Source organism: Narcine bancroftii, chromosome 2 (genome assembly GCF_036971445.1).
Source record: "Narcine bancroftii isolate sNarBan1 chromosome 2, sNarBan1.hap1, whole genome shotgun sequence".
NCBI classification, from domain to species: domain Eukaryota; kingdom Metazoa; phylum Chordata; class Chondrichthyes; order Torpediniformes; family Narcinidae; genus Narcine; species Narcine bancroftii.
The window spans coordinates 50,402,650-50,474,738 of NC_091470.1; the positions used below are offsets into that span (position 1 = coordinate 50,402,650).

Consider the following 72,089-nt stretch of genomic DNA (forward strand, 5'->3'; position numbering starts at 1 on the left):
TTAAGGAGATGAATGGGGTTTTTCTCATATTACGTCGACGAGGTTCATCCCCTCTTAAAGACTACCACTTTCCCACTATCGGCTGAAGCCCAGTCTGCTTTTAATTATCTCCAAAGTTACATTGTGAAAACTGCCATGCACACAGTAGATGAGAATGTACTTCCCCAATGGAAAGTGATGCTTTGGATGTATCCCTGGCCACTACTCTCAATCAGGAGGGCAGGTCAGTTGCCTTTTTCTATCAGACGCTTCAAGGCCACAAGCTCCGGAACCCATCTGTGGAAAAGGAGGCCCAGGCCATTGTAGAAGCCATGAAGCACTGGAGGCACTACCTGGCTAGTAGAAGATTTACGCTCCTCACAGACCAGCACTCTTTCGCGTTCAGCAACGCTAAGAGGGGAAAAATCAAGAATGACAAAATTGCGAAGTGGAGAATTGAACTCTCCACCTACAGTTTTGACATTGTCTACTGGCCAGGGGTCCTTAACAACCCTCCAGATGCCTTGTCCAGGGGATGCTGTGCCTCTGCACACACCAAACTGTGGACCATACACAATGAGCTCTGCCATCCAGGGATCACCCGCATGTCTCATTTTGTCAAGTCCCGTAATTTGCCCTACTCAATAGAAGACGTCAGGGAAATAATCAGATCATGCCAGGTTTGCGCTGAGTGCAAGCCACACTTCTTTTATCCCACAAAAGCGCACTTTATTGAATCATCCAGACACTTTGAACAGCCCATCGTCGATTTTAAGGGGCCTTTCTCCTCTATGAATAGGAACACCCACTTTCTCTCAGTCATTGATGAGTACTCCCACTTCCCATTCGCCATCCCGTCTCTAGACACGTTTGCCTTGTCCATTATTAAGGCCCTAGACCAGGGGTGTCAAACTCAAATTCACGGAGGGCCAAAATTAAAAACTTGGACTAAGTCGAGGGCCGAACTAAATATTTATTGAAAATTTTCAACAACATCTGCATGTTTTCTCTTCTTTCAACATATGTAATGTTAAACTTTAGGATATAACTTTAGGAGGATAATGTTACAGGTCAGGAGTAGGTAGCTCAAGTTCACCCTTTGCTTGACCTAAGGGAAACTTATTTGGTCCCTGTGGAGATGTAGTCAGCATTCACAGGCTGTGTCCATTTTGGCCTGCATCAGGACTCAGCAGTTCCTGCTCACTCCTCAGGCTCTAGGCCTCTATTCACCCTCGACGCACCATCCCTCTACCTGACCAGTCCTTTACCCAACCTCTACTCACTCCTCACTCCACTCGCTCTGCCTCTACCCACCCCATCCTATACACGCCCCTCTACTGCCTCTCCCCTCAACCTGTTCCTCCCTCTACCCGTCTCTCACCCTCTAATCACCCCTCCCCTACTCACCCTGCCCCTCCCCTTTTACCTCTTCCCTATCCACCCCTCCTTCTACTCATCCCTCCCTCTAACTGCCCCTCGCACCACCATAACTTCCCCTGCCCATTACTCCTCACCTACACCCTCTTCCCACCCCTGCTTACCCACCCACTCAGGCCCAGCGCGCTGCCGATCAGCCTTTGCGGACAGCCACCATCTCTCTCTTCACGTGCAGGGCCGAACCAGCCGTCCCTGGAGTCCACGCGGGTGCAAGCGCTGAAGGCCGTGGCGACCGGGAGAAGTGCGCTCGCGCTGTGGAAGGGCAGTCCGGTGCCAGTCGCGCGGGGCTCGTGCTGCCCGGGGGCTGTGCGCAGCCTGCCATGCCCGTCGCGCCGACAGGAAATCACAGGCGCTCGCCAATCCGCCGCACCGCTCGACAGGTGGGAGAAGTGACTGGTTGTGCGGGGAACCTTCCAATTGGCATGCCGGCTGATGACATCGACAGACTTCTCGTGTTACAATTTCTCGTGTTACAATGGGGAAGGATGTGCAATGAAGGGGGAGGATGGTGGGGGTGACATTACCAAAAAACCAGCATCGGCTCTCGCTGCAGGGCGGGTCACCTCTAATACGTTTTTGAAATGATCTTGCGGGCCAAATATATCACGGGCCAAATTTGGCCCGCGGGCCAGAGTTTGACATGTGTGCCCTAGACTCTATTTTCACACTTTTTGGGTATCCTGGCTATATTCATGAGCGACGAGCTGCGTCAGTATCCGCTGTAGAGGGGCATTGCATCCAGCAGCACTGCTGTTTGCAACCCCCTGGGGAACAGGCAGGTTGAAAAAGAGAACTCCACAATCTGGAAGGCTGTCAAACCTGCCCTGAAGCAAAGAGGCCTTACAGATTTGACTGGTAGGATGTCCTCCCTATCGCGCTCCACTCCATTCAGTCGTTACTCTGCACTATGACCAATGCTACTCCTCATGAGCTCATGTTTACATTCGACAGAAGGTCAGCATCAGGGACTACACTCTCAGCCTAGCACACTAGTCCTTGTCCAGTCCTTCTCAAGAAGCACATGAGAAGCAAGATTGACCCCCTGGTGGAAAGGGTGAAATTGCTCCATGCCAACTCCACATATGCCTACATGGAGTACCCGGATAGCAGGGAGGACGCTAAGGATCTGGCACCCACCAGAGCTGCAGATCTGTTGCCTCAGGTATCCCATGAGCTACCGAGCTCATTTTCCTCACCCCCACCCAAGGCCTCCTGTTCAGGTTCACCCCAGCCTACTACCCTTCCATCACAGGTGGACCAGGAGGCTCAAGGAGCCCAAGGCCTCCTGGTGCTAAGGTGCTCCACCAGGATCTCCAGCCTCCGAACTGCCAGAATCTGTAAATAGTAAATATTTCTCTTCTGTGCCTATTACCAGCTTCTGATCCTTGTTCTCTTCATCCACAGATCCTTAATTCTGAAAAAAGGGGTGAATGTAGTGAACTGGGATTCACTAGAAGTGTCCTGTACTGACGACTGGTCCTGCCTCCCAGCTCCTGCCCCGGGGGCCCGTATATAACCCTGGTTTCCTGTCTAATCCCTGAACCCCTCTGAAGCCTGTTCATGAATCTTACCTGTGTGGTAAGCTAATAAAAGCATTAGTTCTTCCTCTAGTCAAGTGTGAGCTTTTATCTACACGACACACAAACATAGCTTTGGCCACATCTTAACAATTTGCCAAGAACCCAATTACTTTCAACACTATCTTCAATTTTATGTGTTTTGATATATGCATTCTCTTCTCACTGAACATCATCACAAATAACTGCATCGACATTCCAAGTTGCAAAGCATTACAACAAATTACTTTAATTACAGATCAGTTTCATGCTTATCTTCACATGAACATGTTAAGGGACAGTGCCCTCCAAAATGGTTGGGACACAGACATTTTTTTTCCTGTATTTGCCCCTGTGCTTCACAGTTTTAAATTTGTAAGCAAACAATTCACATGGAATTAAAGTGCACACTCCAGATTTTAGTCAAGGTTATTTGTATACATTTTCATTTGACCATGTAGAAATTACAGCACTTTTTATACATAATCCTCTCATTTCAGGGCACCATAATGTTTGGCTTCACAGGTGTTTAATTGCTTTATTAGTGCAGGTATAAGAGAACTAGGCTTGCTTCTAAGCTTTTGATCACCTTTGGCATCTGTAGTTGCTATTTCTCAACGTGAGGACCAGAGTTGTGTCAATGAAAGTCAAAGGAGTCATTATGAGGTTGAAAAACAAGAATAAAACAGTAAGAGACATTGCCAAAACCTTGGTATGATCAAAAGCAACAGTTTAGAACATCATTGAGAAGAAAGAGCATACTGGTCAGCTCAGTAATCACAAAGGGACTGTATTCCAAGAAAGATCTCCACTGCCGATGACAGAAGAATTCTCACCATCATGAAGAAAAATTATAGTCTGTAGAAGACTTAATGTACAGAAATACAGGCTACATTACAAGATACAAACCACTAGTTAGCCATAGAAAGGATGCCCAGTTACAGTTTGCCAAGAAGGATTTATAAGAGCCTGTAGAACTCTGGATAAAGGTTTTGTGGACAGATGAGACCAAGATTAACCTGCATTAGAGTGATGGCAAGAGCAAAGTGTGGAGGCGTAAAGGAACTGCCCAAGATTGAAAGCATACCACCTTTGCAATGGTTTGCATCTTGCAGAATAGCCTCTGTATTTTTGTTCATGAAGTCTTCTGCAGACAGTAGTCATTGACGCGTCCACACCTGCCTCCTAAAGAGTGTTTCTGATCCGTTGGACATACATTTGGGATTTTTCTTCACTGTGATGAGAATTCTTCCGTCATCAGCAGTGGAGATCTATCTTGGAATACAGTCCCTTTGTGATTACTGAACTCACCAGTACACTCTTTCTTCTTGACGCTGTTCCAAACCATTCATTTTGGTAATCCTAAAGTTTGGGCAATGTCTCCTACTGTTCTTGATTTTCAGCCTAATAATGACTTTGACTTTCATTGTCACAACTCTAGTCCTTGTGTTTGAAAAATGGCAACTACAAAGGCGTTCAAAAGCTTAGAAGCAAGCCTAGCACACTTATACCTGCACCAATGAAGCAATTAAATGTACCTGAATACTCACAAACACCTATAAAGCCAAATGTCCCAAACATTATGGAGGCCTGAAATGACTATGTATTAAAAAGTGCTGTAATTTCTACATGGTCAAATCAAAATGTATACAAATAATCTTGAATAAAATCTGGAATGTTCACTTTAATTACGAAAATTGTTCAAATTTAAATCTGTGGAGCACAGGGGAAAATCGAAGAAAAAAGTGTCTTTGTCCCAAACATTATGGAGAGTACTCTATGTGAGAAGCTAATGCAAAGAATCTTGTGATTCTGATTTCTCATGGAGCAAATGTTCTGTTATTGTGGGAAGTACAACACAAGTGTACTTCTTGTCATGAAAGGAGGGAGCACCAGAAATACTCAAGGTTCTCCAATTCATACCAGTGGCATTGATAAATGGTGTCAATATAGCTCTTAAGTTGATCAATACCTGTTCTTGTTTAAATTTTAAATGTTCTCTCTATGCATCTAGAGAGTGAAAATATCCAAACTGAAGCTTATAAATTTTAAGATTTTAACATGAAGGAATTATGAACCAAGAGGTTTTTTTTAAAAAGTATCGACCCATAGTGCTAAACTGTTTCCAATATTATATGTATATCAATCACATACAATCATTGATTTAAAACAATACATTTACAGGTTGCAAGTTTCACTAGTAAGACTAGCATTTATTGCCAATTTCGAATTGTCATTGAGAAGGTAATGATGAGACATCTTCTAAAAGCATTGAAGTCCTTCTGTTGGTAATATTCCTGCAGCAGAGTGTAGAATTCCAGCATACTGCAATAGTTTACCATATCTGTGTATTATTTACATTTTCTTTTGGAAATATGATTTTAACTTTTGTTATAAAATTTAAAACACTGAAGTACAATTGCCTGATGTACTAAATTAATTGATATATTCAAAAATATACTGCACAGAAAAGTTACATTTTTAATAATTGGATGCAAGCCGGATCATTTATATATTCTAATTTGATTTTAGTTGCTGAAGATGTAAAGTCACACTAAACTTTTTTGATAAGTCCCAAATTATTCCAGCATAAAAATCCACAGTAGTTTATTTGGCTTGTTGTTCTGAAGGCGATGGTATGTTATCAAAATAATGAAGTTTGCATATTAAACATATTTTCTATTTCCACACATGTTGAGAAACTGGATTGCATTGCACTGTTTTTTTTTAGTGATGTGCAATCCAAAATTGGTTTAAACCAGAGTAAACTACTTTTCCCATCATACCTGGGCGAGATGGTGCTGATCATAAAATTGTGTTGGGTTGTCAAATATTTATCACCCGCCCAAGATAAATTGGACCTCAGTTCTCAAAAGTTACCATCATTAAATGGTCAGAGATAACCAAGATGTACCACATGCTATCTTCTTCATTTGGGCATTTAAAAGGACAATTTTTCTGACACTGATCCTATTTGACCTTTTCGGGAAGCATGTGCCCACAGCCTTAGGTTTTTGAAGCTTGCCATCAATGAGAGCATGTAGCATCCAAAAGAACCTTCATTCACAGCCTGATCTCAGTTTGGAGGATAATATCATAGCAATTCTCAACCTTGATTCCAGGTTTCTGGCCAGACAAACTTATTATTGATTTCAGTAACATTTTGTGAACTGAGGTCAAGTAGCATTGTAAGATCACCATCGTCCAGATTGCCATCAACTACATTCATGTATCCATGAGGACTCTCCTCAGAAAACCTGGAGGTCTTCAGGCAAGTAGTTGCCATCTCTGCTGAGTCTTCATTCTTTTGACAGTCCACACCAGCAGATATATCTTTGGCATCATTGCCCTGAGACATAATCTTGGAGACAATGCCTTTTTATATCTTTTCAAGCTCCAAATACCACAGGTGAGCATCAATCCTATGACAGCTATGGAGCAACAAGGAGTAGTAGAGTTAAACAAGAAAGTCTGCAGTAACTGGGGTCAAGTTCATTACAAAAATGTGCTAGAGAAACACAGCAGGTCACACAGCATGCGTAGGAAGTAAAGGGGTAACCAACATTTCAGGCCTGGGCCCTTGGTCAGGAAATATAACAGGAAGATAAGGTGAATCTGAAGGACTAAAAGGACAATTATGCTTCTGAGGAAATGTTCATGCACAATCACAGCAGTTGGATCATGTCACTACATGCAGGTGAGCAATGCATGTGCAATGAAGGATTTAGTTTTAAAGAGATGTTCCACATGAATAATGTCCACATTCATTGTATCTCCCTGCAAAATAAATGGCCCTCTCTACACTCCATTTATAACCACCACTACTATATAACAATTAGTAGCCAAGTAAGAGCAAATATTGCATTATTCTTCCTCTCATACCACTTTTCAGGTTCACCTGCATGCTCACAGCATATTGAGGAATTAAACCTTGATCCTATTGCTTAAATGCCTCACCATTTATCTTTCTATTTCCTGAAGAATGGCGTAACACCTAAAGCATTCTGAATTCTGCATAACATCTTCCTCAGAAGATTCCATTATGTTAGTGTTAAAATGATGGTCATGTCCATCCATGGTAGTTATTCAGCATTATAGCCTATTTGGTTGAGTGCAGACACCAGTCCAATCAGGTCACTATAATATCATGACATCCTGCTTATGGAATCGCTTTTGATGAACAATATTTCAGCTGTTCGTGTAGCTTTTAATGAAAGATGTTGGAGAAAAGGGAGCATGAGTCGATGCTTCATTGTACCATTTTACCTTGATCATATTCTTCAGATCTTTGAGCAGTCCATCTTAGAGTGCCATTTGGCGTTACTGAAAAACAGTCGGTGCAGGGGGAGAAGGATTCTAAATTAATGCTTGAAATCATCCTCATTCATCACATAAATTGCATGGCAGCAGTGCTTATATACTCGTATCCTGTGTTGTAGATGTAGATTAAGATTAAGATGTACACCTTAATGCTCTCTATCTTCCTCATTTGATCTATCAGCTCATGTAATGTGCAAACTATCTTGTTGTGCATCCTCTCCAGGCTTGATATGCAAACATTCCAAATGGAATCCTCATTTAAGCCCTGAGGGATTTCACAGAAACATGGATTCCAGCCCCTCCAACCCCACCTCTGCAGACCCTAATTGCCTATACTTCAAGCCAGGCTCCAGCCTGCCTATGACCGGAATCTCTCCAAGCCCATGCATTCCTCTAACCTAAGTGGCAGTCAGATGTAATGACACTGTGTCCTCGTCAACAGCATTTGCATATGCTTCCTCTGCCTTTACTCTTCCCCTTATCCTTTTCTTCTTCTTCCAGCTCCTCCTGCTCCATGTCTTGATGTTGTAGGGAGAAAAAAAGGCCTCTGACGATGTGAGGTCATAGTCATTAGGTAAATACAGATCTATACAGATGCACTGAAATTCTTACTTGCTGCAACCAAAGATAAACTAAATTTCCACAATATAGCAAGACAGAAAAATACATAAAAGGATAGATAATTAAATATTTGCAGTGCAAAAAAAAAGTCACATTTCAATAGTGAAGACAAACCTTTTGGTGGTCCTGAATTAGTTTATGGTTTTGGTTGGAATAGTATGAGGTGGGTTAGAGCATGGTAATTGTTGGGAAAAGTCAGTTCTTGCACTTAGAGGTGCTGAACTTCTGGCTTCTATACCTTCAGCCTGAATGCCGCAGTGCGATGAGATTGTGACCAGGGTAATCGATCCTTTATGATGTTGGCTGCCTTGAGACAGAATTTTACATGGATGTCTTCAGACATGTGTGTGTTTACTGTATTTTTTTTTACAGTGTTCAGCTCTTCACTTATTCCAAGACATTATAACACCTCTGATATTCTTTCCATTTTGGAAGAAACAATTTTATCCACCTGCTAGTGTACTCCTTTGGCATTGAATCCATAAGGTTTCCTTTCCTCAGCATGCTTCTCATTTACAAGCACTTTAATATGTGAATTGTGAGCATTTCTTCTTCCTCCTTTCAACCTCTGTCTCCTCCAAGTTTGTTACATTGCCTGACTGCCATTGGGAAATGTGCCTTACACCTGATCTAATCAGTGTGTAACAAAGTGGCAGCAGTGGTGTTAAATTTAGCCTGATTACTTCAGAGATCATGCAAGTCATGTCACTACTCCTTTATAGGTAAAGAACAGTTTAGTGTTCTTCCTTGGTTGTTTATCACCTATTTCAAAACTTTTGGGAGAACCAAATTTGGCATCAGTTACTTGTTACGGCACATAAAAAAGGCAAAATTGCATTTGAAGGCCATATTGCTCCCTTTCATTTATAGTCTACTATCACAAATTTGATATTCTTTAAACCACTTTACAGCCACAAACTAATCAGCGAAATGCATCAGGCAATGTGGATGAACAATATGTTTGCTTACTATAGATTAACCCATCATTTTGAAAATGTTCAGAATTTATATTCTAATGTTAAGAGCCCAGAGGACTCCAAAACCCAGCAGCAATAGAAGTTCACCAAGGCAAATGGTTACTTAAACAAAAGTTACTTTTAATAATCTTTAAACATAAAAAAATCAAACTTTAACTTATTACTATTAACTTAACCTAACTTAACCCCCTTCTAATTCTAAGCGCATATGCATGTAATGTGTATACAAGTTCAGTATTGTTCTTTGATTCACAGTCCAATCTCACTTCTCCAAGTTTGATGGTTGCAGGCAATTTTTATACTGTGCAGAGAATTTAACATTTATGAACTTCACCAGGCTTTGGTGCTTGAAAGGTAAATGGTTACTACTCAAGAAGGTTATTCTTGGTTTTCAGAGAGAGATTTGTTGCTCAATGGACACCCACAACTGATTCCTTCTGAACAGCCCCATTTTAGTGCCTTGCTGAAGAAATTTGCCCCATCGGAGTTTTCAAGCTGATAACCTCTTTCCTTCAGGTCACCATAGAGTTCCTTTTGGTTTCCCTTGTTTCAAGAGGAACATACAGCCAGTCCTTTCCTCTTGTATGGACCACAAGGGCTTTGACCAGGCTGAACTAAGAACTCACAACCTGTCTTCAACATGGGGATTTTCCACAAGCTTTCCAGCTTGTCCTGTTCCAGTCCCAGCTGTTGTTGCTGAACTGTAGAACTGAATTCTCTCTCTCTCTCTCTCACTCAGAGAAAACTGCATGACCCTCAGAGCAGCCAACAGCACTCAGACAGCTCCAGACCTAATCTTCCGAGTTCGTTCATCTGTTGCTTTCCAAAACAATAATCCATTACTTCACAGCATGTCCAATTAACAGCTACTTGTGAAGTCCTTATAGACACACTTCAAAGTCTTTGCAAAGGCACCTGGAGCCTGGACTGTCTGGCTTGAGCGGAGCTCTGGCATTTTAAATGAAGTCTGTTTTGAAGTGTTTATATGTGACCTACACTAAAAAAAACCTGCCACAATTTATCTCCTTTAAAACTTATCTATATACTTTACACCAGGGAATGGGCTCATTTTGTATAAGATCTATTTGGTTGTTCACACGCCTTGGGGACAATTGTGTGACTGAATTTCCCAGCCGTGGGTCCACAAATAAAGTGTGCAGAATGACTGTTTACCACAGCTTTGAAAATGCCAATGAACATCAAAGCAAGACAAATCTCCAATCCATTCATTTTTTTTCCACTTGATACTCTCATTTTCCTGTAATGTACTAGGAACTCCCTTTAGAAAATATCCCATATAAAAAAAAGCACCTTGTTTTTATGACTAAATTATAAATTAAAATTATGAGAAAAGTGACCAGGGAAGGATTTTGTTGCAGGTCTTCCTCCAACTTCTTTTCTCCTCAATGTTCAATGTTCCCTTGGTATGGCTTTGTACTTCCCATTGTTAGATCCAATATTTCAACCAATATCCATGTGCACATTTTTATCCCAGATCATATCAATCAGAGGGCTCCTGAATAAGTATGCATGAAAGAAGAATGCAAAGTAAGCACAAACCAATTGGGACCAAAATGAAGTTTCGCTGCATGAAGTCTTCCCACGAGCACTATTTGAAGTGATCATCGGCTACTTATAATTTGGCTGTTGATTAATTCCACTGTCATGTCTATGTTTTTGCTGCTTTCAAAATGTATTTAAAGTCCTACAGTAGTTCAAAGTTACTAAAATCTTCAGAACACAGAGGAACAAGTGCTGATGTGTGTTCAGGCTTCAAATTTTCCAACAAACCAAATACTCCTGTAAATGAGTGTGTGAGGATGTTTTTGGGACGTGGCATTATTGGAATCGAAGCACACGGATCGGGGGGGGGGGGGGGGGGGAAGCAGGAAGGAGATGAGGGACAGGTTCTCAGCAGGAGTCTATACCTACCCATAATGCTCAGGAGCAATTCTCATACCTGAGGATTAATGAGGAATGCTGGCTATCTTCAGCAGGAATGCTCTTTTTGAATTCTTCCATCTGCCTCAGTCATATCTGGAATCTCAGGGCAAGGCAAGCACTGCATTACACATTCATATAAAGCTGATGTTAGCAATGGGACTTCTTGCAGATAGGAGCAAGCGGAATGAGCACAGAGCTTTGCCAGGTTTGTAGACTTTCCCACTGTACAAGCTGACATTGAAAGCTTGCATGCCATTTTATGAATGCCACACATAACTCGGGGACATACTGCAAATGGAAGGTTTCCATTCCTTAGATGTTGTGCTAATATACTCAAAGCATGAGGTAAGTAAATGCACAGTGTTTTCACAGTCATCATAATACTTCCATTCAGTATCATTGGTGTTCACATTCACTTGAGTAACTTGGGAACATATTGCACAACTAGTTATGACTTTGACTCCAGTGATTAACCACACACAGACATAGAGTCCTGATGATTGATATTGGTGTCCTTTAGGGTGTAGAATTGTGCTATCAAATATATCCTTGCCTTGAAACAGAAAGCAAGGCCGAGGCAGGAGAGTGGAACAGCAGGTAATGCTATTGGTCCATAGTTCTAGTGACTCATTCGAACTTGGTGGGCACAAGAATAACATGTTGCTTAAATACATGCCTTAATCTTCACTTTCTTCAACAGTCTGACCTCCGTGAGGTTCTCTGCTACCTCCTGACACAAGGGTAAGGATATGTTGAAAGGGAGGAAGGAAAATATGAGCTGCAGGATTTGACCATCTGCAGTTAGTAATCAGAAGACTTTGAAGCACCTCTTGTATTCACAATGCAACTTCCCTCTTGGAAGTGAAAGTTGACTTTAACTAATAGAATTTGGGCACACTGCTGAAGCAATAAAAGAATGAATTGCAGGGTCACAATTGTAGCAAGTGGAAACATAACAAAACAGCGTAGCATTTAGCACAATGCTGTTACAATGCCAGCGATCGGGACCTGGATTTGAATCTGGTGCTATCTGTAAGGAGTTGGTACGTTCTCCATGTCTCTGCGTGGCTTTTCCCTGGGGGCTCCAGTTTCCTCCCACCCTTCAAAACGTACCAGGGGTGTAGGTTAATTTGGTGTAATTGGGCTCATGGGCCAGAATGGCCTGTTACCACGCTGTATGTATCTCTAAGGTCCGGGTCAATATCACATTGAAAAGCAGGACCTCTGACAATGGAGGGTGCACACTTATCTCTGCGCTGGAGTGCCAGTGTAGATTCTGTTGCTTAAGTCTCTGAGTCCAACTTGAGGACACAACTTTCTGATTCAGAGTCCAGAGTACTACCAACTGAGCCGTAACTGACAAGAACATCGATGTCCATACATATACAATTCTAGTAGGGCTCACATAGCAGTCAAAACACTAAATTTTCCCATTATTTTCCACCCTACCACAAGGGTGTTGAGGTCAAATGCAGCACGTCTACTCCCCGATTAAGGTTAGTTACCTTATTAGACCTTGTCATCTGCACAGATTAGTGTGACAGCAGTCAGTGCTATTTCTTACAGTTTTTACATCTAATTCCTATGTATCTACCATAAAAGGGGTAAATACAGTTTTGGATTAATTTAAAATGTTAACCATCTCAACTGATATGAGTCAATATTAAAGAAATACAACTCTATATACTGAAAAACACAAAAATAACACATTTTAAAATTGTATGTTATTTTTCAAGAGATTAAATAATATAATTAATTGTATTTTACAGGTATTTTTTTAAATCAGACTTTACATTAATAATTTTCCTGACACTATGAAAAAAATTAACTTTTTAACTATCTTAATTAAATTGGTGCATGGCTAAATCTCAATGGCTTGATATTCCCCACTGCATATCTGTGATTATTGTCTTCAAACGTTGTCTATCATCTGTGCCCCCAGCCAGTACTAGTCTCTAAGACCCTGGAAAATGTAGTATGCTATCAGGATTTACTGTAAGAAATGCTGGCAGTTGCTCCCTTGATAGTACAGTAGGGAAATGAACAAAGCAGTGTGTAACCCATGCATACAGATCAAGAAAGTACCAACTACAACTTTTGTCCTTTGCTAAGTTGGACAATCACAGTGAGGACGTCTCTAAAAACATTGATATTCCACTGTGCACTGCTGCATGGATGTTCATACAATGTATGTAAAAGTCACGCTGGAAAGCATTATAAAGCTTTGTAAAATAAACTCAAACCTTTTTTGAAAGTATCAACATCTCTTAAAGGGGAGGTGCACTCTCACTGTTGACAGTTTGAAACACTGAGAACATCAAAATTGAGGTCAAAGGTTCGGAGTTGACACCCATGTATTTTAATCTGATCTGGAAAAGCCTGAGTAAATTTACTGACTAGACAAGTGCATGAATCTACCACGTTTGATCACAATCTACTCATTCTCAGCCTGAAAAATAAGTGAAGTGTACACAAATGACCAGATCTATTGTAAGGCACAGCAGCAGGACCATCAACCCACTTCTTCCTTACCATCTCCTCCCCAAACCTAGTCCCCCAGCAAAGAAAGTTCTAGTCATAATTTCTCCTTATTTGTTCCTCAGAAACATCAGCTCAAATGGATGTCATTTTTGCTGAAAATCATCACCTGGAACAAAATTCCTAGATGTGCAATGTATAAAGAATTTAAATAAAATGCAACATCTGCCTAAGGAAATATATTTTTGATACTGTATATAGGTAGGTCTATTGCTGAATCATGGTTCTGTTGACTCAAGGGCAACTACAGTTATTTTTTGCTCTTTTCTTTTTCTTGAATTGCCATGTGAACAACTGAATGGACTGGAATTGAAGGGACTTTTAAGAACTTTTTATCTGTTTGCATAAGACAGGATAAAGCACATGCTTGTGATTTCCATCACATTGATATTGGCCAAAACCTAGTTCATATTTTCTCAGGGAAAATGATGAAACATAGGGACAATAGATCATGTTAAATTATCCTTGCTTTGATGCTTCTGGTACAGTTTGCCTTTTTGCCATATTGATATTTCTTGCTGTTCATTTATTTATATAGAATGGTTTCTTCCTGGTTATAATACAGAATATGACCAAATATACTACAGAGCTTTCTAGGAGATTTTGATCATAAACTCACTGCAAAAATTGGATGGCTGGAGCAATGAAAATAAAGTGGTAATGAAACCGGTACTATTTCCTATACTAACTTGAAGGACTTTGTAATGTAATGAGTTTCCAACTGAAAACAAACAGGAACTTCAGGAATTTCTTCAACTTGGGATTCCTCTCAAATCATTTTCTCAAGACCCTATGCCAGGGCTTCCCAAACTTTTTTATCTCACGGAACCTTTTTTCGGGAACTTGGAAATTGCGGAATCCCAATTATCAATTACAGTTTAAAAGATCTGGTACACACACAAGTATAGTAAGAAAGTAAATTAACTTACCATTCTCCACACTGAAATCATTTGTTGCCTCTCATTTACATTTAATGGAATGAATGAAATTGTTTCTTTCCTTCTTAATGTTTGCGTGTCTGGTGCCTCTTTATTCCCGGCTTAGGTGAATCCAAATGACAAATAATTTTCATTGTTTTTTACAATATAGGCATAATTAAAGAATCTTCATGAAAAAACAGTGGCACCTCAGTACTTTCTTCAGATGAATTATCCTGTTTCCTAGTTTCTTTTTTAATCCAACGAACCATGCTTCTTAATATTGTACACGTGGAATATCTTTAAAATATGGCCATCTTAGCATCAAAAGAAATCGGATTCTCATTGATTGAAAATGATGTGCAGGGCAGAGCAGACATCAGGCCTTATCACGCCATTTTGTTTTCTTAGGATGGAGTGCACTATTTGCTGCCATCCCAGAAACAAATTGAATTAAAGACAGAGGTAACAAGTGATTTAAAGAAAAACAGGTAGATCATTATTACTCCCAGTCAGTTCTTCCACAGAACCCCTATGCCTTTCCATGGAACTCCATGGTTCCACAGAACCCAGTTTGGGAAACCCTGCCCTATGCTTTCTCAGGTATACAAATGGAAGAGGGAATTCTGGCAAGATTATAACTTTGTCAAACAGGAACACTCCTGGTGAGTCCCACAAGCAAACCCACAGGATCCTTTATGAAGTTAAAGGGTTGCATCCTTTTACTCCATTAACCCTCTCAAAAGTGTATAGTCATCTAAATTTTATCTGGCTTCAACCTTTTGTGCTGTCTTCCTGTCTGATCTAAATGGATACTAAACCATGCATCTCAAATTAAAATCACTACAGCTTTCTTCATCCCCAGCCTGACTGGTAATTAAATTCTCAGAAAAGTACTCCAAATTATGACCTTAATATTCCTGAAAGCATTGAATGCTTCGTTTTTAGCATTTGCTTAGTCAGGCATAGCTGTCCACAAAAAGCTTCAGATAGCATTCGATCTACCCAGTAGGTCTGAGGTGACAGCAAAAGCATCATGTGGAATTTATGAAATATGGAATAGTTTAGAGACAAAAAGTAGTGAAATTGAGAGAAAGAACCGAAGAAGTTGGCAAGAGCATCATCTAAATGCTTAAGAAATATATTTAAAAAAAGATTGAGATCCAAACATGATAATAAATTGTATGATTCAATTGCAACTTAATTATACTCAGCTTTCCGATCTGGTCTCAGCTCAAGGGATGATCTATTAAACGCTAAATGTCAGATTCCAATGTTGATATGCTAGATATTTTATTAATTATTTCCAGAGATCAACAATAGTTTCAGTTTTACTTTCTTGACTTGCCTATCAATATTGGAAGAAGTCATTTTGTATCTTGTTAGACCAAATTTACTTTTTGTGTTCCATATTTCTTGTTTTATGTTTCAGGATGGCTTGTAATAAATCTGAGAATTCTGATTGCAATCTATATGGTAGGTTATTTCCGCACTCTTCTGTTCTTAACCACCACACCTTCCAGTGTTGATGGCTGCTCTGAGCTTGTGGTTCTCACAAGATTGAATGTATAAACCACCAACCATCCAACAGTCCTCTCATGGGAAGGAAAGGAACAGAAAGACATTCAACTATTAATGGAAAAAACAGTTCCTTTTGCAAATGATAGCTTCATAAACAAATTATATTTATTTTCCAGCAATCTGCCTTCTCCTGTCTATCTTTAAGTTCTTGTGTATCCGACTAAGCAACAGCCAATTGATATTTTTACTTCCTGGACTATCCACATGGCATGTTCGCAACCATTAGATTCAAGTGCAATAATTTTACTTTTACTGTATTTGTGAGTACAGGTGCACAATTCAACTCTGCTATGTTTATGATTAATTTAAAAAGAGATCCATTAGGGAATAGGAGCAACATTTTATTTTCAAAGAATTGATTTACTAATTTAGAGATGGGCAGCTTTCAAATTTAATTTTGCCTCTCAATCTTCAATTTAATAAAAGTTAAAAGTTTAATGTAAAAGCCACAAATATTAAAAATGTTAAATTGTCTCTCTTACCAAAAAAAAATCCACGGTTGAAATGTGTCTGATCATTGCATTAAAGACAATAACTTACATGGTAGCCATGGGTAACTGGTAGCCAATCACAATAGGATCCCTTTATTCCATCTCTCTGTTTACTACCAATCAGCCAATGCTCTATCTATGCTAGTATCTTTCCCGTAATTCCATGAGCTTTCGTCTTTTAAGCAATCTCCTGTGAATTACTTTGTCAAAGGTCTTAAAAGTCCAAATATATAACAGCTACTGCATTGTCTTTGTCCAGACTACATGTGGTTTCCTCAAAAAAAATTGCAGTAGGTTTGTCATGCAGGATTTTCTCCCAAGGACTATCTTGTCATGAACTTCCAGGTACTCTGTAACATCATCCTTGACAAGCAACTCCAACAACTTCCCAACCACCAATGTTAGGCTAACAGGTCTATAATTGCTTTTCTGCTTTCTCCCTTGCTTTTTTCAAATAATGGAGTCACCTTTGCAATTTTATAGTCCTCTTGAACCATGCCAGAATCTATTGATTCTTTGAAAATCATTGCCAATACCTCACAATCTGTATAGTTACTTCTTTCAGAACCCAAGGGTGTATTCCATCTGGTCCGGGAGACTAATCTACCCTTAAGACCATTCAGCTTCCCAACCACTTTCTCTCTGGTGATCATGACTACACTCCCCTTTCTTCTTTGATACCCTTGTAAGTCTGGTACACTGCTAATGTCTTTCGCAGTGAAGACTGATGCAAAATACTCATTCAAATCCTCTGGTATCTCATTGTCAACTGTTACTCTAGCGCCATTTTCTTTTGGTCCTTTATCTGCTCTCATTTCTTTTTTACTCAATATTAACACTTGAATAAGCTTTTTGTATCCTATTTTAGGATATGGATGGGAAGGCATAAGAGAAAAGAGCTGAGAAGTGATGGGGAGGGGGAACTCTCTGAATGGAAAGGGAAGCGGGTGGGGAGCTGGATGGAATATTAGGTGTTGTTCCTCCAATTTGCAGGTGGCCTCAGCTTGGCAGTGTATGAGGCCTGTTTACAGACATGTCGGTGTGGAAATGGGGTGTGGAATTGAAATGGTTGGCCACTGGGAAGACTCTGTTATTGCAGCAAACAGGTAACTCAATAAACTGATCTCCCGCTCTGTGTCCAGTTGTGCTTCACTTGGAAGGACTGCTTTGGGCCCTAAATGGTGGTGAGAGAGGATGTGTGGACGCAAGTGTAGCATTTCCTGTAGTCACAGTAGGTACCAAGGGATGTGAACAAGGGAGTCACAAAGAGGAATTGTCCCTGCAGAAAGTGGAGAGGAGGGGACAGGGAAAGATGTGTCTGGTAGTGGGATCACATTGTGGATGGCAGAAATTGAGGAGGATAATATGTTGGATGTGGAAGCTATTGTGGTAATATGTGAGGACAAGGGGAATCCTGCCCTTGTTGTGTCTAGGGGCAGAAGAGGCCAGGGCAGATGCAGGTAAGAGCTAAGCTGATGGATGGGGGGGGTGCAGAGGAAGCCATGTTTTTGAGGAAGGAGGTCATCTCAGATGTTCTGGAATGGAAGACCTCATCGTGTGAGCAGATGCGATAGAGACGAAGGAATGGAGAGAAAAGAATAGAATCACTGTTGCCAGAGATGAATTTGTGGTTGGGATGAAAAGTAGCAGCAAAGTGGCTAAAGTTGACAAGTTCATCATGGGTGCATGAGGCAGCAAAAATGTAGTCATCAATGCAGCAGAGGAAGAGGAAGAGTTGCCTTTGTAGGCTTGTAGCATGCATTGCTCCACATAACCAATAAAAAGACAGGCATAGTTAGGATCATTGCAGGTATCCATGGCTCCCCAATGGCCACTGTGTTTATACTGACCCACAAGCATCCATCCACACTCATCTTATTTGATTCTCTCCACATTCCCATCAACTACTCCAGATTCTACCATTCACCAACTTGTCAAAATCTCAGTTCTGTCCTAAATTGCAAGATTTGTTCATGACTCTCTGGAGGGCCATATAACTCACTCAAATCCAATCTGCAACAGCTGGGATTCTTTGGAGAAGGTGGTCAGCAGGATGGTGAATGCAATCTGAACAATAATAGAGGGTGCAGCTGGCATTGAAAAGAAATAACAGCAGAAGATTCCAAACTTGCGGCCTATACAGTCAGGGCTCCTCAACTGCAATAGATCGAAGGTGATTGCTGCTTGGATAGTTGGCATTCACCTGCATGATGCATTCGCTCACTGTGGCCCCTCACCAGTGGCATATTGATGGTGAGTACTTCAAGTCCACAAATAGGGAACTGCTCATCAGGGAATCATAAAATAATCTGTTAACTCTGAATGGCACTCTGACCATAAGGAAACTTCCAGGTCAGACAAAAATAGGTCATGCGTGCTCCATTTTGTGTCACTGGTGAGAGATGAAAAAGCCTTCCTCCCTATAAAGACCCTTGGTGGGGTTAATAATAGAGCAGTGTTCTTCATACTGTGAAATGTTGTTTACATTTCCAGCAACAGCCAGATATACTGAAGCTAAGAGCCTTGATCACGTTGAAACCACAGAACAGTTTTCCAATTGCAATGTTGGCTGCAATAGTAAGTAGATTTAGGTTGCAACCTCTTTATTGAGGAAAAAACCTCGAGCATTGATTCCTGCTGAAGATGAAACTAGAAAACTACCTAATAAGGATCCTCAGTGGATACACCCTCCTGCTAAAAGGAATAGCTTACAGGATTCTCACAATGCTGCTCAATTTCCGTGGCATATCTACTGGTCCACTCATGAAAGCAACATCTGCTGCACCTTGTCTACCACAAACCAGAATCCATGGTCGTATTTCAGAACCAATCAGTATTAAAACAAGTTTAGTTATGTTTCTTCATGCATTTGGAAGAACAAAAAGCTAAGAATTAATGAATTTCATTTACAAAATTGAAAAAGGATGGAGGTATGGCCTTACCTAATTTTAGATTTTATTATTGGGCTAATATTCATTATTTAACTATTTGGATTTTTATTCTGATAAATTGGATTGTCCATTACGGACAGATTTAGAATTGAGATCTATACAGCAGGATTCAGTGGCCTCTTCATTGGGTGCCTCTCTTCCATTTAGCTTTTCCAAGACCAATAGGAATATATCTAATCCCATTCTCAAAGTTGCTTCTGGTTTCCATTTAGGAATGTTTTTTAATTTAATTTTTTTTTAATGTGCTATCTCTCATAATTATTTTTTTCAATATGGAAAAATCAAAGGTGTTGTTTCTATCACAAATTTATTAAAGTTGTTTAATGTGTTGTATTTCCTATAAAAATCAATTTAAAAAGATTGAAAAAAGGAAAGTTAAGCTCCCAAAACATTTACAGTCAATCCATCTGCTCTTTCAAGGTTGTGGGGTAGCCAACTGCAATGTCTGTACTGCTTTTTAAAAAATCACGCACAGGCCACTTCCACTTGGCAAGGAAAGCAAGCTATCCTCAAACCCAAATGACATCTGAACAAGGACACCATCAGAAACAGTGAAACATTCATTCACTTCCACTTCTTCTAATTCAGTGGTTTCCTGCAAAAAAGAGAAACCAAGCACAGGTTGAGTGACCACTTTCTGGAGCACACTTTACTCATCCACAGGTCCTAAGCTTCCATTTGTTTGTCACTTTCATGTTCAAGCCCAGTATGATCTATCTACCTGTATCAAGCTCCATCTTGAAGAGTGGCATCTCATTATCTGTTTGGACATGCTTTACTCATCATGACTCAATATTGAATTAACAGTTCCAGTCACTCGCTTTCTCGGTTTACAACGATAATGTTAGCCAGATGGAGAATTATCTCAGTGTTTCCTCTCCCCACATGCACTGCCTGATCTCCTAAGCATATCCTCATTATGGCTTGAGTTCTCTGCATCACCTTTGATTTACTGTTTGGTATGATTTCTCATTTTTCTGTGGTCTTTGACTTAAAATGCATATTTTACACAGATGCTGCTTGACCTGCTGAGTGCTTCTAATATTTTCTATTTACACTGCACCAGTTACATCTGTTCCCTATAAATGGCAATAGCGAGGTCCTTTATTCCACTTAACATTGTGCTCACTTGTGCAAGGCCCAGACAAGCTGGACCATGTATCATGGACATCATAGCCTGTCTGCAATTTGGAGCTGTTCTTAAAAAGGCAAATAAACCCCCCCCCCCACCCCGAAAGGTTCATTGACAATTATTTTTCTCCCACTGATGCAGACACATTGAGTTCCTTCATGTGTTTGTACTTTGACCTCATTTTTTGAGCATTAGATTGCTACATAAAAACTAACAAATTTTATGATTTAATTCCTAAAGAATACAGTAATGTCTCCAGGACTTTCATGCACTTAAAGCAAAAAGATTTGAAAGCATTTTCAATCAGTACAATCTCATGAAAATCGTACATTGTATAACATTATACAACTGCCACGAAAGTGATGGTACAACACTTTAAATAAATTGCGGAATGGTAAATTTTCAGTAGCTTTGTCTGATATCACTTCAAAGAAATCTATGATATGCTATACCAGAAAATGTGATATCGTTCACATATATTCCTATATGCACAGAAGGTCTAAGTAAATGTTTCAACAGCTTATTTTTTCAAAAAGGAAAATGCTGAGCAGCACAGAATTGGGCAAAATCAATCAAGTTACTACTGTTACGTGCACAATACGATAGTCAAGTGAAAGAGGGGCAGAACATTTTCAAAAGAAATATGTGCATAGTCTTTGTCGTGGTCTAATTGTGCATTACTTTTCCATATCAAAAATGTGTCATTTCAAAAATGTCCATCTTTATTTCTTAAAATTAGACAATAAAATCAATACAAGTGTAGGCTACTTTGTGAGTTTATCATTGCTGAATCTCTAACTGTCTGACACATTTTCTGCAATCCTTTTCTTACTGTCTCTTTAGGTTTGAAATGGAAGCATGATAAAGCAAACTAGGTTCAGGTTACTATTCACTTACTGCTCCTTGTTTCTGCTACATCAACAGCATTTTCTTTCCTTGTTGCTGTTTTTACTTAGTTGGCTCATTTCTGACAATGTTAATAATTCCTTGTATATCGCTTTCTGCAGTATGATTTCTGACATCTAGCCCAGCAGATTCAAAAAGAGCAGGCAGAATTCTGGGGGAGTGTGTTAGATGCAGAAATGCCTTGAAGATAGCAATTTATTATATTTAGGACAAGTATGACATTCCACTTCAAGGAAATGGCCTCCATACATATTGAGAAGGGTTTGTGATTTGGGGGTGATGTGGGGTGGGGGGGGGAGAGGTGGAAACTAGTGGTGGGGGCAAAGGAGGGGGGGAGGTTAGTTTCAAAGGATGTCTCTGTGTTTTTAGAAAAGACATAAAGATAGGAGGCAGCATAATGAAGGCAGGAGGATAATGGATACTGGAAGTACTTTGCCTGAGGCTATGTGGCTGCTCTTCCTACTATGGCATAACTAGTATATTTATAATTCAAATACCTAGTTTTAATAATTAACTACTATCGAATATTAAAAACAAAATGTTCAGAAGATTATGCACTGATATTCAGGCATTCTGCATTCAAAATGTCTGCTGTTTAAATATAAATAGAGAAAGACATAGAGAGGACTCAAGCAATGGATGTTCAGGGGCAAAATAAAATTGACAAAAAACATCTTAATGCAAAACTGTACATAAGTGGTTGCTTTAATTTTTCTCCAGTCAGAAATCACCTTTGCATTACGTTTCTTTGATCTTTAACTAGATAAAAAATCATTCTCTTACATTAACAATGAAATTTCACTCCTTAAACAAATAAATGGATTGATTATATAATCTGGCCTTTTGAATTACAATTTTACTTGTTATTATTTCTTTTTTTAATTAAAATACTGCATTTATGCAATGCTAAAACAGACTTTACCTTTCAAGATTTAGCTCAATTTCATTCTGTGTTTTAAGTGAAGACATGAATATTGATATCAAAACAAAATAATTCATGCAGATTCATGATAAAATTCAAAGGTGTTAGTTCAAGTAATATTCTGAAAACCTACAATCAATTATTTTCTTCTTTACTTCATTAGAAATAAAAAAATTAAGATAACAATATTTTACCAACTCAACAATAAAGGTTATATTTTAAGAATGCCATAGTGATTCCTGTGATCCACAGCATTAACCATTCAAGATTTTCTCATGTGTCAATGACTTGCCTACATATGTAACTTTCAATTCTGAAAATCATTAGGTCACAGATTGTTTTAAAAAAAGTACTGTGTGTGCAGAAGACCAGATTTAAATGATCAAGTATAGCCAGACCCCAATGGGGAAAGAAAAAACTTTGAAGATGTCTATATTTTTGAAATAAAAATATTGAATGTGAACTTCAACTGAATAGTTTTACAGTGCAAAGAACTATTATTTTAGTAGGCTGATCTCTGCGGGTCCAAATAACTCTATTCAGGGTCATCTGAACATTTCGACCATTAGAGGTGAAACTTCTTGAGAGACAGATTATTTATGAGGAAGTTGAACTCCTTATGCCACATCCATACACAAACACTTTCCACGAAGGTCATTACATAATGATCAAAATGGGAGCCTTGACTAACATTCAGTTTCTGAGCCCAGCATAGCTGAAGTCAATTATAGCAGCTCTGCAATCAGTCCAGCTGAGTTAGCACAGACCAGAGAGCAAACTACAGGTCTTCCTGTGTTTATGGCTCACCACCACATCATGTGGCATATTTAACCACTGAACCTTCAGGGAGTCCTGAATCATTTTTAAGCTTTACATTGTGATGTATTATTGAGGCACCAAAGGTCAACAATTGGATAAGTTTTCCATTTTTCCTGCATATATAATTTTTTTTTCTCAGTTATTTCACCGTATCCTTAACAATGCATTTCCTTGTTAAGGATCTAGCATTTTAAAACAGACATAAAAATGAATTTATTGGTTTCTTAAACACCAGTCTTCTAACTGCAGTAAGTCAGGTGCTTCTTACATTTGCTTTGCAATGCACAACCCAAACCTTCCCTCTCCTCCCTTCTCCCCTCCCTCTGTTCCCACCCATCCCCCAGCCCATTTAATACACTGACACATAGACAAGCGAATGCTCCCAGAACTCTGCTCAATTTTCCAAATTTCTACATGTACATCATGCAGTCAAATAAATTGTTCACAAGATTCAGATAGAGTCAAAATGAAATTTTAATTTTCAGATTTTATGCAATATTTTAATATGAAAATAAGAACAGCCAACAGTTGCTGGAATTGCTTAGGATATGATCATCTCCTGTTCAGAACTCTTATGGTTTGCTCTTCTCATGGCCTGTCAACATCATTCTATTGTCTGGGGTTCAAGTATGAATAGGAGAGTGCAGAATCAAGCAGGAGTTAATCTGATCAAAGAGATGTTACATAGAAATGCTAATGTCCATGACAGGAGCGGCAGAGTGACAAAGCAGGAAAGCACCAATCACTATGTCTGTTAGTGGTCCACCAATGAAAACATCAGTTGCATCCTAAGCCCAAGGCCTCAGTTGAAATTGACCAAGCATTGCATGGATCCATAGCTGAAATGATCAAGTACTTCATTCCCAAGGCTGGACTTGGGGGTTTTGGTTGAGTGTGGGAAGGGTGGAAATTCTAATCCAAAAGGGGAATGCAACCAAATTTATCTCTAATATATATGCTCTGGTCCAAGATCAAAGCCCAAAATCTGGACCTCATAGATCGAGGGAGAGATGGCAATCGTATATTGGGCACTGTAATCAATCCATAATGCTGGTCAGATCTATGTGTAGATAGTACTACCTTAATTAATTCTAGATACAGACTGATTCATTATAATTTTCTGCACTCACACCTCAAAATATACATAAAAATAAACCAGAATTTTCTGATAGGTGTTTTAGATGTAGTATAGATGGGTCACGTCTCCAGAATGGAGGACCATCGCCTTCCCAAGATCGTGTTATATGGCGAGCTCTCCACTGGCCACCGTGACAGAGGTGCACCAAAGAAAAGGTACAAGGACTGCCTAAAGAAATCTCTTGGTGCCTGCCACATTGACCACCGCCAGTGGGCTGATATCGCCTCAAACCGTGCATCTTGGCGCCTCACAGTTTGGCGGGCAGCAACCTCCTTTGAAGAAGACCGCAGAGCCCACCTCACTGACAAAAGGCAAAGGAGGAAAAACCCAACACCCAACCCCAACCAACCAATTTTCCCCTGCAGCCGCTGCAACCGTGTCTGCCTGTCCCGCATCGGACTTGTCAGCCACAAACGAGCCTGCAGCTGACGTGGACTTTTACCCCCTCCATAAATCTTCGTCCGCGAAGCCAAGCCAAAGTAAGTAAGATGTTGGTACCTTTTTACATTCCACCTGGTTATGCATGAAATTAAGACCCTTTTGGACAAAATTGAGGGAAATGTTGAGAAATATTGTGGGGGTCAACTTCCCTCTAGACCCAGAATTGTTTCTTCAGGGGAATATGGCAGTTACAAAAGTTAACTTCTCCAGAAGTAAATCTAAATTTATTACAATTGCATTGTCAATACCCAGGAAATGTATAGTGGTAACATGGAAATCCAATTCCCCACCTCACATTGATCGTTGGAACATGGAAGTGCAAAGTTGTATTCCCCTTGAGAAGATTATTTATAGTCTTAGGAATAGATATAGTATGTTGATTGAAATTTGGCAATCTTATTTAGATTACTTAAATGCCAAGATTATAGAATTTATTTAGAAATTTGTCAATTAGTATACTTATTAGAAATTTAATACTTTTAAAATTATGTGACTGAGATGTCGAATCTTGCTCCTGTTAATTTTTCTTCCCTGTTTTCTTTTTATCTCCCTCTATTCCCTGCTATCTGTCCCTTTCTCTTTCAAATCTGGGGAAGGGGCGCTAAGAGAAGAGGGAATCTCCTTTCCTTTTTTTTCAGACCTTATGATTTTATATTCAATGTATTCTTGTTATTACATTAATTGGGTCCTATATTCTGTATCTCTTAAAACTTAAAAAGAAACATTCAAAAAAAAGGGAAGGATGGGATTCGTGGTCGCAGATTAGAGGAGGCTGGGATAAGGGAATAGATAGGGGTGCCAATGTAGTGCAGGGAGAGGAGTTTCCAAGATGCAGATAAATGATTTATTATACTCAAAGCAATACAGTCAGATCCAACATAGATTACATTTTCCTAGGAGAGCCACTGATATCCTCCTCAGGATCCAAGTTTTTCAGAAATACCTCAATAGGAACAATGCCATCCAATGCATTCCTGACAGTGAAACTGCATCAAGGTAACCCAATGTCAGGAAGAACAATGTTAAATTTTCAAAGCAATGCAAAATCAACTGGAAATGGTTATTACTGAGTTTTACTTGGTAAAAAAAATAAGAGTATTATCAATTGCATACTGTTTTTTTCGGCACATATTGTTTTTGTTGCTCATGGAACATGCAGCAAATAGAATTTTTGGATTTTTGTTGTGGTAAAGTTACAAACTGGATGAGCATTTATCTTCTCAAACTTGCCATTTTTGCATTAATTCAGTTGAATTGTTTCTGCTTTGATATAAGCACATTCAATATCTTTGACTTTCAATTCTTTCAGAACATGAACAAAGACATCATAGAAAGCTGACTGTTGTTATCTCAAAAGATGAACAATGAAAGGGGTGGAGTTTTCCTCAAGTGACAATTCTTTTACACAGAAAAACGATTTATTATTTCAGGTAAATTACATGCCAAGTTCATCACTTTCACCTGAACACTTTCTATTTCCTATTTTAGAAATTAAGATAACCTTTGAAAACAATTGCTGGCATTCTTAGCAAATTAATGAAACTATTGAGGTATTATCCTTAGTTCTGTTTTATACTTTTATTTCTAATCATTTTTGCAATATGTTCAGAAGTGAAAAATATGAAACAGGTTACCATGATCTGAAATGCTGAGTTATAAAGAAAATGAGAAATATCAGGGTGGTCCATTACACTTCAGTGATAGTCTAGCCTTACAGATAATGGAAAGGATTATAATACTAACCTGCTAAATAATATTTAATAGAGAATTATAGAAATTTGTGTGCTTTCATTTTTCTTGCATCTGTGAACCTTGCTCAGCTTTTTAGATTGTATGTAACTCTTAAACTAATTTCACAATCTTATGTCAAGAGATATAATTTGACTGGAGATGGTAGTGTAGGAAATAGACTGAGCTCTACAGATATTTTGTTTCCTAGTCTTTTCCTTATGCCTTCATTTTATTGCAAATTTAAATATTTTGGCTATTCGATTACCAGAATTAATTTGCTGGAAGCTGCCAGTAACAGCTAAAACATGAATGATATTAAAATCTTATACAAAAATGATATGTACTTCATTGTATTTTTAATGTCTGAAGAGAAGCTAAATTTAGTTCTCCAATAGAGAGGTTGCAAGACTTATTGCTTCTGAGCAGAGAGTAATTATTTCCTTTTAATTTCAAGCTCTGCGCTTCATCCAGTGGCCTTGCTGAGAACTGACAAAATTCATCCAACCATAAGATTAGTTCTTTTTACTACTATAAATTCACTTCTAGAACCTAGTCTGGTTCAGTGCTTGTATCTGAAATACCAGTCGCAGCTATGCACTATTCACACATTCTGTGAAGAGAAATGGACTTACCTTCCACTGATGCCTTTAGAGCACTCTCTGATCTTCCATAACTTGTAATCAAATATATCTCTGATGACCCTCATCTCTTCTTTCAGGTCAAACAAAGAAAAACACTGAGCGCTGGAAATTTAAAATAAAACCAAGAAAGATACTCAGCTGGTCAGTTATCATCTATGGAGAAAAATGGAGGATAAATGTTACAGATTAATGATGAAATGTCATTAAAGTGGCAATCAATTCTCTCTCCATAGACACTGCCTGGGAAGACTGATAAACAGGGTTTATCTCAAATAAACAGCCTGCTGTAGGAGGTTTTTGTATGGCATGAGAGGACTGCTTTACAGAGGTAAGTTTATTATTAATTGGATAAATATGAATCATGTCATTTCACAAAATTACATCCTTTAAACACATGCTTCTGCAGGCTTGTTGAACCTTCGATATTTTAATATCCTTAAGGGCAGTATACCAAGGCTGAACTTGGTGACTTAAACAATGGTATGCAGAAGTATATGAATTTCAAATCACTGTTCAGCTATGTACCCTGAACTTCAGTCCAAATAATAGAGTTTCTAAATCTTCCACTTCCCACAATACTGAGATTTCTCCTGAAACAAAAAGTCCAAAGACACTCTGTATGAATAATGGTCAGACAATTAACAATTAACATTTGCTGTCTTCCAGTCTTGGCAAGTCACATGTTCTGTAAAAATCAATTGAAATTATTTTCCATAAAACATCTATAAATTTCTCCTACTCTTTGATAAATTAATAGAAAGGTCAATAGACACAACAGCTTTACTGTTTCCCAGAATGGCCTCTGAATCCTCATTTGCCATTATACTTACAAAACATGCTGAGCAGTTAATTTCCTGTGTGATTGTTTGTTGATAGAAAAGAATATTTAAAAAAATGCTTTCCCAAGAAGCCAGTACATAAAAACATCAAGCAGTGTGGGACTGACGCTTAGAGACCACAGGATGGCCATAACGGTTGATGAATATACAATTGAATTCCAAAAGCAACAAATAGAAACCCTTAGAAATGTTTAAATGTGTTTAATTATTATATACCACCATATTATGTCAAAATAACTCATTTTAGCTTCACAATCAAACTTTTAAAATACATGTACAGTACCACCTTATGGAGGTAAAAATGGCAGTATTCTGAGATAATGATATCCTAAATATAACAATGCATTTTTAAAAGAATTATGTGAGATGGAAATGTTGGCTGTGATACTGGTTTCACTCCTATCTCCTCCTGAAAGGTATAGTGCAATATATTCTGTGAGTGCAGAAGGTGCCAGCTTTAATAACAGAACAGGTAAGGGTTCATTTTAATCTATTTAAGAAATTTCTTACTGCATTCATTGTTAAAATCTTTAATAAATGTGAACATATGTCTCCAGTATTTTTTATTATGACAGATGTTCATTTGGAAACAGATAACTACTATGTCAGTGAATTAGCACTTCATTGGAGCGCTTTCATCTCTAACGTCGAAGTACTCGAGATGGCAGAGGTCGACAGCATTGAGTCCATGCTGCTGAAGATCCAGCTACGCTGGGTGGGTCACGTCTCCAGAATGGAGGACCATCGCCTTCCCAAGATCGTGTTATATAGCGAGCTCTCCACTGGCCACCGTGACAGAGGTGCACCAAAGAAAAGGTACAAGGACTGCCTAAAGAAATCTCTTGGTGCCTGCCACATTGACCACCGCCGGTGGGCTGATATCGCCTCAAACCGTGCATCTTGGCGCCTCACAGTTTGGCGGGCAGCAACCTCCTTTGAAGAAGACTGCAGAGCCCACCTCACTGACAAAAGGCAAAGGAGGAAAAACCCAACACCCAACCCCAACCAACCAATTTTCCCCTGCAACCGCTGCAACCGTGTCTGCCTGTCCCGCATCGGACTTGTCAGCCACCAACGAGCCTGCAGCTGACGTGAACATTTACCCCCTCCATAAATCTTTGTCCGCGAAGCCAAGCCAAAGAAAAAAGAAAGAGAACTTCATCATATATGTATCACTTCACACCAAATTCCAGGGCCAATTCAGTGAACAATGGAGAACTATTTAATGAGGAAACTGGCCTCACAAGTGATCTGATCCTTACACAAGTGAAATGCAAATAATTTCTGATCGTCATTCCATCAGGAAACTCAAATGCTGAACATTGTAAGAGCTATGTTGCCACGAAGTAAGCTATCAGCATTTTCAAACAAGACATCTGCTGAATTGGATTTTCTCCAATAACTTTACTGTTCTGTAGTTACCTAGCTCATCCCTGCCATCCTTCTTCAGTAAATTAACAACATTTGCTGTCTTCCAGTCTTGGCAAGTCACATGTACTGTAAAAATCAAGCATTTCTCCAAAACTCAGCATATCTGCAAACTACAATAGCCAAATTCTCCTTCTCAATCAAAACTACTATTCTTCACTTCTAGACAGGTCTGTCTTGAGTACAGTGGTTGCTTCCTCATCACTAGACTAAAAAGTACCTGGTAGATTTGAAAAAAAAGGATTGACAAGGTGATCAAAAGCAGGACAGACTGGCAATGCAGCGATCTGCCCAGACATTATGGCAGGCACTAACTGCTGGCAATAATAAAGATGTGAAACACAAAAGTCTGCAGATGCTGTGATTGTAGGAAAAAACACACAGAAATGCTGGAGGAGGTAAAGGTACTTACCCTCTTCAAGGTATAAACAAAAAGCAGAAAGGAGTCTGAATAAAAAATGAAGAAATAAAGGGAGAAGAATGGGAGGGCGACAAGTTCTCTCATCATTGCTGCAAGAATACTCTGTACTGACCATCAGAAACTGAGGTAAGATGTCTACATTTTAGGCATGTCTAAGTTAAGTTTTAGGGTTAGTGCATGCAAGAGGTACAGGAAGTATTCACCAACATGAATTGTTAAATTAAATTGGAGTTACCCTGGCCGGTTCTGTATGGATGTAAATTTACAGACTCACGCTAGCATCTGAGATTCATTTTACCTTATAGCTGGAAGTACCTTTACTGTGCTCTCGCCAAAAAACACTGGTGGGAGAAATGCTTTTTCAGGTGTTCTATGAAATTGATTTACTTTTCCATCTCACTTCCTTGCATTTTGGTACAGATCTATAGCATGACCCTTCAGCCCCACTTATCCATCTCATTTTACTGCATTCAGCCCATATTCCTTTAACCTATCTCAATGTATTTTAAGTGTTACCACTATCTCCACTTCCAACTCTTCCTCTGGCAGTTTTTTTCCCCATATACTCACGACCCCCTAAGTGAAGAAGGAATCCGTAGCATGCCAAACACATTCTTTACTACCCTATCTATCTGTGTTGCTACTTTCATGGAACTATATACCCATACTCACAAGTCTCTCTGTTCTATAATCCATTCAGGGCCCTACCATTCACAGTGTAAGCCCTGCCCTTGTTTAACCTGCCAAAGCACAGCATTTTACACTTATTCAAGTTAAATTCCATCTGCTATTCCTTGGCCCACTTTCTCAGTTTATACAAATCGCACTGTTCTTTTAGATAACCTTTACTGTCCACTACTCCATCAAAGTTTGTTTAATCCGCAAATGTACTAACTACGTTAATTACATTGTCAATCAAAGGTTATGAATATAGACGACAAACAACCGAGGACCTAGCACCAGTTTCTGCAGCCTCCAATTTGAGTAACAACTCCTCACTTCCAACTTGCATCTCCCTTCATCAAAGATCATCAAATAGCCAATTTTCCAGCTCACCCTGGATCCCATGACCTTCTGGACCAGCCTAACATGCAGAACCTGATCAACTGTCTTACTAAATTCCATGGCGATAACGTCTTCTTCCCTTCCCTCATAAATCTTCTCGTCACCACTCTAAAACACTTCGAACTCCTGAAACATGATTTCACATACACAAAGCCATTCTGGCATAACCTGGTTACAATATGTGCCTGCCATTGAGAATTTTTAATCTGTCCCATTACATTTAAAATACCCATAATTCCTCCCTTTGACCATTCAAAATGATCTTGTAACCATCTGGATTTCTTCTTGATACTGAATATAATGCAATCCAGCTTTGATCATTCAACCATGGCTGGCAAGGTTTGTACGTTCTGAAACTACCTCTGTATTCTTGTGTCATAATGAACAAATTCAGGTTCATGGACTACTGAAATACTGCACCAGGTTAGCCATGTGTTAACCTGGGCTCTTCGTCATAAACCAAAGCATATAACAAAAAGAATAGTGAAATAGCCATAGTATGTAACTAATTTTGTGCCACTTCAAAAAAATCTAACTCATTGGTGTGTTTATCAATTTCTAAAAAATACATATTTGTGAATTTCTGCTATTTTCAAACATTTTTCCAAGCACTGAGAGGAAAAAGAATGATTCTCACATTTTGAGTGTGTGAGAATTTGATTTTATAATAGTTTTAAGAAAGATTTTGGTAGTATGGTTGGCGTAGCAGTTAGCGCAATGCCTTTACAGCACCAGTGATCAGAATCAGGGTCCAAATCCCGTGCTGTCTGTAAGGAGCTTGTATGTTCTCCCCATGTCTGCATGGGTTTTCCCTGGGGGCTCTGCTTTCTTCCCACCATTCGAAATGTATAGGGAGTTGGGCAGCACAGACTTGTGCGCCAAAATGGCCTGTTACTGTGCTGTATATCTAAATTGATATAGATTTTTAAAATATGATTGTGATCTTAATTTGAGTATTTATTGGAGAAAATGTTCACTTTATAAATACTTATTTTAAAATTGAAAAGTTTTTTTTTAATGGTTCAATTCTCAAAGTAGCAAAAGCTTTTGCTACTTTCTGAAGTCAAGCATGAAATCCTAGAATTCATTCATCACAAAGAGTAGGTGGGTTCTGCGGTGTAGATTCACTGCTTCAATGTAATTTGGTATCAGGCATATTCTGCGTAGGTAGCAACCAATAATATTAACATCATCAATCATTTGGCTGAACAGCTCAATAGACTAGATAATTCTCATGAAAAATATATGTAAATAAACCACTAATTTTACATAATTTTTAAAGTATTTGTTAAACAAAAATGTGAACAGATGCAGAATTAATATATCATTACAATAATTTTAAAACCATAAACCTTTAAGTGTTATTCTGAGGGAACAGAAAAAAAAAGTATTTTCAGAATCAGAAATCTCCATTATTTTCCTTTTCATTAAGAACACTTTCAGTGTCTTTTCACAAAGAACAGAGCATAAATTGTTGCTGCTTAGGTAGGTCAAACCAAAGATTTTATGTTAATTGTACCTGTGGAGATTGCAATGGAACATCCTTTGGGTGAACAGAATATCACTGAGAGCAATACATAAATTTCCTCATTTCTGTCTGTCTGCATGGCCTGGAGTTTGCTGTAATTTTTTTTTGCAGACTAATGCTGCCAATTTGCTGTCATTGTTCCGACAAACTCAAAGCCAATATGGTGGATTTTCCAACAGGCAGAATTATTAGCAGAACTGCAAGTCAGGTAAGGCTTAACTGAAGATCAATAATTTTAGATTTATGTCTGAAAAAGTACCTCGCAGCAAGATTATGGTCTGGTAAGTCGTATCTCCAAATCTCCAAATAATTGTCTCCAAATTATTCTTTAAAACTGGATGCATTCCTTGGTGCCTTCCATGGAAATTGCTTACCTTGCCAAATCGTACAGACGATTAAAAACCTGATAGATGAAAAACATATGTTCAGGAATTTAATTCTCAATGATTGAACTCAATATTGTTGACAAGCTTTTCATTTTGTTAATACACTTCATAGTGATATGCTTGCATTGATATTTTGCAAGACAGTTCTTGACTAAAGTCAGAAGATCAAGATTCTTTTGTGTTTACAGGAATAAACATTGCTGGTGTAGATAAGAAAAATTACAAAATATGAAATTCTGACCTGCACTTGACTTTTCAGGTTGAAATACATGGCATACTAAACATCCATTCAAATATAATGCTATAGATGATGAGTGAAAGGATGTAATTGAAAAGTGCATATTTTCAAAGGTAATTAAAAGCTGCAAGTTCCTTCTAAGCAGGTTCCAATAGTATGCTACCTTGACCCATAAACTGAGAAGAAAATGTTAGAAGAGCACATACAATGACACACCAAAACATGATTCCTTACCTATGTGGATGTGATTGTGGATGAGTGAACACGAGTCATAGAGCTCGACTTCACATTGGTTTTGTGGGCACACATAAAATGTGAACAGATGCAGAAGTCTGGCTCATTTATAGTATACTTATTTCAGTGTCAGAAAATTTCAGGTTCACACCATGTTTTAAAATCTAGAGTTTCAGTTTGCTGTATCTTTATGAAGGAAACTAGAATCTGTTGAAAGAGTGCTCAATGGGAGACCCAAATTTCTGTTGTCAGTGGCTCCAGATTGCACCATTTACATATGCTTTGAGGGAGTCAACAGTCCAGCAATTTATTGCAGCAATTACTATGCTTTATGGTGCCCTGAAGAAGCGGTTGTTGGTTTGTGCTGTCTGAATTACCCAGTTTTCTCAAGACAACAGCAATTATGTTCCCACCACTGGCATCCAATAGCCACCTTTGCAGTTCCTCATCAGCCAACATGTCCAGCCTGCTGTCCTTCATGGCAAGGTACTATAGATTGATCCAGCGCTGCATGCTATCAGAATCTATTGTCATGAACATGTTATGAAATTTGTTGTTTTGCATGCTTGCACCTGCAATGCTATTACATTTAAAAATAAATAAGGAAGAAAAAGTGAGGTAGTGTCAGTCAGTCATTGACCACTCAGAAATCTGATGGCAGAGGGGAAAAAGCTATGTTGGTGCTTCTGGGTATTCGTCTTTAGGTCCCATACCTACTTCCTGATGATAGTAGAGTGAAGAGTGCATGGCCTGGGTGGTGAAGGTCCTTGATGATTGAGGGTGCTTTCTTAAGACACCACCTCTTGTTGATGTTCTCGATAGAGTAAAGACACATACTCATGATGGTGCTAGCCTTCACAACTCTCTGTAGTCTTTTTTCTGTACCGTGCCTTGGCACCTCCATATCAGACAGCAATGCAAGGAATCAGAATGCTCTCCATGGTACACCTATAGAAATTTGCAAGAGTCTTTGATGATGTAACAAATCTCCTCAAACTCCTCACAAAGTATAGAGGTGCTGGTAAACCTTCTTCATGATTGCATCGACATGGAGGCCTCAGGACAGATAATTAGAAATGTTGACACCCAGGAATTTGAAGTTTTTAACATTTTTCCCCTGTTGACCCTTGATGAGGACTAGTTCATGTTCTCATGATTTCCCCCTCCTGAAGTCCACAATCAGTTCTTTATTTTTGCTAACATTGAGTGCAAAGTTGTTGTTGTTGAGTGATGACTCAACTAGTTGATCTACCTCACTTCTGTGCACCACCTCAATACTGCCTGTGATTCTGCCGATGACCATGGTGTCAATCATCAAATTTGCAGATGACATTTGATCTGTGCCTAGCCACAAAGTCATGGGTGTCAAGCAGGTAGAGCAGTGGGCTAAGCATGCATCCTTGAAGTGCATCTGTGTCGATTGTTAATAAGGAGGAAATATTGTTTCCGATTCATACTGACTGTGGTCTTCTGATGAGGAAGTCAAGGATTCAGTTGCAGAGGGTGGGTGCAGAGGCCCAGGTTTTGGAGCTTGTTGACCAGTACTGAGATGATGATGGTGTGGAAAACTGAGCTGTAGTTGATAAAGAGTAGCCAGATGTACATGTTGCTTTTGTCTAGGGGATCTAGAACTGAGTGGATAACCAGTGATATTGTATCTGCTGTGGAGCGATGGTGATGGTAGGCTAATTCCAGTGGATCCAAGTCTTTACTTTTATGAGTTAATTCTGGCCATGACAAACTTCTCAAAGCATTTAAATCGCAGTAGATGTGAATGGTACGAGACGAAAGTCAGTGAGGCAGCTCACACTACTCTTCTTGGGCACCGGGATGATTGATGCCATTTTGAAGCAGGTGGGAACCTCCGACTGCAGCAAGGAGAGACTGAAAATGTCTGAGAACACTCCATCAGGAATGCCATCAGTGCTGATGGGTTGCAAGGGTTCACCCTCTTGAAGAATGTTCTGACATTGGCCTCAGAGACAGATATCACAGGGTCATCAGCTTCTGCAGAGATTCTTATTGGTACAGTTGAGTTCTCCTTTTCAAAGTGAGCATTAAAGGTGTTCAGCTCATCGGGTAGTGAAGCATCACAGCCATTTATGGTGTTCTGCCTCACTTTGTAGAATATAACGGCCTGCAATCTCTGCCACAGCTGGCAAGCATCCTACTCTGTGATGCATCATCAATTACTACAAAATTCTGAAGTTGTGAAACTGATAGGCTTTTATTGACTATAGACTAGTGCAACAACCAACCTCATCGACTGATCACGGCAGGAAGAGTGGGGAGCATGCAAAGGGGTAATGGGTAGGATTGGTCTTGGGAGGTGTGTCTAGACAGCAGTAGCCAATCACAGTATAACAGTGGTTTACTACACTCTGCCTCAAGAGTGTTGTGTTCAGTCTGGTCACCTCATTATAGGAAGGATGTGGAAGACATGGAGAGAGTGCAAAGGAGAGGAGTCACGTGATGGAGTAGTGGCCGGACGGTGAACTCCAGCCCTCTCCAGAAAAGTCGGGAAAAACAAAGGAAAACACAAAGGCACAGAAATAAAAGTTACAGAAAAGTGAGTATAAAGGTGGAAAGAAGATGGCGACAAAAAAAGAAAAATCGAAAGCAATGGTAAGAAGAGAGGAAGAGAAGACAAAGGAGGAAAAAGGTGAAGGCCTTACCTGTCCGAAGAGGCCCGCTGCGGAGAGAGAAACCCACTCCCTCAGGTCGGTAAATAATGGACTACAAAAATGGCTCGCTGAGCCGAGTAAAAGTGCGCAACCGCGCATGCGCGAGGAATCGCGCATGCGCGATGCGAATGAAAAAAAACACACCGACGGGAGGGGGGACCAGCTGGGGAGTCGATCTCCACAGCCGGCAACGACAGCTGCAGAACACCTGCAGCAAGAAGAGACCACAGAAGACAATAGAAACAAGAAAGAAGAGAAGGAAAGGGCAACAAAGAAACAACAGATGGCCAACCCAGAGGAAGAAGAAGAGGAAGAGGAAGAGTACAGTGAAATAGAAGAAAAAAAGAAAGGCAAGATAAAGAAGGTACTTTCTCTTATTAAAGGATACATGGAGTCATTTAAAGAATGGCAAACACAGGAATTTAATGATTTAAGAAAAAGAATAAACAACACAGAAGAGAAAATGAATAAAATAGAGATGACCTTAACAGAAATGGGAAAGAAAATGGACAAGATGGAAGAGCGGGCAGTAGCAGCAGAAATGGAGGTAGAAGACTTAAAAAAGAAATTGGAGGAATCTAATAAAAAAACTAAAGAGACACAAGAACTACTAGCTCAAAAAATAGATACAATGGAAAATTATAACAGAAGAAATAACATAAAGATAGTGGGCCTTAAGGAAGATGAAGAAGGCAAGAATATGAGGGAGTTTATAAAAGAGTGGATCCCTAAGACCCTAGGATGTCCAGAACTACAGCAAGAAATGGAAATAGAAAGGGCACATAGAGCATTGGCCTCTAAACCACAACCACAACAAAAACCAAGATCTATTGTAGTAAAATTCCTAAGATATACTACAAGAGAAAAGGTACTGGAGAAGACAATGGAAAAAGTAAGAGAGGGCAACAAACCACTGGAGTATAAAGGGCAAAAAATCTTCATTTATCCAGATATAAGTTTTGAACTCCTAAAGAAGAGAAAAGAGTTCAATACAGCAAAGGCGATTTTATGGAAGAAAGGGTATAAATTTATACTAAAGCATCCAGCGGTATTGAAAATATTTATTCCAGGACAACAAAACAGACTATTCTCGGATCCAGAAGAAGCACGAAAACTTGCAGAACAATTACAAAAATAGACTGAGGGAGGAAGACGGGTAATGAGAGTAAAAATGATCACGATTGATATGTATGTGGGTAAAGACAAAAATAGACTGAGGGATGAAGACGGGTAATGAGAGTAAAAATGATCACGATTGATATGTATGCAGGTAAAGAGGTATAAGAGTGAATAGAGACAATGTGCATACGTGAATGTATCTGTACTTAGAGGAAAATATAGATAGTATAGACAAGAATTAATAAGGGAAGGTAATGGAATAGAGAGAATAAGGAGGGAATTAAAAGAGTGACCTTTGTGACATATGAAAAGTGAAATCTTTTCTGGGGGGGGCGGGGTGGGGGGAAATAGCGGTCACTGCAAAATCAGTTGACGCTTGCGAGTGGATTCGCAAATCCAAATGGAGAGGGGAGATGTGGTTGTCCGACAAGGGATAAAGGACAACTCAGGAGGGGAAGGGGAGATTGGGGATAAATAAGATAGAAATAGGAGAATAAGGAAAATGTTGGATGTTGTAGGAATGTTGTCTTATAAAGAGTTGAAAATAAGAAAACAGAAATGGAAAAGGAGGAAAGGTAATGATGGAAAAACGGAAAGAGAAGATAAACAAAATATAAAAGGGCTACGCTGAACTATATGACTTTAAATATTAATGGAATACATAACCAAATTAAAAGGAAGAAACTACTAAATTTAAATGAATAAATGTATTCCATTAGAAAAAATAACATATAGGTTAAGAAATAATATTGAAATATTCGAACAAGTATAGGAGCCTTACATTAAATACAATAGCGAAAATCTACCGGGGACAAACATTACCAAGTTGATGGAAGGAGAAGGAAAGAAAAGAATGGACTCAGTAGAATTTCTGGTGTATTTTTGTTGAATGACAACATTGTCTGACTGGCTTACATGGCTAATGTGATTTATGGTGTGAAAAATAAAAAATTTAAAAAAAAAGAGAGTGCCAAGGAGATTTACCAGGATGTTGCCACATAAGACTTGTTTTCCAATCCAAGCAATGTTAGCAGAGCTGGGACTTTTCATTTTAGAAGAATGAGAGGAGACTTGATGGAGGTCTACAAGATAGGGTGGACAGTCAGCACCTATTTTCTAGGGCAGGATCAGCAAACACCAGAGGACATATGTACAAAATTAAGGGAGAGAAATTTAGGGGTAAGTTTTTTTTTTGCTTTTTTTTTTATACATAAAGAGTTGTTGGTGCCTGAAATGCCTTGCTGGGGATGGTGGTGGAACCTGAAATATTGGAGCCATTTAAGAGATTCTTAAACAGACACATATGAAAGGAAAAATTTGGGTTATGGTTTAGTACTTTTTTATGAAGGGATATATGGATTGGCAAAACATCAAGGGCTGAAGGACCTGTACTGATCTGCATTGTTCTACAGACACAGGAAGAGTGTGCAAACTCTACCCCAGTGGTTCTCAACCTTTTTCTTTCCACTCACATCCCACTTTAAGCATTCCCTATGCTGTCTACAGCAGTGAAGCGTCTGCTTTATGTTGAATAAAGTTTCTTCATTATTTTTTGAGCTGGTCCTGGTTCTAACAAAAGATTTGTTACTTCCAAAAGCACTCTTTAAACTTCAGTGTAACTAAGCCATGTGAGCTATTCATAAATTGACTTCAAGCAAACCTACATATAATAAATAATCTCTTCTAATGGCACACATTTAGGATTATTTCATGTTATTCATCCCAGATTTGCTCTTTGCATTCCACAAGGTGGGGTATCACGTGCAAGGCAATCATTATATGGAAAGAATCCTTTGAAAATTGGCATGATCCTTCTTCACCGTATATTCTGTGAATAGGTGTGTGATCTGACCTAAAAGCTTGAACAGAAGTTGAATTGTTCATTTTATGCCTATGTTATTGATCATAGTTAGAATTCAACTTCTATTACTTAAAAACATCCAAAATAGTGCTAATAATATTGCCTGCTTTGGCATCTAAATTTGTAGGATAGTGTCTTTAGAATAAGAATGAGGCATTTAATGAGGTTTTTTTTTAACTAGAAAAAAAAACTATTCTGTTACTTTAAGCTATGCTAAAGATTAAATCAAGTAATTTCTTTATTTCATTTTTGTGAGATGTTGCCATACATAACATGGTAGCAACTATTTAGTTCAATAACAAACTGCATTCAAAAGGAGTTAATTGACTCTAAAGTATTTTGGCATGTTTTGAAGATTAATGGAGGCTTTCTTTATAATGCTACAACAGTTCAAATTTTGACTTCAATTGGAAAGTTTAGCCTGATGTATATGTGAAAATGCCCATGTGAAATTATAAAAGAGCTGCTGGATTATCTGAGTATGTTGTTCAACCACAACCAAACCACCCAATGAATAAAATTGGAAGCTTGGTAAGGAATAATATTAACTCCAAGGAATGTTAGAGTGATATTGACAACTTTGCAACATGAATCAAATGTATAACTTCCCAAATACACATATATAGATAATACTATAAATCTAGCCTACATTATTTTTTTAGTAGGAACTTTGATATAGCTGTAATGATTTTTATTGGATATGATAAAATTATTTAATTCAATTATGATGCCCTCTATCATGTATATTAATGTAAATAAGATATTGTTCATCTTTCTGTTTCTCATGTTCATTGCATTTCCACATTGAGGGATGTATCAAGTCTACTAAAACCCATCAGTTTTTCAATAAAATTTATTTTCCAACTATTAAAGATTTGGCAATTGTGAGTTTGTATTACAAATGGCACCCAAGAAATTCTCAATACTTTTGAAGAGGAAAATGAGTTCAAAATTTTACAGACATTCAACATCCAACTAAGTCATATCAAGAAAATATGAATGGTGTTACTCTGGAGGGAAATATCAGGTAAAACAATCATTCCAATGAATGACCAGGAATAATGCTGTTTTTAGATTAAGTTTTGCATGCTGATCATCCCAGTGAAGTCACTGTGGTGCCTTGCTAACAAGTGAGGAGATGTGTGTCTATGATAGGTCACTAGTTAAGTGCACTCCAAGAAATTTGGTGCCGTCCACTCTTTCCACTACAGAGTTGTTGATGTGTCATTGAGGGTGGTCATGCCTGATCCTCCTGAAATGCACGATCATCTCCTTCGTCTTGTCCACATTGAGACTCAGTTTGTTATCCTGGCACCTTACCACAATATTTTGCACCTCTTCTCTGATATGCGTCTCATCAGGGATGCGGAGGAGGCCATCTATTGTGTCATTTGCAAACCTGATGAGACTGTTGGAACTGGATCTGGTGATGCAGTCATGGATCAGTAACAGGAACAGAAGTGGGCTGAGCACACAGTCCTGAAGTCCACCAAGGCTTAGAGTGATGGTTCTCGAGATTTTGCTACCGACCCAGACAGACAGACTGTGGACTTTCTGTTAGGAAGTCCAGACTTTCTGTTAGAAAGATGTACTTCGAGAGTTAAAACAGTAACAAAAGATCAAGATCTATTTTACATAATGTGTTTATTTAATTGTGTGTTCTTAAATCACAATTTTAATGGGAAATGGCATTTAAGTCAGCTTATTACTAAGTTTAACCAAACATATAGATTTAATTATTTAATATCATGTCCTCTATGCAGCTAATGATAATGATTCTATTGTTTCTGTAATAGGTATTTTCTCTCTAAGATTTATTTTGTGAAGTGTTAACAAAGAATGCTTATAAAAATAAATTTGATAACAATTTGATGAAGTAAATAGCCATGGTAAATTCACAGAATCACAACTATCCAACAAAATGTTCACTGCTACAATGGTTGTAACACAGCCCATGTCTTCTAAAAATGAATATTCAGCCCTTTGTCAGGATTTAATGCATCACATAATTAAACTTTGATGAAAGAGTAATTATTTTGTGTGTGCTCATGGACAGAAGAGTCCACAGAGAAGACAATTTCACGTTATAAAATAATCCTGTTCAGTTGGGACCAGCCTACACTCATCAGAGGAAGTGAAAACCTGGGGAGCTTTAGAAATGAGACAATGGCAAATGTGGCTTGTAAATTGAATAACAGTGTTCCTTTCATCTGTTTACATCCAATTATGTCTCTTGATACCCTTCACTGCTTTGGTTTGTTTTGATCTACAGAAAAGCTCAAAAGATTTCTGAATTAGTTTCTCATACCAATGTCACATGCAAGTTGTGTGCCATGTCAAGTAGGTGCACTGACTCCCTAAGGGATTGTCTTTTTCAATATCAGGTGGCTGGTGAAAGAGTACTATATTCAGTAACTATCAGGCTCCCTTCCATTTTTATTTCATTTTCAACATTCCAAATTATTTTTTTTAACATTTCTGATTTGAAAAATGCTTTAGACTTTATTAGTCAAGTGAAAATTTATAACTCCTTGGCACTGCATGCCTCTCTGGTATTTTTATTCTCATTGCTGAAAAATTATCAAGTTGAAATGTGTTGCTGGGTGTTGATATTTAAACAGAACTAATTAGAACAGTGTGAAATTAGATTTGTGTATTTTGCTGTCATTTTTGTCTTTAACAGGAAACAAGAAATATTTGGCCCATGACCTAAAAGAGACCCAAGAAAATAAACTTTCTGGTTTATCTTCACAGGTACAACTGAAGTCTCGTCAATTTTGCACACATTGGGCTGTCATCCGATAGTAAAGTGATGAGGCAAAAGGCTGAGGCCATAAAACTTCCCTTGTAAGGTAAGTCCTATTCTGAAATGTTGGTTTAGTCATGCTATTATGGTGAAAGGGAAGAAAATACCTTCTTCATTTGCTGTTCTGTAAATTACCTTGGTATTCTCAAGGTTATCTTTGTGCAAAGATAATAATCTCAATTTAATTAATCTTTAATTGTATGTAATTCATGTTCTACCCATAAGGAGTTCAGCAGCCATTGTAAGCATTGAAATGACTTAAAATGATTTGCAAACATATTTTTGCAAGAAATGAGCCGGCTGATATTGTTTACAAATTTCATGAGTATGTCTCCATAGTAACAGCCTTTAAGCCAAGGTCTCTTTCTGCATGTTTGAAATATACAATATAGTTTTAAGTTTTGCTTTAGAGCTAGGAGACAAGAAGACAGTCTGCATAATTCTTTCTGACTGTGCTTTTGAATGTATTAACATTTTAATGTCCACTTTATTAATTGTTTTAAGTATAGTTTAATTATCAAAGTTCTTAACCCTTTAAGTTCTAATGAACAGTGGAAAACTCAATGCTACTTTAAAAGAGACTTTTCATTTAATGAGTCAAAACAACACCATCTACATGTTGTCCTAGCAAGATAGTCGCAGTATATATTCAAAAAGAATTTTGGATTCTTGGCTCATTATTCAATAAAATGGGCTACTGGCTCATTAGTCTTACTTGATCTTCTATTGACTACGTAGTCAAAGAAATTGGACTATTGACTCGTTGGTTAATAGAAGACAGAATTGAAGACATAGAAAGTTGGAAACTGGATTTGGAAGAAAAGACTGGATCGATTTGGCTCTATTTAGAGTAGATCAATAAAGGAAGCAAAAACATCAACAACCAAGACCATTGAAGAAGTGGTAAGCTATTGGATGTTCCCTCTGTGTGTTTATTACAGATTAGAACACAGTTTGGGGCAATTGTCACTTGTCCTATAAGGACTGTTTTGGTTTTGGATAGATTGTTGTGCAAGGTTGACATCTGAGTGCGACAAATGACACAATGGAAGAAGCAGCAGCCATAGCTGATAAGGAACTACGCGACAATAAGATGAAGGTATCGGAATTTAAAGATGAATTGCAAAGGCGGAAATTAGATACAAATGGAAACAAAGTGATTCTTCAAGCAAGACTGAGGGAGGATATAGAAAAGAAATAGGTTATAGTTGTTAAGCATACAAATCCCACAGAAGTACTGCAAAAACCACTAATAGAAATTGAGATCAGCCACAAGATAGTGGCTGAAGCTATACCACAAGATGGTGATGTGGAGGATGAACAAAATAGAGACATGGTCAGAGATTAAAGCAGCACCTGATGTACAGGACCTAACAGGACCAAGCAATAGTGCATCAAATACTTCCAGCAGAAGAAGCAAGAGAAGCTCTGGAGCAGGTTCCCGAGTTTCAAGTACTGAATCTATGGGTTTAAAAATTCAAGCAAACGTGGGAGCTCTTAACATGAAAAGGTAATGCTTCAGTATGAATTGGATTTAGAAGATAAGGAGGTGCTGCAACAGATGCACCAACAGAGAGAAGAGGATTAGTTTAGAATGGAGGAAATGAGCTAAACAAAAGCAAAAGAAGCTATTGGAACTGGACAGAAAAATTGCTGTTTGTGAGGCCAGGTCACAAGCACTAGAAGGCTCAATGGTATGTGGTGCTTGAAGTAAACTATTAAAAGCATCAAGTATGATGAATGACTTCAGAAAAATAAAATATTGAATATCAAAACTGACTCAGTGCTACAATCACAAGGTGGGCTTGGTCCTGAAATAGACAAGTCTAAGCACCGGACTGAGCCAGTGATAGAACCACAAGATATACTTGGTCATGGACTAAGCAGATTAAGACTTGGAGCTGAACACCACTGCAATCACAATACATACTTGGTCCTGAACCAGGCAGGTTAAGGCACGAGGCTGAGACAGTGCCGCAAATGCGAGGTGTGCAGGAGCCAGAGCTCAAATCCCAATGATGACCACATTGGACAGAGATGGGACCCAAATGCTATCCATTGGAGGTGCTCCCAGCAAGCATTAAAAATCTGGATGAACAAAGTAATGTGCTCCTAGGCATGACAAGACAAGATGAGATAGTTGCATCATAATGCAATTACAGACTCTCTCTGCTCTGTCCAAGAGAGAGATTCCATTTTTTGATGGTGACCCCCTTGAATTCCATTTTTTTTAATGAAAAGCTTTGAATGCAATATTGAAATTGTGTCAAAGCCAGGAGGATTGTTTATATTTTTTGCAGCAGTCCACAAGAGGACCACCACAAGAACTCGTAGAGTTGCCAACAATATCAATCCTAATGAAGGATTCAAACAGGCTAAATGGTACTAGAGAAGCATTTTGGTGACAAGTGTAGAATTTCTACAGCTTATTTACAGAAGGTTCATTAATAAGACAAGAGCACACAAATGATTTACAAACTTATGCCCTCTTTCTAAGAGAATGTTGCAATGTCACGATGGAGATTGGCCATCTTCGAGAGCTTGACAAACCTTAGAATATGTTAAGCATTACCCAAAAATTACCCAGCAAATGGGAGAATCATGGAGAAATCAAGTTGTTGAATACCCAAAAATAACAAAGCGACTGCTATTTTTAAAGGATTTGGTGGAGTTCATTGAAGGACAAATGGACATTGTCAAAGATCCAGTGTACGGAATTAAATGTACTCAAGAAAGAAGTTGAAAATCCAAATTGTATCCTCAACCATAACTGAGGAAAATCTGATTTGACATCTCTCTGACAGCAGTGGGTAAAAAAAAAATTAAAGAAAATGGAAGTTCTCCTGTTGAGAGGAAATGTTTGTTCTGTAATGATAAATGTAATTTGGAAAAGTGTGCACTGATGGAAAAGACACAGTGAGAAAAATCGTTTTTGTGAAGAAAATTTGAGCACGTTTGGCTGTCTGCTTAAAGGACACATCAGCAAACACTGAAAAGTGACTCAATTGCGATGTAGGTTGTCAAAAACATCATAAGATATTACACATCTTCAAGGAAAAGAAGAATACAGAAAAGGAAAACAAATGACGAGGAAAGGAACAGATGAAAACAGAGCTGAAGCTTCAGTATTGGCAAGTGGTCTTACTGGGGCCTGTGCAGATAACTGCAAACTCTCAATAGTGCCTTTACAAGTTAAGGCCAAGAAAGGGGATGCCACAGTACATGCACGTGAATTTCTTGACCCACCAAGCACTGCGTCATTTTGCACTGTGGGGCAAAAGCTTAATCTTGAATGAAAAAAAAGTCAAGGATTCTATTGAAAACCATGGGAGAAGAAAAGGTAGTTGAAACTAACATCTTTTCAGGGTTAGAGGTTCCTGGAATACACAGCAATGATTTTTGTGATCTTCCGAGCATATGCATATAGATGACTATGCCAATATCCCACATCAAAATGATGTGGATCAGTTGCATCTAAGGAAGGTTTATATACCATACGATAGCTCTGAGATAAAGTCGCTAATTGGTTCAAATGTAACAAAGGTTCTGGAACCAATAGAAGTAATATCGAGTGTGAGAGATGGACCTTATGCTATCAAAACTATGCTTGGATGGAAAAATCAGTGAACCTTTAGAAAAAAAGAATATTACTCAGAAGCATTAAAAATATCTGTTGTCAAACTCAATGAACCATTGAAATTACCATTCAAGACAGACTTTCCTGAACGCTTCAATGACAACAAAAAAATCTTCAAAAGATTATAAATAATTCTCAGAATATCTTACTGACAAAAATAAATCAAGAACATCTAAAAAAGTAAAGAAATTGTTTTCATCAAAAATGGATCTCAAGATAAAGGAACAGAGTAGGCCATTCACCCCATCGAGTCTGCTCCACCATGAGCTAAACCATTTTCCCATCTAGTTCCAATTTCCAGCCTTTTCCCCATATCCCTTGATACCCTGACTAATTAGACACCTATCAATCTCCTCCTTAAACTCCCCCAATGATCAGGCCTCCACAGTTGTATCTGGCAACATATTCCATAAATCCATGACCCTCTGGCTAAAGAAGTTCCTCCTCATCTCTGTTTCCAATAGATACGCTCTTATTCTAAGACTATGCCTTCTTGTCCTGGACTCACCCACCAAGGGAAACAACGTATTCACATCTACTCTGTCCAATCCTTAGCATTCAAAATGTTTCTATGAGATGCCCTCTCATTCTTCTAAACTCCAATTAATACAGTCCAAGAGACGATAAATGCTCCTCCTATGTTAGCCCCCTTGCATTCCAGGAATCATCTTCATAAATCTTCTCTGAACTCTGTCCAACATTAGTACATCCCTTCTGAGATAAGGGACCCAAAATTGCATACAGTACTCCAAATGAGGTCCCACCAGCGACTCATAGAGCCTCATCATCAAAACCTCCTACTCTTGTACGTTATTCCTTTTGAAAAAAATGCCAACATAGCATTTTCTTTCCTTACTGCCAATCCCTGGTGGTTAACCTTTAAGGTATTCTGCACAAGGACCCTCAAGTCACTATGCACCTCTGAATTCTGAATTTTCTCCCTGTCCAAATAATAATCTGCCTGTTTATTTCCTCTTCCAAAATGTACAACTATACATTTCTCAACATTGTATCTCATCTGCTATTTCTTTGCCCACTCTCCTAAACTGTCCAAGTCTCCCTGCAACCTTTCAGTTTCTTCAACACTTCCTACTCTACCACCTATCTTGGTGTTATCTGCAAATTTAGCCACAAAACCATTTAATCCATAATCTAAATCATCAATACACATTGTAAAAAGAAGTGGCCCCAACAATGACCCCTGTGGAACACCACTAGTAACTGGAAATCAACCAGAACAGGATCCCTTTAATCCCACCCTTTGCTTTCTGCCTATCTGCTCTACCCAATCTAATATCTTTCCTGTAATTCCATGGGTTCTCTCTTATGTGGCACCTTATTGAAAGCTTTTTGAAAATCCAAATACACAACATCCACAGCCTCTTCCAATAGTAACCTCAAGTAATCTTACTTGAGATTACCTCAAAAAATTCCAATAGGTTGGTCAGGCAGGATCTTTCCTTTATAAAACCATGCTGGCTTGGACCATAAGATTCCTTTATATGCCGATGATTTGTTGGTATATATCCCCGAATCTACAAAAAAAATCAATTCGTTCTATGTTATCTTTGCTTACTGAATTTGGTATTTTTTCAGGATATAAATTGAATTAGGCTCTTTGAAGGTCGCATTCAACAGTTTTCAGACCAAAGAGCTGGACGGGTGCCAGTATTTCACACAACGGCCACTGTGAGTGCTGTTACTCAGAGTTTGACAGTTGAATCAGCTGGGGCGCCACCAGCTGGAGAGTTAAAGAGCTGTCATTCGACTGCTACAGTGGTGGCGCTGCAAAATGCATCTTCAATTACAACGGTTTTTCCAGACATCGATTCAGTGAAGATGATTAAAGAGATTTGGCTTAAAGATAACTCTGATCTTCAGTCTCCTGGCATTGCTGGGGGGAATTTGAGACGGATTTTTATACGAAGTCAAACTGCTAGAAAAGATACTAAATTAAGAGAAGGGACAGAAGATCCCGTGGTCTCTAAGGAACAGCAAGACCCCATTATGCCTGAATCTACTTCTGTTGAAATGTCTGTTAAGGATCTTGAAGATAAGATATATTCTGTATCGAGTCACAGCTAATTTTGTGAACCTGTTTATTTCTAAGATTAATGCGATGGCGGAAGTCATTAATGGAGCTTTTAAGCTTGAAACCATTGAAAGATTTGAAATGTGTGATCAAGGTTTAGTCGATGCACAGGATCAACTGCAAGATGAAAATAGAATAATTGAAACATTGCAGATCCAAAATAAAAATTTAGCAAAAAAGGTTGATTATTTGGAGAATCAATCTAGACGGAACAACGTGAAAATTGTTGGTTTGCCAGAAGGCATAGAAGGACCAGATCCAAGAAAATTTTTTACTGAATGGATTCCACGAGTGTTAGGACAGGATAAATTCCCTGACGGTTTAATACTGGAACATGCTTATAGAGTTTTAAGAAGAAAATCTTTTTCAGGACTGAATCCAAGATCTGTTTTGATCCGTTGTTTAAACTATTGTGACAGAGAGACAATTTTACGTACGGCTATTAGAAATGCCCAGCAAAATAGATCTCCTTTGATGGTTCAGAATAATCCTGTTTTCATCTATCAAGATTTGAGTCAAGAAATTATGTTTCAATGACGCAAATTTAATTCTGTAAAAGAACGGTTGTGGAAAAAAAGACATAAGGCAACATTCAGGTATTCTGCGATACTGAAGATTTTTTAGGATGGAAATTAGCCAAAGTTCTTTGACAATCCTAAAGAGGTTATGGACTTTGCTCAGTCTCTACCAATCAGTTTCAGGAACGATGTAGTCCTTCAAGGTCTCCAAAGAGAGTAGAGATGTAAGGTGGGATCCAGTTTTTTTAAAAGAAATGGAAGCAATGGTGACCGAAGTGGTAACGTTGATTTAAAAAAATAAATCTTTTATCTGTTTTTTTGAGAAGAGTTTAAATAGTTTAAATAATGATGATAGTTTAATGAAATGGGAGTTGGGAGAGGGAACTGGGTGGGCACTAGTTTCCAGAAGTTATCAGCTACCTGTGAGTTATCTCACACCCAATATTTTGGGGGAGTTACCGCTTTGGGCGGTTTAAACAGGAGGAGGTAGTTGTGACCTCTGACCTGTTTTTTTTTCTTTTTAATTTTTGGGTTAAGAAGTGAAGGTTTTTTTTAATTTTTTTTTAAATAAATAATTTTTTTTTTTAAACTCTTTTTGTTTTCTGATTGTAATTGAGAGGGAATTAGGAGGTTTTTTCTCTTTTTGGGGGGGGTTTCTCTTTTTTCTTTCTTTTTTAAGAGGATGATGTCACAGAAGATAATAAGTCAAAAATTGAGGATGTTGAATTAGATGAAGAGGAAGATGAGGGGAAAGGTGATAAGAAGAAAAAGAAGAAAATTAAGTACAAATACATTGAGGGAGAAGAGTTTAATAAAATTAAGTTAATTTCGATAGAGAATTTTGAAGATGTTATAAATGAAGAATATGGAGAATTTTATAAGAGTTTGAACTTTTTTTCTTTTTTTATATAAGGGGAGGGGAAGGGAATAAAAAGCTTATCTGATTGTTTTTCTAAGGGATGTTTTTGTTCTCTCGATGAATTATAAAGGAAATTTGGTATTAATGAAAATTTTGTATTTATGTATTATTAATTATGAATTTTTGTATAACAGATATGTGGTTGATATATGATTTTAATATTTGAACTTAGTTTTAAAGTGGATTTCATTTGTTAAATACATGTATTATGTTTGATTTAAATATATGTTTAAGGGTATTATTTTAGTATTGATATTTTTTTGTTGTTAGTAATTTTTTTTGCTGTTAAGTTTTATCCTTTTTTTGTAAGTGGGGTTTTTTCTATTTTATTTACAACATTGTTAATTAATTCTTCACTCTTTATTTTGGGGGGGAGGGTTGGACTAATTTTAAATTAGATGATTAATGTTGTGTTATAATTATTGGGGGGTTAATTTGTGTAGTTTATGATGTAGTATTCTAATTTTTATTATCTTATTTTTTATTATTTCCTTAAATGTAATTTTTATTTTATTCATGTCATAAAATTTTAATAAAGTTTAAAAAAAAGGATATAAATTGAATTTAGCACAATAAAAATTACAAAATACTTTAAGGAATTATAAAAATATAATTATCTCCCTTTGATTGATTATATTAAACAAATGTTATCAAAATGGTCACCATTGATGTTGTCATTAGTATGTCAAATTAATGCAATTAAAATTATAATCTTACCAAAGTTTTTATATACATTTCAAGTTATCCCAACTTTCATCCTTAAAGTATTGTGTGACAAATTAGATTCTAAAATATCACCTTATATATGGAATAATAAAAGTCCTTGGTTGGCTGAAACATTATGACAGAAAACAAAAAAAGATGGTGGTCTGGCATTACCAAATGTCAGGTTTTATTACTGGGCAATTAATATACGATACATTATGTTTTGGACTTACTAATCCTGAAATGCATGATTGCCCTTTATGGTGGAATTGGAGAAGAATTCAGTTAGAGGATACTCTAACCTCTATTAGGTACTTCTCTCCCCTTTGCATTATTTAAAGTATATAAACAAAATTTTAATCCAATTCTCAGGCATACATTAAAGATTAGGTTTCAATTTTCTAAGTTTTTGATTTAAATAATTTTGTTCTGTCCTGTAAAATTTATTTCAATTATTTTTAAGACATCATTTGACCACGTTTTTGCCCTATAGAAAGATAAAGGAATAATAACCTTTCTTGATATGTTTGAAGGAAATTGCTTTATGTTATTTGATCAAAAAGTTCCATTTGCCTAAAATGCATCTTTTTAGATATTTTCAAATGAGGAAATTTTCTACACTCTTTTTCTGCCAAATTTTCCATTTGCCTTTTCAACTAATTTGATTGATACTCTTCAATTAAATCCTTCCCAAAAAGGATTGATAGCTAATATTTATAACAGCTTACTTAATTTATATCCTATATCCAATTATAAAAATAAAGGTGCTTGGCAACTGAAATTTGGGCAGCTTCTTTCTAATGATTTGTGAGAAATAATTTTCTGACTTGTCAATATTTCTTCAATTTATGCCCATTACTCTTGGATTCAGTTCAAGGTAGTGCATAGGGCGCATATGTCTAAGGACAGATTTGTCCGTATTTTTCCTAATATAAGTCCTAATATAAATCCAAAGAGGCCACTTTGACTTGTATGTTTTGGTCCTGTACAAAGTTAGATCATTTTTAGCAAGGTGTTTTTGAAATTTTAGCTGAAGTGTTTGACCTAGATTTACAGCCAAACTTACTCACAGCTATTTCTGGGATCACAGTATTGGGATCAGGCTTTGCACCTGCTTCACCCAAAGGATATTGATGGCAAGGAGAGCTGAATTACTCAAATGGAAAGATTGCAATCCATCTACTTTACTTCAATGGCTTCCCTCCATTATGTCATGCTTAGATTTAGAAAAAAATTAGAAGTTGGACATTTATTACAACCGTTAACTTAGGAAAAACCGGGCAACCATTTATTCAATATTTTTGAATGCTCAACTAATAAACCACTTCCAGTTTGTTTTTTTTCTTCGAGTGTGTGGCATTTACTCAGGAAGAATCTCTTTTCTACTTACTTTGAAATTACTCACATTGGATTGACCAGCTGTTTTTGTTTTTTTGGGTTTTTTATTTTTTTCCCCCCATCAGAGTTAAGATTTTTTTTTTGTTTTATGCATTAACATTTTATTTCCTTATTCTATGTAATTGTCAATATATGGAAATGTTGAATTAATTTGAAAGTACTTGATTGTTAGCTTCAAGGACAATGTATATTATTTATTCACATTTTCAATATATTTTTTGTGGAAAATTAATAAAGATTAAGACCTATCATGTCATACAGCTTTTTTTAAAAATTTTTTATTTTTCACACCATAAAACACGTTAGCCATGATATACACTTTTTCATTTTCACACATATACAGTGACTTTTTCTCCCCCCCCCACCCTCCTCCCAAGCCACCCCCCCCCCACCCCCCCCCCCCTCATCCATTTTAGGTATACAATACATTTTCCTTATTCTCCTATTTCTATCTTCTTTATCCCCAATCCCCCCTTCCCCTCCTGAGTTGTCCTTTATCCCTTGTCGGACATCCACATCTCCCCTCTCCATTTGGATTTGCGAATCCACTCGCAAGCGTCAACTGATTTTGCAGTGACCGCTCTTTTCCCCCACCCAGCCCCCCCCAGAAAAGATTTCACTTTTCATATGTCACAAGGGTCACTCTTTTAATTCCCTCCTTATTCTCTCTATTCCATTACCTTCCCTTATTAATTCTTGTCTATACTATCTATGTTTTCCTCTAACTACAGATACTTTCACGTATGCCCATTGTCTCTATTCACTCTTATACCTCTTTACCCGCATACATATCAATCGTGGTCATTTTTACCCTCATTACCCGTCTTCATCCCTCAGTCTATTTTTGTCTTTACCCACATACATATCAATCGTGATCATTTTTACTCTCATTACCCGTCTTCATCCCTCAGTCTAGTTTTGTAATTGTTCTGCAAATTTTCGTGCTTCTTCTGGATCCGAGAACAGTCTGTTTTGTTGTCCTGGAATAAATATTTTCAATACCGCAGGATGCTTCAATATAAATTTATACCCTTTCTTCCATAAAATCGCCTTTGCTGTATTGAACTCTTTTCTCTTCTTTAGGAGTTCAAAACTTATATCTGGATAAATGAAGATTTTTTGCCCTTTATACTCCAGTGGTTTGTTGCCCTCTCTTACTTTTTCCATTGTCTTCTCCAGTACCTTTTCTCTTGTAGTATATCTTAGGAATTTTACTACAATAGATTTTGGTTTTTGTTGTGGTTGTGGTTTAGAGGCCAATGCTCTATGTGCCCTTTCTATTTCCATTTCTTGCTGTAGTTCTGGATATCCTAGGGTCTTAGGGATCCACTCTTTTATAAACTCCCTCAAATTCTTGCCTTCTTCATCTTCCTTAAGGCCCACTATCTTTATGTTATTTCTTCTGTTATAATTTTCCATTATATCTATTTTTTGAGCTAGTAGTTCTTGTGTCTCTTTAGTTTTTTTATTAGATTCCTCCAATTTCTTTTTTAAGTCTTCTACCTCCATTTCTGCTGCTACTGCCCGTTCTTCCATCTTGTCCATTTTTTTCCCCATTTCTGTTAAGGTCATATCTATTTTATTCACTTTCTCTTCTGTGTTGTTTATTCTTCTTCTTAAATCATTGAATTCCTGTGTTTGCCATTCTTTAAATGACTCCATGTATCCTCTAACAAGAGCAAGTATATCCTTTACCTTGCCTTTCCCTTCATCTATTTCACTGTATTCTTCCTCTTCTTCTTCCTCTAGGTTGGCCATCTGTTGTTTCTTTGTTGCCCTTTCCTTCTCTTCTTTCTTGTTTCTATTGTCTTCTGTGGTCTCCTCTTGCTGCAGGTGTTCTGCAGCTGTTGTTGCCGGCTGTGGAGATCGACTCCCCAGCTGGTCCCCCCTCCCGTCGGTGTGTTTTTTTTCATGCGCAGTTGCGCACTTTTACTCGGCTCTGTGAGCCATTGTTGTAGTTCTTTTTCTACCGACCTGAGGTAGCGGGCTCCTCTCTCCACAGCGGGCCTCTTCCGTTGTCTTCTCTTCCTCTCTTCTTACCGTTGATTTTGATTTTTCTTCTTTTGTCTCCATCTTCTTTCCACCTTTATACTCACTTTTCTTTAACTTTTATTTCTGTGCCTTTGTATTTTCTCTTGTTTTTCCCGACTTTTCTGGAGAGGGCTGGAGTTCTCCGTCCGGCCACTACTCCATCACGTGACTCCTCCCTCATGTCATACAGCTTGATGTATTTCATAACCTCGTCCTTTCCATCTACTGATGTCAAGACTATTAGGCTTGTAATTTTCTTTTTTCTGCCTCCCTCCTTTCTTAAACAGCAGAACCACATTTGCAACCTTGCAGTCCTCCGGAGCCATGCTACAGTCTTTTGATACCTGGAAAATCATTTCCAATGCCTCCACAATCTCTAAAGCCACTTCCTTCAGATGAAAGTGAAGTATTAGAAGGTGCGGTAAATACTGATGGAGATTATTCCTGCGAAGCAAAGTCTGGGGCAGGAACGAAACAAATGTCTGGGAACAAATCTACGAGTAGCTTTTGTAACTCCTGCAAAAAGATCAAAGAGATATCTTGCAGCACGTTTTAAAATGAGCAAACATAGAAAATTGCACTGATGGTATAAAGGAGCATTTCATTGACAATATGATGCAACTACCTTCAGAGTACAAAATGTTGAGAAATAAATATTAGATATCCCAGAAAACGCTGACCAAAAAGGTTTTAACTTTGTACTTGGAAACAAATCTGATCTTTAGAAAAATGGGAACAAATCTGACGATTTTTCAGTATTGAAAGTAACTAAGAGAGATCAGAGAGCAGTTGAGGAGAATGGAGAATTAACTGTAAATAGAATTCGTAAAACCACGTGGAAAAAAGAATAATTGCAGTTATTAAGAATAGGATTTAGTCTCATCAAGATGCATACATTTGAAAGAGGAGATTCATTTTTTGAAAGAGAATGCCATTGTTTAATGACACAAGACAACTGACTATGGAAAATAATCTGGAATGTACCTTGAAGACCCAGTTAATAATGATGCAGAAAGAAAGAATTACAGTACAACTCAAATTGTCCAAAATCGGATAATCCAAAATGCTCAGTTATCTGAAATTTTTTTGGACCTGGAAGTGATGTCTATTAAAAAAGTTTTTGGATAACACTGTTATGAGATTTGCTGTTGCTACTGGGCTATTTTTTTTTAAAGTGACCAGTTATCTGAAAATATGGTTTATCCGAAATAGGCCCAGTCCTGACCATTTCAGATAATTGGAGTTGTACTGTATTACACATTTCAGCAACGAGAAAAGCAAAGTGAAAAAATTCAAACATCTCACATATACTACAGAAGGGCTGAAAGCAGAGGTACCAATGCATCAAATAACATTTTTACTCCAAGTTACTAACTTCTCAGAAAAAAAAAATGGGAAAATTACTTTCCCACTGAAAGAATTAAATGCAGAGAGAGAATCTAATAAAAGATGGTCAGAAAATGAGACTGAATTGGAAGATGCAAAATAGAATTCAGAATTACAGGAAAAGACAATAGAAGCTAGAGTGGCTGTTGATGAACTTGAAGAACCAATGTTGTTTGAGTCCTACCTTTTCTATAACCAACTGAAGATGAAAAAGAGAAAAAGATCCATCTTGTGCCCTCAAGGAAGTGAATATCTTGGAAATTAAATATCATGTTCAAGCATTGGATAGGGTGGTTAAGACGAAAAATGGCTTTCTAAGCAGACCAATTACCAAAATCTGTCTTCTACAAGAAGCAAAAGGCTTTAATGATCAACTTTCACTTTCTTTTTAATATTTATTCGATGTATTACTATTGTTACGGAGTCCTGAGGACCCCAAAAACTTGCAGCAATAGATGTACACAACAGGGTTACCTAAAGAAAAGTAGTTTTTAATTATATTTGAACAAGAAAACAAAATTGAACTTTAACTTATTACTTAACCTAATTACTTAATATACCTAACCTACTTAATTTCCCCCCTCTAATACTAAGCGCAGGTGTGTGTGATGTATATTTAACATTAGAAAAGTTATTTGGCTCACAGTCCAATCTCACTGGTTGCAGGCAATTCTTGTACTGTGCACAGAAGTTAGCATTAACAAAATTCACCAGTCTTTGGTGCTTAACAGGCAAATGGTTACCATTCAGGAGGGTTCTTGCTGGTTTTCAGAGAGAGATTCCTTTTCCAGGACATCCACAACTGATTCCTTCTCAATCAGTCTTGCTGACTAAACTTGCCCCTTTCAGAGTTCTCCAGATGATCCTCTTTCTTTCAGGTCACCTTTCAGATCACCAGTCTTCTCCTTTGACCAAACAGCCTTCCAAAGTTTGCTAGTTTTGTCCTTCTGGAAATAATTTCTATGACTCCTCTCTCCATTTCACACCCTCCCTCTCTGAGAGAAAAACTCTTCTCCTCTGCCTGCAAAGATCACATGTTCTCCCAGGAAAGCTGCTGTCGATACTTTGTTGCCTCCTGCAAAAAGCATTCTGCAAAGGTCTTGCAAATATTCTGTGTTTTAAAATGTGTGTGTGCAAGCTGCTCTAACAATTCCTCCAAAGCACCTCTAAATACTCTGTCACACTATGTTTGATTTTTTTTTCTTTGTAATGGTAATTATTATTTGTAGACAATAATTAGGGGCTGGTATTGTAAGGGTTAAAATAGCTTGCAAGAAACCAGCCAGTGAATATTGTTTACAAATTTCATGAGTATATCTCCATAGTAAGTCTTTAAACCAAGGTCTTTCTGCATGTTTGAGATTACCAATTTAGTGTTGAGCTTTGCTTTTGTACTATTTTAGAGCCAGGGACATGCAGACGGTTTGGATAATTCTTTTTGACCTTTTTTTTAAATGTTCTTTTAAAAGTATTAACATTTTATTGTCGATTTTATTAATTGTTGTAAGTATAGTTTAATTGTTTCATCAATGTTCTAATAAAGTGAAAAACTCAATGCTACTTTAAAACAGACTATTCATTTAATGAGTTAAAACAATACAATCTGCATGTTGTCCAAGCAATTATAAAGGGAGATAGTCGCAATAGCCATGTTAGCTTGTGTCTCTGAATTGGAGAATTGAAAAAGCCAATTAGGACTTAACTTAGACATCAATCTAATGGATCTTCCTGAAAATGTGAATGAGAGAGGAAGAAAAGAGAAAGGAGACAATATCGACAAAGGCAAAGTAAAGGCAGCATATGAATCTCAGAGTTAAAATGACCAAAAACTTTTATAATTTACTCTCTTTTTATTTTTAGTCTCTTCATGCATTTTTTTTTAATTTACTGCCCAGAGTTTGATGTTACCACAGCATAGTTTCAGTACTTTCAAAATAAGTGGAAAGGAAATGGGTGAAAGAAATAATAACGAGTACATTAATGATGCAGACAGTCTTATATACAGTACATTTCCAATTATCCAAAAGTCACTCTACCAAAATTACCAGTTATCCGTGAAAATTTTCAGCGGAAGCATGATGTCACAATTTGAAGAAAGTTGATTTTTTTTTAAACCTGCTGTGTTCAAGTGGGACTCTGACAACTGTTAGAGTCATTTTGAATCTAATGGAGTTCTCGTATACTCAAGGTAAGAATTAAATTTTATTTCATGCTTGAAAAACCTTGTTGTTTTAACTGCTGATACTGGGCTGGAATTGGAGCAGAGACCTCGGGCTGGCCTGAGGGCAGCAGGATCAGTGTTGGAATCTCCTGCAGGTAGGCGGACTGGTTTAATGCTGGAGTCGGTGGTCGAAGTGTCAGGAGCTCCAGTGAGTAGATTGGGGTCCAGGTTAGAGTTTGCGACTGGGGCATCAGAAATTCGGTGGGTAGGAGCCAGGGCCAGGGTTCATGTCAGTGGCCATGGCATCAGGAGCTCTGTTGGGGTGGCGGCTGGGGCCACGGTGTCGGGAGCTCCATTGGATCAGCAACCAGGGCCAGGGCTGGAGTTTCCTGGGCAGGTTCTGTGACGGCAGTGGGGAGGTATCGGCGATCTGACCAGGGACCTCGGGCGCCTGAGCAGTTTCGACGACAGTGGTGGGGAGGTGTCAGGATCGGCGATGGTCAATACAAGTGTTCTGCTGCTTAAACTGGTCTTTAGATCAGATATCCGAAAAATGCAGTTAAGCAATACACGTCCGGTCCTGAGGATTTTGGATATTCGGAAACTTACTGTAGAGTATATCTCAAATATAAATGTTGTTACTACCAAGACCTGCAAATGCCAAAAAAACATGAGATCCATTTTCAGTTTAAATGCATTCAACTGACTCTCAAGGCTTTTAATATTCATGCAAGCTTTATAATAAAAATTATCACAGATTGATTTAACATAAAATCAAAAGAAATGGAGATTTTTCTCCAGAACCTTGCACCTAAAAATTTTAAAAAGCTTGGGAGCAGATTGCATTTCAATCATTCCAACTTCTTTGCCCTGCAATTCAATAATAGAAGTTTTGAAAAAAGTTTTAACCATTTTCTGTTAGAAAACCAGTTCAATGCATGCTATTCTGAAATCTCAAAAGATGAATAGTCAGATGATGCAATGATCCAAAGTGTCTTTTATCGCTAGAGGAGAGAGTCAAATGAAAACAGTTCCAGTTTGAAATGCAAGGCAAAAGTAACTTTGTGTGAAACCCCTAGCAAAGATCAAGCCCTTGCATCGATCCACTGAAAATCGATAGCCAGCCAAATTAGCACCTAACAGGACATGAAACCAAATATTTGCAAAGGTTTCAAGAAATGTCTTGAAGGATGACAGAAAGGGAATTCTAGAATTTGGCAATGAAAAAAACCTGGATTCAGAAAAGTTCTCAGACAAACTCAAGAGATAGTTGGAGGTTTTATGACAAGAAATAATAGTGAGTAAATCCAGCAAGTTTTCTCAATCAGGAATGAGCATTTAAAAAGTAAGTAACTATAAGTCTGTAGTCAGGGGAAAAAAATGGCCTAAAGGAGTAAATGGTAATATTATGTTTGTTAGAATTAATTTTTAATCACAAAATTTTGCCTTTTATGTCCCTGTGGCAGCTGTTGTCCCCATGCAACTTCATTTAAACAGCCAAGCAGGACAATCCCTTCTGGGGAATACTCCTGGGATAACATAACTACTGCTCAGCCAACAGCAGATACACTCATAAAGGATGCCTCTCAATTCCTTTCTCAGTGAGATGAACTGCCCTGTTACTGCATGCTCTACCTCCAGCAGAAGCAGCCTGACTTGTCAGACAACTACAATCCAAACCACCACCATCTGGCTGGAAAGCAGGCATTCACAAATTGCTCTACAAGAAAGAGAACAAATGGATCCAATATTTTATGTTAAAAGGTGGTATTTAAAACATTTGAAATAAATTTTGGTTGATTTTTATTTTTGAACACTCAATTCTCATGCTTAAGTTGATAAACACATGGAATTTTTTCTTGTTAGCAAATCACATTAAAGTACAATGGTTACTAATGTCCATACTGACGATTTGTAGCCTACATTGCAGATTGCTTCGGATTATTTTAGACAGGTTCCCTCTGACTAAAACTCCCTGAAATCACTCTCCAAATTATCCTTAAATGGCAAAATCTTAACTACATATTATGCTGGAGAAATGTTCCATTTAGCAGTTTTCTTTTACGTTCCAGTTTTTGAGCATGTGCACAAAGTATCTTTTCTTCTTCTGGACTTTTTTTTTCAGATTTCTCTTAATGATCTAATTCCTCTTATACATTTTTTCAGTATTTTATTCCAAAGTGCATTCGATTAAACATCAAATTTTCACTTATAGTGATATAAAAGCAAAACCAGGGAGATGCTGGACACCTGAAAATAAAACAGAAAATGCCATGAGCTCTCCATATGTTAGAATGCATCTCATGGAGGGAGAAACATGGCTACAGTTTCAAATGTTAACTTATGTCATAACTTTAAAAAAAATAAGAGGTGAGAAAGGAAAGAACAGGAAAGGACAAAATGGATGGTTTGTGAAAGCAGATATGTTAGGTTAGAGATGTAAACAAAAAGGTTGATCTGTGTTATGTTCAGCATTTTCTACCCCCTTCATTTTTAATTATTCATCTAACATTACACAATTGCTTTTTTATGTCCTACCATTGTGTTTAATCACCTAATAACATCTGTTTTAATCAGACACCAAATATCTTTTTGTGAGCAATACAGAGAAAGTTCAGTACACATTTGGAGTGCAAACATCCAGCACAATGATGTCAAAATTTAAATTTTTTTTTACACTTTTAACTTTTCAAAAGTTTAAATTTATAGGACAATTACGGGCCCTTCTGGTACACAAGCCCTTGCACCTCCCCCCCCCCCATTACACTAATTAACCTACAACCCCTACATTTTGTAGGGTGGGAGGAAACTGGAGATGTGGAAGAAACCCACGTAGATATGGGAAGAAAGTATTAACTTCTTATAGATAGCACTGGATATGATCCCAAGTCATTGGTGCTGTAATAGTGTTGCGCTAATCATTATGAAAAACCTGACAAAGATAAGCGTATACAGAGCCGTTGTCATACCCACACTCCTGTTCGGCTCCGAATCATGGATCCTCTACCGGCATCACCTACGGCTCCTAGAACGCTTCCACCAGCGTTGTCTCCGCTCCATCCTCAACATCCATTGGAGCGCTTTCATCCCTAACGTCGAAGTACTCGAGATGGCAGAGGTCGACAGCATCGAGTCCACGCTGCTGAAGATCCAGCTGCGCTGGATGGGTCACGTCTCCAGAATGGAGGACCATCGCCTTCCCAAGATCGTGTTATATGGCGAGCTCTCCACTGGCCACCGTGACAGAGGTGCACCAAAGAAAAGGTACAAGGACTGCCTAAAGAAATCTCTTGGTGCCTGCCACATTGACCACCGCCAGTGGGCTGATATCGCCTCAAACCGTGCATCTTGGCGCCTCACAGTTTGGCGGGCAGCAACCTCCTTTGAAGAAGACCGCAGAGCCCACCTCACTGACAAAAGGCAAAGGAGGAAAAACCCAACACCCAACCCCAACCAACCAATTTTTCCCTGCAGCCACTGCAACCGTGTCTGCCTGTCCCGCATCGGACTTGTCAGCCACAAACGAGCCTGCAGCTGACGTGGACTTTTACCCCCTCCATAAATCTTCGTCCGCGAAGCCAAGCCAAAGAATCATTATGCTCTCCATGCTGCCCAAATGTATACTATTTGTCATAATAAACAACCTGCAAATAATTAATAAAGCTCCACATACGACACGAGTAATTGAACATATAAAATAAAACTGCGAATTGCAAAATGTGAAACCTGATATGGTTTTGCAAAGTAGATTATAAAGCAACAATAAATGCAAGTAACTGGAGACTGCCTTGTGGCCTTTTTGCAAACTGGTTCAGGGGCATCAAAGCTAGCAAGTATGGTTAATGTTGGATCAGGCAGGAAATTTTAAATAGGCAAACCAAACCAGAGAGAAAATAAAATTACCAGCTTTTGAAAGAGCAAAACTGTATACAATATATAAAAAACCTGTGACATTCCCTAAAGGGAGTTTAGAATGAAGGCAAGTTGCAAATAGGTTTGATTGATAGTTCATTTGCAAACTAATAATAACTGAAATGTAATCTTCCTATTTAACTGTTTTTCTCAATGTGAATTGGATTTTTATCCCATTGTTGCAATGCATTAAGTACTGCAACAACTGAGCAAGAAACATTTAAAAGGCTCTGTATGCCACAATAGCATGGATCTCCCAATGGCCATCCATTTCAATTCCCATTCCACTCCCTTGCTGACATGCTATCCATAATCTCATGCACTGCCAGACTGAGACCACCTGCAAATTGGAGGAAACAACACCTCATCTTCCAACTGGACACCCTCTAAACAGATGACATTTTAATATCGACTCTGGCTTTCGTTAAACACCCGCCCCCACCCTCTTCTCCCAGCTCTGCTTCTCTCCCTTTTCCCCGACTCCTTTCGCACAGACAAAATCAATTCTCACCTTTCCCCTTATCATGTCTAATTAACACATTTTGTTGGTCTGGACTCCACCCCCCCCCCCGCCCCCCCCCCCTCCCCCGCTTCCCCCACCAGCACTATTTCTTGTTTTTTGCTTATTCTATGTTTATTCCTTAACGAAGGGTTCAGGCCCAAATTGTCAGCAATATATCTTTATCTCTTCGGCCTGCAAGATCGGCCGAGTTCCTCCAGCATTTTGGTGTGTCTTTACCACAATCACAGTGTCTGCAGATTTTCCTGTTTCACTCTGAGCAAGAAACATATCCAATGCCTGCTGCATTGCTCAAGGTGAAAACTATAGATCTAGATATGCATTTAAAAACATAGAATACTGCTCAAGGACATCCAACCTCTGAAAACTTTTTAATGAAAAGGAAGAATGGCATAGTGCATTTTTCTTCAATAATGTCAGAAGTTAAAATGCTCAATGTTTAATCTTTAAAAGTAACACCACATTTTTCAGAAGCATTTTCTTTTGATGAACTGTTGATGCCATTGTGGACCTTTTATCTTCTTTGGCTTGGCTTCGCGGACGAAGATTTATGGAGGGGGTAAAAGTCCACATCAGCTGCAGGCTCGTTTGTGGCTGACAAGTCCGATGCGGGACAGGCAGACACAGTTGCAGCGGTTGCAAGGGAAAATTGGTTGGTTGGGGTTGGGTGTTGGGTTTTTCCTCCTTGTCTTTTGTCAGTGAGGTGGGCTCTACGGTCTTCTTCAAAGGAGGTTGCTGCCCGCTGAACTGTGAGGCGCCAAGATGCACGGTTTGAGGTGATATCAGCCCACTGGCGGTGGTCAATGGGGCAGGCACCAAGAGATTTCTTTAGGCAGTCCTTGTACCTCTTCTTTGGTGCACCTCTGACACGGTGGCCAGTGGAGAGCTCGCCATATAACACGATCTTGGGAAGGCGATGGTCCTCCATTCTGAAGATGTGACCTACCCAGCGCAGTTGATCTTCAGCAGCGTGGATTCAATGCTGTCGGCCTCTGCCATCTCGAGTACTTCGATGTTAGGGATGAAAGCGCTCCAATGGATGTTGAGGATGGAGCGGAGACAACGCTGATGGAAGCGTTCTAGGAGCCGTAGGTGATGCCGGTAGAGGACCCATGATTCGGAGCCGAACAGGAGTGTGGGTATGACAAATATTTGCCAAATGGTATAGACAAATTGGCCAATATATTAGGGATTAATTTCTTTGCTCAATTTGAATTTAGTAACATGGGATCTTCCATGGGTAGACAGAGTCTTGGTTTGAAAGGAAGTACCTCGGACATGGACGGTCCTTACTGCTACTCAGAAATGGAAATGCTGAAAATTTAGAAGGCAGATCTCGCATTAGTTCCTAGGTCTCTGAACAAGAATTATTTATCACTCTCGATCACAAATTTTGGATTCATACTTGGAAAAACCTCTGTTAATTTCTTGATTTACATGATAGAAAGGCATGAAGACTAGTCTGATGAGTTGAAAATTAATTTTCAGCTGGATGTAATAATTACTTACTGCATACTTTCACAAACTAAATATGACAGGGAAGAACCCTGACCTCATTGAAGCACTGATAAAGTAATTTTATTCATCTTGCATTCCTTGAACAAACCAATCTTTTTTTTTAAAAATCCCTGATACTATCTTAGTTCATCCCCAAGCTCTTGAAGTTAGTTGAAATTGTTGTTTAAAGTTCCCAGAGTGGTTTTAGCTAATTTTGTTGGTAAGATTTTTTGAATCAGGAGATTGCATATACCATTCCATTGATATTGGTATGAACATCTGGGAAGACTCGTTAGTTGTTGTAGTTCATCGCTCCTTTCCACCTAAGACCAAAAAAATTGCTGTTTGTTGCTCTTGCATTACCACAGGAGTTGATGCCATGACTTGTGCATGATTTGGATTATCGTGAAGAAGTTGTGAAAATTAAGCCTCACCCCCTTGTCTGGGTACATCTGGCTCCAGTCATAAGACAGGTCATGGACATTGGAGATGAGCCTGGATGCAGGAACTGCCATAAAGACTAAAAGATTGCAAGAAGGTCTCAGGCTGCATATGTGGGCTGTGTCAGAATTTTATTATTATTATTAACCTTTAATGTGTTATATAGCTATAATATACATTTCTTAGTAGAGTTATTTTGTTGGTTGGATTCAGGGGCACACTTACAGACACACATAATTGTACGCTCAGAGAATCCTTAGAAATGGCAGCTGGCCGATCTCAGAGACTGTTATTCTATTGTACTGCTAGAATCCCATTTGCTTAAAGAGACCGTACAACTGCTAAATCAAAGCTGTAAACAGTCACAAAAGTTTAATGACTGTTCTGCATTGGAAACTCAAACACACACAGTCATTCTGCTGGATGGTCTCAGCAGACAATTCCCACTCATACTTTTGGAAGAGATTAAACTTCAAAGACAGCAATGATGCCATGTCATATGATTAAAGGCATTTTCAGAGAACACATTACTTAAACAGACATTTTGAAACAAGAAGAAATCACACAGGATTTAAATACAGTAACAATCCTTTGGAGAAGGAAGGCTGCTTGTTTTCTCCTTATGAAAAGGAGGAACACCTAAAAAGTAGTTTTGAAGAATTTAGCCACTTCAGCTGTCTCTTTGAAAAAGAGGACAGATTCATCATGACCATTTCTATGTAACCCCTTCATGAAACCTTTGCCTAGGTTTGTGAAACCATCATGGAAGAAAAACAAGTTCTGAAATTTCCACGCAAGAGAAGAAAATCGTTTGTAGAAACAATTCTTTGAAAACAACTTTACAAGAAATTTTTGAGTTTAAGAAGCTGATGCCTCACACTTACTCCAGAATTGCTTTTGAACAGCAGTAAAGACCTTGAGTTTCAACACAAAAGTTTTCTGAGACTGAAATGTAAAATCATCTCTGCAGAATTCAGCTTAAACTGTAATGGTTTGGGTTTTGCCTCAGAGTTAAGTTTAGAGCTAAATAAGAAGTGTTATGTTAATAAATATTGTTTCGAAGATATGGTCTCAGTGAATTTCTATTGCTGCTGGTCTAGTACGTATTAGGGGTCCATTCCTAATTTAAAGTCTGAGTTTGTTCCCATAGTCCCATTATTCACTAAGCTAACCCATGGGATAGTGGGAACTTTCTGTCAGGATTTACTCCCTCAGCCATATCCCCTCCCATGGTTTTCACAAGGAAGAGGCAATGAGTGGTGTGCACTGTCAAGCTACTTTCTATCTTTCAGATGAGACATTAAACTAAGATTCTACTGAATTCCACAATGGCGAAAGTTTTTAAAAGAAGCATGATTCAATTTTGAAGTTGGACAAAGGAATTTATACTCAAAGCTCTGATTGACTTTTATCTTCAAACACCATTGCTAAAACAGATCATCTAGTTATTATAACTTTGCTGTTTGTGGTAGCTTGCTGTGTGAAAATTGGCTGCTGCATTTTCTAAATTATAATGGCAATTAATCATTAAAAAAGTACTTAATTGACGAAAAAGCTTTTAATCATTCTGAAAGGAATGAGATGATGCTTGGAAAATGAAAGTCTTTTTCTTTCTTATATTATAGCTTCTGAATTTATGATTCTTGATTACCAGAAATATGAAGCACAACAGGACTAGTTGAAATTCTGTAACTGAAATGAAAATTGTGATCTTGGACATATATAAACATGAAATACTGAAGCCATATAATACTTTTATGCCCTTCAATCAATATTTTCATACTAGAACTCTGACATCAACATTTTAGTTCCTTTTTTTTAAAAAAACTCCTTTCTACAAATGCATGAAGGCATCACATAGCAAGGCAATACTATTTAATTGAATGATTTCAATCAATAATCCATTGACAGCTGAGACCATGCCAATATTGTTTTGATGCTATAGTTTTTTTTAAATAATTGAATATTTTGGCACTAATTTCCAAAATGAATATAATATTTTTATACTGCAATATGAAAATATTGCTATTTTAAAATACAAAGGTAATGGAATAAAAATTGTGCAAAGAAAATTCAAAATGATGTTTCTTTATTCCTCTCAAGTTCACTAATTTCTTTAAAAGTACAACAAATATTGAAAACCAAGTTCAAATTGTCAGGTACTTGTAATAGCTAACATAGCCAGACAAAACTATTCTCTCCTTCATGTTCATGTGAGCTCAAGAATTCAGCGATAGAGCCTTTGTTGTTTGGGCACTGGGATTTTTGAAATTATGCTATTCTGTCAATCTATGCATGATGCATAGTCAATTTGGGAAGGATATTTGCACCAATTAGAAGTTTGCAAAGTAGATTGTTTGGAAGCCAACATTGTGAAATAAATGTTCCCTGCTCCAGTTCAGGCCATATAAAGTATTAACATCTTTATTTCCTGAACACATATTTAACAAGAAAGGCATCCTTCTTCCACTTGAAGTTCATTTACCAATTACTTGCAGGTTAGATGGTGATTGGCTTCTTTGTTTTTGGTTGCTAGTAGAATTCTTTAAAGGTTAAATACTCGACAGGAGTTAATGTTGCAGGAGCTCAGTACAACAACAATATTTACAGATTTGCTGATAATATCACTGTAGTGGGCTGTGTAGTAAGGGGCTAGGAGTCAGAATACAGGAAGGAGATTGAAAACTCAGCTGAATGGTGTATTAACAACAACCTCACTCACTGTTACAAAGACCATGGAGCTGATTGTAGACTTTTGGAAAGGAAAACCAGAGGTGATCATTGGGGAATTACAGATGGAGAGAGGGAGTTACCATCTCAGAGGACCTCTATTGGACCCATCATGCTAATGTCATCATGAAGAAAGCATGTCACCTCCTCTTACTTTCTTATGAGTTTGTGGGGGTTTGCTATTTTAAATTTTAGTCATACAGCACAGTTACAGGCCGTTTTGGTCCATGAGCCCATGCCGCCCAATTAAACTAGAACCCCTGGTATGTTTCAAACAATGGGAGGAAACAGGAGCCCCCGGGGAAAACCCATGGAGACACAGGGAAAATGTACAAACTCCTTGCTGACAGCACTGGATTCAAACCCCTGTCCCGATCGCTGGTGGTGTAGCATAGCTGTTAGTGCAATACTGCTAACAGTACCACCCTATGTCATCAGAAACCTTAGCAAACTTCTACAAATGTATAGTGGAATGTGTGCTGACCAGCTGCATTATGGGCTGGTATGGGGACACCAATACTTCTGAATGGAAAGCGCTGCAAAAGGTACTAGACACAGCACATAACAGGCCAAACTCTCCTCATCACTGAGAGCAGTAGCAATCATCAACAATCCATGCCACCCAGGACATGCTCTGTTCTCGCTCCTGCAATCAGGAAAGAGGAATAGGTGCCACAGGACTCGTACCACCAGACTCAATCAGAGACTCATTTAAGGACTCTTCCTTGACACATTTCTTATTACTAAATATTTTTTCTGTATTTGCAGTTTGTTTGCATTTCATTCTTGGTTTCCATTTCTCTCTTTTGTATACATATCCTTCTTCTGGAGTACATTTTACAGTTACTGATAAGTAGGAATTCTGCTTGATCTGCGGGAAAAAGAATTTTGGGTTTGTACGTGATGTCATGTATGTATTCTGACAATAAATTTGAAGGGCTAAAGGGATTGTTTTATGAAGTAATGAAAGACACCTTGACAAAAATTAACCACGAGATGGGAGAGAGAGAAAGAATGAGAGGGGAAAAGAGAAAAAGTAGAGCAGGTCAACATATTGGAGAGGGGAGAAAAAATGGTTAATTAAAACAAATCTCCTACATGCAAATTCAGAAGGAAGACAGAATAACGTATATTGGCTTCTGTAAAGGTGACCCAACAGAATTATGCCACAGGCTGCAGCCACAACTCCAATTTTACAATTTGGGAAAGAGTGTTGGCTTGAGGTATCAAAGTCCGTTGGACTTGTTCCAAGTTGGTAGTATCTGCAACATATAACAATTTAGCATTCACTGTTGTATAAAGCAGATCAATTTCAAGAGAACCATACCCATTGCCTTTTCCCTGCCTGTGAGCAACATACAAGTCGGCAAAGAATATCTGGAGGTATTCATCAGGTTAGACAGCATCCATTGGTAGAAATAGTCAGTCAACATTTCAAGTCAAACCCCTTTCACAAGTCTTGTCTCCTGTGTTTCTTTGGACAAAAAAAAATGTTTTGGCACTAGAAAGAATATTGTGTTCCACATGGTGCAGGATACCAACAACTGCATCCATACATCCATATGTCACAAATACCTCAGAAATATATGGCAACTCGAACAGATTACACCATGAATATTTAGTTGATGTGTGAGCATATACAGTGAATCATCCAGATAAATGTCCAGTAGGCTGGCAGCAGTTATGATCCCTTCATTTTATAAAGGCATTTATATTTTAATCACAAACACAAATAAAATGGGGGAAACTGGGCTAATTACATTATTCTGACTTCAGTGTGCAAAACACATACATATGAACAATACACATACAATGCTATAAAATAAAAACAAAGAAAATAAAACACTGGCAAGCTCAAACAATTGGACTGGCAAAATATGCGTTACTAAACCTTGTCACCAAATACAAGGTGAACAGCAGCAGAGGAAGGAGAAGCCAATGCAAATATCTTCTTTGTAGCCAAGTGGTCGTGATCAAGTCCTTCAGAAGCACCTCCTATAAAGGTAACATCTTAATTAATGTCCTGCTTTTCTTTAACATCAATCAAATTAATTAATCCAACATTTATATGTAGCTGATTCTGAACTGCAAGTACACTTTCCCAGTCAATCTTCTGTACCTTGTTTTCCTGAGTACACCAAACATTACTGATATCACGGCACTATAAATTCAAAATATGAGCAACCCACCCCTTACTGCAACAAGGATTTAGAGATTTTCAACCTCTAAGAAATCTCTTCTCAATCTTAAATATCTGACTGTTGTCTCCCAATTTTGCATTGTCCAATCAGTAGGAAAGGGCCTCTTGGCACTTGCTAAACCATGGCAGAATTGTTATTTAATTCAATTGCAGTAGGTAATAATCATGGCAGAGGTACATTGTACAATATATATGGACAGTGAACTCAATTATTATCTCCTTCTTCAAAACTCCAGTAAGTATAACTTAATTTCTCCTCATAGACAAGCCATTTATTCTAACAATTAACCCACTGAATCTATGCTGCATTTTCCCTTTTACTAAGGTCTAGAAAGCATACCTACACATACATCAACTGTGATGTCACTAAAACTCTGCATACTGGCAGCAAGAACTCCAACACCTTTGTAACGAAGGCCAACACACCAGTCACTTTTAAATAGTGAGGTGAAGAGAATAAAGAAACACCGACTTGCAGTTGTTATGGGCCCAGGGGACCCCAAAACACAGCAGCAGTAGAAATTCACCAAGACAAATGGTTAATTGAACAAAAGTTGCTTTTAATTATCTTTAAACATGAAAACAGGATCAAACTTTAACTTATTACTATTAACTTAACCCCCTTCTAATTCTAAGCGCACATGTATATAATGTGTGTGTAAGTTCAGAAAAGTTATTTGATTCATAGTCCAACCTCACTTTTCATTTCTCCAAGTTCATTGGTATCAGGCAATTCTTATACTGTGCATAGAATTTAACATTTATGAATTTCACCAGGCTTTGGGGCTTGAAAGGTAAATGGTTACAACTCATGGAAGTTCTTGTTGGTTTTCAGAGAGAGATTTGTTGCTCATTGGTCACCCACAACTGATTCCTTCTGAACAGCCAAGTCAGTGTCTTGCTGAAGAAACTTATCCCATCAGGGTTTTCCAGATGATAACCTATTTCTTTCAGGTCACCATGGAGTTCCTTTTTGTTTCCCTTATTTCAAGTGAAACATTATGCAGCCAGTTCTCTCCTCTTGTATGGACCACCAGGACTTTGACCAGGCTGAACTAAGAATTCACAACCCATCTTCAAAATGGGGTTTTTTCCACAAGCTTGCCTGCTTAACATGTTCCAGTCCAGCTGCTACTGTTGCACTGTAGAACTGAATTCTCTCACTCAGAGAAAACCACATGACCCTCTTAGAACAGTCAACTGCACTCAGACAGACTGCAACTCCAGACCTAATCTTCCGACTTCGTTCATCTGTTGCTTTCCAAAACAATAATCCATTACTCCACAGCATGTCCAATTAACAGCTACTTGTGAAGTCCTCATAGGCACTCTTCAAAGTTTCTGCAAAGGCACTCAGAGCTTGGACTGTGGCTTGAGCAGAGCTCTGGCATTTTAAATGAAGTCTGTTTTGAAGTGTTTGTATGTGACCTACAGTAAAAAAACCTGCCACAATCTATCTCCTTTAAAACATATCTATATACAATACAAAATATTGTAGCGGCAGCTACACTGCTCCTGCAATAACACACACAACCAGACGGGTGGAGATCAGTGAGCAGACTAGATAATTGCAGGCTGCTGGGCTGTACTTATACTCCCAACTCGGACCTGGCTGAGACCCGCGCTGGAGGGCTCTGACGTCACCCGGGCATCACGTGATCCCCCATCGCAGGCTTCTGAACCCCGTGCTGGGAGGGAGGGAATACCCCCGACAGTGCCATTTTGGCCGGCTGCCCCGCCGCGTGGCTTACAAGCGGGGCCAGTTCGCCTGCCTCGTGGTGAGCCGCCACAATATAACAATTTGTCACACAGTACTTGCATGCAAATTTTGTGCATTTAATGAATGAGTATACTAACATTCTTCTATAGATTAACATTTACTCATCTCTTGCTGTTTTAATAATGTTTTGCCATTCTTCCTACAAAAATGAAGATCCTAATTTACTAAATCATACTCTATCCATGCATTGATTAGCCTGCCTACAACTTTGTCCAGATACTTTTTTCTCTCCTTGCAGCTCATTTTTCCACATTTTTGTACACTATTAAATTTAAATACACTACATTCCACCTAAGTTGGGGACCTGGCATTGACCCTTGAGGATGCGATCAGGATGTTAATCTCATCTAATTTATCAGTATTAATATTTCTTTTCCTTCTTTCCCTCAATCAATACTTTTATTTATGCTAATAAATTAGCTTACCCATCATAATGATTCTTATTATAAATTACAAAGTTTTGAATGCTTGTTTTCAAATGCCTTTTGAAAATACAACCAATGGTTCTCCCGTATGTACTCTAATTATATCCTCGAAATTCTCAATTACATTTATTAAATGGTATTTTCTCTTCCTTAAAGCTATATTGACTCTGTTTAATCAAATAATGATTTTCTAAGTACTCAGATGCAACATCCTTAATAAATAATTCTATAATTTTCCCAATTGGTATAGGAAAGTCTGCAGACATTGTGATTGTAGTGCAATACACCAGAAGTGCAGCAGAAACTGTAATTAGCTATTTTAACTCTGCTCCTTTCTTGAATTGAGAAGCTGGGAGACTACCTCCAAATGCATTACTAGATTCAACTTTTTGCAAACATGAAATGAAATTTGTTGGGCTTAATCCCTCAAGTACCCAGGTAGATATTTCTTGTTTTCTCATTCTACTTGGTTTCTTGCTTCTCCAATACTTCTGAAAGATTGTTTGTGACATTAGCAGTTTTTTTTTTAATTCTCTTCACTCCACTGCCTGTAACTTATAACACTTGGGTTTTTTTCCCACTTTTCCCAGTTCTGATGAATGTCGTTGACCTGAAGATAGGAGTTCAGTTTTTTTGTTTATTATCCACATGTTGTTGGTCTAGATGTTTTTGGTATTTTCTGTTTTTGTTACAAAATGTTTGTTAATTGTCTCTTTCTTCTTGCTCTGCATCTCCTTTCTCACAAAGTAATAAAAGCCTTTGCTAGCATATCTACCTCGTTTCAATTTATTTTCTACCATTTCTTTCATTTTCAGTTCATTGCATATCCACTATTGGCTTTTAAATTCTCCCAAATGTCAGACTTAATACTCTCTTTGGCAACATTATAAACCTTTTCTTATAATCTAATGTTAATATTCACATTTAGTTAGCCACATTTGCCCTTGCTATTTGCATTTCTGAATGGAATATACATTTGCTGGAAAAATATTAATTATTTATTTGAATTTTTATCATTGATTCATCACTGATAAACCTTGAAATCCAATTCCACATTCTACCCTAGAGACTATTCTCCTTTCACATGATTGACTTAATTTGAAGTTCAAGACTAATGAATTGTGTCCCACTCAAAGGGCAGATAAAAAAGATATTATGAATATTTTTTTATTTGCAGGATTGCTCACAAAGTCACTCATCAACCCTGTCGTCCTAAGCACTTCAAGATCCAATAATCTGTTGCTTGACTGATTCTGTGATGTACTACTTCCAGGATTCTGACCTGTGAACATTTCATGAACTCATCCTTCAGATTACCTTGGCCAAATTGATTAGCCCAGTCTTTCTTTCTTTCTCTCTTTGGCTTGGCTTCGCGGACGAAGATTTATGGAGGGGGTAAAAGTCCACGTCAGCTGCAGGCTCGATTGTGGCTGACAAGTCCGATGCGGGACAGGCAGACACGGTTGCAGCGGTTGCAGGGGAAAATTGGTTGGTTGGGGTTGGGCGTTGGGTTTTTCCTCCTTTGTCTTTTGACAGTGAGGTGGGCTCTGCGGTCTTCTTCAAAGGAGGTTGCTGCCCGCCAAACTGTGAGGCGCCAAGATGGGGAAAATTGGTTGGTTGGGGTTGGGTGTTGGGTTTTTCCTCCTTTGCCTTTTGTCAGTGAGGTGGGCCCAGTCTAGATGACAATTAAATCCCCACTATTATATATGAACTTTGCTGCAAGTTCTTCTTATTTCTTAATTAATATTTTTACAGTAATAACTCCATTGTAAGTAGGACAGATAGGTGATTTTTGCAGCAAGAGACATGATTCTACATTGGATGTTGGTTTCCTGCTGCTAGGGTTAAGGAAATCAGAGAATAGCTTTAAAAGATCCTGAAAGGGGAGGTGAACATGCAATGATCACGGTACATATCAGAACCAATGACACAGTTATGAGAAATGGATAAGGCCCTGCAAGATGAATTGAAGGAGTTAGGAGATGAATCAAAAAGCAGGACCTCAGTGGCAATAACCTTGGGAATCCCGGAACTGGAGGAGAGACTTTATGAATGCTTCAGAGGCACTGTTAACAAGAGATGAAAT

At 38.3% G+C, this 72,089-nt stretch overlaps 1 long non-coding RNA gene across 1 annotated transcript; it reads right to left on the reverse strand.

Moving 5' to 3' along the window:
* Window positions 1-7,216: 7,216 nt before the first annotated feature.
* Window positions 7,217-16,387, reverse strand: LOC138752334 (uncharacterized). Its single transcript, XR_011350530.1, has 3 exons — window positions 16,353-16,387; window positions 14,302-14,411; window positions 7,217-7,295 (listed from the first exon to the last, which is right to left on the reverse strand). It is a non-coding gene; the product is annotated as an uncharacterized lncRNA (long non-coding RNA).
* Window positions 16,388-72,089: the final 55,702 nt, after the last annotated feature.